The sequence below is a fragment of the Miniopterus schreibersii genome (assembly GCF_964146895.1).
Source record: "Miniopterus schreibersii genome assembly, chromosome: X".
NCBI classification, from domain to species: domain Eukaryota; kingdom Metazoa; phylum Chordata; class Mammalia; order Chiroptera; family Miniopteridae; genus Miniopterus; species Miniopterus schreibersii.
Window position 1 is genome coordinate 28,585,342 of NC_138104.1, and position 72,089 is coordinate 28,657,430.

The 72,089-nt window shown below is 38.8% G+C and overlaps 1 protein-coding gene across 1 annotated transcript; it reads left to right on the forward strand.

Annotated features, from left to right (window-relative positions):
- Positions 1 to 15,684: 15,684 nt before the first annotated feature.
- Positions 15,685 to 41,787, forward strand: LOC308551200 (nuclear RNA export factor 2-like). Its single transcript, XM_081125627.1, has 22 exons — positions 15,685 to 15,776; positions 31,001 to 31,181; positions 31,411 to 31,564; positions 31,856 to 31,939; positions 32,050 to 32,154; positions 32,266 to 32,346; positions 32,465 to 32,534; positions 32,684 to 32,772; positions 32,891 to 32,998; positions 33,174 to 33,283; positions 35,378 to 35,414; positions 35,857 to 35,925; positions 36,006 to 36,061; positions 36,204 to 36,311; positions 36,432 to 36,490; positions 36,595 to 36,710; positions 36,803 to 36,845; positions 37,411 to 37,483; positions 38,048 to 38,230; positions 40,889 to 40,949; positions 41,084 to 41,163; positions 41,641 to 41,787. Exons 1-21 carry the CDS (start codon positions 15,707 to 15,709, stop codon positions 41,126 to 41,128), a joined length of 1,902 nt encoding a protein of 633 aa, XP_080981753.1. The 5' UTR covers positions 15,685 to 15,706; the 3' UTR covers positions 41,129 to 41,163; positions 41,641 to 41,787.
- The last annotated feature ends 30,302 nt before the right edge of the window (positions 41,788 to 72,089 follow it).

Below are 72,089 nucleotides of genomic sequence, written 5' to 3' on the forward strand. Positions count from 1 at the left end.
TTGATTTCTTGGATTATAGGTTGATGCTCTACCGCTGAGCCACACCTGGCTGGGTGATAGACATACTTTTTTTACATAGGAGTGTGTAGGATAGTTAAGTCAACAATTAACTCAATAACAATGAGGGGCTTTGTGGTCTCTTCAGAGTGGTGCCTGCGCTTTGAGGGGTCTGGAGAAAGGAAAATTACTTTGACATTCCAAAGATATGTTATTGTAGATGCAAAAAGAATAGACAAGCTCAGTTGAAGTAAAGATCAACCTTCACCAGGGAAGATGTGGGCCCAGCACATGACTACTCACCATAAACTGCTTTCAGTTAAAAAGTTTTAATTTCATACCATCTTTTGTGGTTACTTTAGGTCTCTGAGTTTGCAAGGCCGCTGTGCAAGCCTTCCCTGAGCTAGTCAGGTTAGCATGTGGCCCCTTTTCGTCCACAAATTCCCCTTTTGGTCATAAATCAATCCAAATGATGCACTGACGACCAACCTTTTGGTTGGATAACGGGGTCCCATGGTGCTAGAAAGGCTTATTCCTAGGAAGTCTCAGTGTTAGTGTTTGACTTGCTGAATAATGGACCATTGGAGATGCGGCAAGACCATAACCTTAGATGGCATTCAAGGTCGAATTATTATTATTATTATTAAAAATAAAAAGGCAAGTGAATGGGAGGCAGTCAGATCCTATATGTCCTCATTAAAAATATTTTGGATTATTTCTAATTTTTGAGTTATTATGATTTGAGTTATTTTGTTGTTTATGTTTTATTTTTTGTCTCTAGTAATATTTATATACCAGGAATAAAAGCAATAGTACTAAACCAGTAACTGATTAGGAACAGAAAATTTCTAATATTAGATAAGGAAGGGTCTGAGGGGAATAAGCATCACAGCCAACCGAAAAACCCTTTATATGTATTATTATAATTTTTATTAAGATAATTATATGTTTTTATTCACTGTCACTTGTAATTTATGTTTGTCCAGGTGAATTAAGACTTTTTATTATTTTATTATTAAAATTGATCATTAGAATATCATTGTCTAGTAGGTGGGAAAGGTTAGTAACTATTCAAGTTAAATTTTTCATTTTTAATAAGGGAGGAGGTCTGGGCAGACAGGTATGGTTTCCATTAGGAAACCATAAGGAGGATAATAACAAAATAAAAATTATTTATGTACATTTAATTAATAACATTAAGGTGACATAAGAACAAAGTTTGAGTAGCAGTGACTTGTGAGGATATAGACCTTGTTGACGTCTTGGGAAAGCTGTCTGCCTCTGTGGTTGGTGGCTTTTTATCCTTGAAAAGTCTTTGATTTCCACTGTAGATGAAGCAATTGTCAGAGATAGGGGCAGATGTCCATTTGAGGTTAGGCATCTGATAAGGTAGGGTCCCTTTTAATATTGTTGGAGAGAGTCTTTAATTAATGTCTTTTTCAGTGGACAAAAATCTTCTGGTTGTAAGTTGTGGTTTTCGAAGTCTTTGTTTCCTGGGAGTACTGTGAAATAAATGTTATTGATTTATTAGTTCCTATAACCTTGTTAATGAGCCATTGATAATAATGTAGAATGTCTGCCTTTAGTTTTCCTTATATTTGGAAAACAAAAAGATTTAAAAATCAGCAATATTTTAAAGTAAAAAACCCAATTATTTTCAGTTCATTCAGTCCCATAGCCAATTTTTTTTGTTTATTCTGATTGTCAGTATTTTCATGAATTCAGCTATTTCTTAGTTTTATAAATTTTCATCCAGTTCAAATATATGATTTGTTTACAGACCTGTAATTTAGAGTAAGTCAGAGTCATTTTCATGGATTTTTAAAAGGTGTAATATATTTGTAAATGTATTAGAAAAAAACAATGACTGTGTATAAATGACAAAACATAAAGTGGCATGGTTATAGATTTGATTATAAGGTAATTGATTAAAAAAACTTTGCTTTTTGTAAGATATAACATTCTAAGATAATTTTTGGTAAATAATAATTACTGTAAAATGACATAGCAAATAATATAAAGTCTTTATATGTACATATATTTAGATTCAATACACAATTCCAATATATAAAGAATAATATTTAAGATTTTAAAACTTTGTACATGGTTTATGTGAAGTGTGTATTGAGCACTGTAAATAATTCATAAACTTTCAATGTGTGGACCACAAATATCCAGAGTACCATTGCCAGCAGCACCCACAGGGAACCATCATTTTTGGTTTTCCTGATGTCACTGACAGGACACCTGTTATCCCTGAGATTTTCCTGTTTGAACTTGGCTTTGAATCTTTATACGTTTTTTCCTAGGGCAGGTTCAAATTTTTAGAACATTCATTTTAATAAAAATATATGCATACAAATATAAGTTATTATTTTTTTGGCAAAGCTTTCCATGTAATTTCAAGCATATTAAATAGGCCTAATCTAGTTTAAAAATGTTTTTTTAATAAGAAGAGAGAATAAATTCTTGAGGTATTCTGGGGCTCATTGCTCATTTCTTGGTTAAAAAGTCTCTTAAAATTTAAACTTTGAGAAGGTTGTCAAATATACTTAACCAAAAGATTATATCGTAAACTCTTTGTAAATCTAGGTAAAACAAACACATATTTTATTGTAATAACTTTAAAAGACATTAATCAAACTTAAAAACAATTTTAATATTAAATATTTTGTCCAGACTACAAAATTCTGCTTAATTTATGTAAGTATTTAATCTTTTTAGGCCAATAAAAGATTATATCCTAGTAATGCCACCCGGAGGTTAAAAATTCACCACACACAGAGGAACTCATTATATAAAGACCATATATATAATTTGAATTATTAATTTTTTGCAGAGAAAATGCAAGAATTCCCCCCCCCCCCTTGATAATTCTTAAGACTGGAAAAGGGGAGGGAAGGTCCTAATTACCAAGCAGGAAGATCTGTTGAGACTTTCAAAAACCTCAAGGGCCATGAATGAGCAGTGGAAATAAACAAAGTCTGGGCTCCAGTCTAAGGAAGTCAGTAACATTTGAGAGATAGGCTGTTTTGTTTTGGTTTGGTTTTTGGTTTTAAAAATAAACTTAAAACATTTACAAACTTTTATAGCCTTCGCAACCTTTTACAAATATTTTTACAACTTTCACAAACATTCTTATCCATTCAGAAATAACTATCCTTAGAATAACTTATTTTTTTCTTTTCCCTCAAAAATGAATTTCCATACCTCATGCCTTTTATTATCACAACCATATAATTTCTTTCAACTTAACTTGAACTTTTAATTCTTAGAAACCTCAATTTCCAATGATAACAAAAAAAGTAAACAACCAGCATTCCTTAGACTGACCTTTAAACACACTCTCCCTTCAAGAAACACCTTCAACAAAGCACAAGGCATTATATCAACAGCTCCAAAGCACAAGGCATTATATCAACCAGCATTCCTTAGACTGACATTTTAAACACACTCTCCCTTCAAGAAACACCTTCAACAAAGCACAAGGCATTATATCAACAGCTCCAAAACCGCTTTACAGACTTTCTGTAATAAAAAGCCAAAGCAGGTGAACTTAAGACTTGTCTAGCAATTAAAGTGTCAGTATTTCACGTTATTTCAAAATATCTAGATATCCAATAATTTTAATTAAAATTCACTTATTTAGAAAGGAATCATTGAAATAAGTTAATGTGATTTGCTTAGGTGGCTAAGGTGGTTTTTTTTTTTTTTTTTTCTTTTCTGATAAGATTTACCTTCCAAAGACATTTAATTGCATCTTTTTACAAAAGTATCCAATATTTAGTCAGTTTTCAAATTTCTCCAATTGTCTCCAGTGTTTTTGTTTCTTGATTTTACATTTCATTTGATTAAAGATCTTTATAAAATTCATAAATTGCAACTGGAAAAAAAGTACCTCATATATTTAAAAGAAGACACTCTAGACTAAATTCAAATTTCAGGATCTAGTTCTCATCAACTATTGCGAGTAGCTATCAGTTTTTAGATAGCACAGGACATGGCATGTTTTTCTAAATTTTATGAAAAAATGGCAAAGCATCTTGTACATTTTAGATTATAATTGGGACCATATCTATATGAAGTACATAATTAAGAAATCATCTGGCGACATTATAGAAATACAAAGCCCATTGATATCATTTAGTCTTCAAAGCCTTTTTTTCCTAAAGGAAATTGGCTAAGCTCACTCTTTTATGTCATATGAAAAATTTTCCACCAGCAGTAGGTTGAAGTGTGCTATTGCAACAAGACTGCTTATCTAAAACTGATCTTAACAATATTTTTAAAGGAAGTAGTTTTATTTTTGGAGTGGCAAATATGTTTATATTGAGTGGAAAACAAGAGCCAAGCTGGGGCCATTTCAATTCTCTTCTAATAGTTTTCTAAAGCCCTGAATATTAATGATCTTCATATGGATAGGGTTTTCAAACTGTGTCAATGAATCATACCATCACAAATGGCACAGCTCATGATCAAAAACCCTGTAAGTGATCCCTAGCTTCTCACTCCTATCTGTCCTCTGTCCTAAAAGAGGTTTTTACTGTGAATGTAATTTTATATTTTTATGTTGTGGAAGTCCTCAAGAATGAGCTCTTAGCTAGAGCTGTTGAAATTTACATTGTGATGGAGTGGGAAGCATATTGCGTAGTTTGTCAGGGAGCAATTTCTGCAACTGGTTCTCTTCTTTCTGGCTGCTTGACACTGACGATAAAGTTACTTCTAGTTAATAAGTGAATTTCTCAAGGGAACAAAGAAAAACATATTTTGATTGTAATTTCTATGAAGATAAAGCCCCATCTGATAAATTGTGTATAATGTTGCCAGGTAAGTCAATTTTGCTTTCTGAAAGTAAATTCACATCAGACATATAGTTCGGTTGCACATATTTGTGTTTGAACAAAAGCATTTGGTTTTCTATGTTTTATTTAACAGTATCACAACTCTCTGTTATTAATTCCTCTTTTATATTTTCCTGTGTTAGGTAAAGCCACTCCTCTGAAAACCACTAGCATTGACTTCTAAAACGTCCTCCACAAAACAAAAATATAAAAGAAGTAAAAATTGTCCCCAGTATATCTTGCCAAATAACACTTAAGAAGAATTGCTTACCAATCTACCTCACCTAAACAAACACAGGACCTGATAACACAGTCTCTAAACTGCTTAGCACATATAAGCTGTGTACATATAGATGTTTATCTATAAGCTTAGTCCCCATTTCCCAGTGCTGACAGGCATCCATTGCTGCAACTGATTTTTTTTTAATCCTAAAATTCCTCCTGGTAATCATCTCAGAGAAAGAATGAATGATATCACTATCATCTCTGACAGAAGAAAATCTGACTCTTCGGAAGAAAAGTTATAATTAGAACTCCAGGGTTTGTCTTTTGGGGAGAGAAGTTGACTTCTATCACCATCAATATATGTTTCAGTTGAGCATAGGTGGCGTAGGTTTTATTCTATGTATCTTAGACTGTGGATCTGACCATATGTGGGTAATTATAGAAACTAGGTTGGAACAGACATTAAGTCTTGATATCAGATTCTATGCTGTGACAGTATGTAGATGTTTTCTAAATCCAACTTGAAGTTTCATAATAGGCCCTATTATACATGTGGCTCCATTTTTATACCCTGCATTTACATGTGTGCTATAAATAATTTTCCATAATTATCTAAGGAACACCAATTTGCACATACGGTCACTCCAAAACTCACAACTTTCTTCAACAGGCTTAGAACTACAAACACAGAGACTGATGTCCTTACTAGTATATTCAAATTTAATTATTGTGTAAAATTTGTCTATTGCATTTTCTTCAGCTTATTTTTGTAGCCATGCCCCAATCCAGGGACCTAGCAAAATAATCCCACTGCTCACATAGTACTAATTTAGCCTAATCCAGCAAACCAGAAAGACTACATCAAATTTATTCAGGATATACAGACAATGCTTCAGCTTTCCAGACAAATCAGAAAAAAAGATTAATACACATTCAATCAAAGAGTTAATAAAGTGGAGAGACAAAGAAACAACCCCCAAACTAAAGAAAATAAAAAATCACCAGAAAAAGACCTTGATGAGATGGAGATAAGCAAGTTATCAGAAATAGAATTCAGAGTAATGGTTATAAAGATGCTCAAGGAAATTAATGAGAACCACAAGACACTGAATGGAAAGGTCCAGGAACTTAGTGAAAACATGGAAAAAAAGCTAGATATCAAAAATAAGAACCAGGAAGAAATGAAGAACACTATATCTAATATCATGAATATGCTGGAAGGAATTAAAAGCAGGTTCAATGAAGCAGAGGGTAGAATCAGTGACTTGGAAGATAAGGTATAAAAAGAAAAATCTCTTAAAAAGCATGAGGACTGTCTAAGGGAGCTTTGGGACAACATGAAGCAAAAAAAAATATGCATCATAGAGGTGCCAGAGGTGGAGGAAAGTGAGCAAGGGATAGAGAACTTGGTGGATGACATAATTACAGAAAACTACCCTAGGCTGGCGAGGGAGAAAGCCACACGAATTCAGGAAGCACAGAGGGTTCCAAACAAGAGGGACCCAAAGAGACCCACTCCAAGACACATCATAATTAAAATGGCAAATGTTAAGGACAAAGAGAGAATATTAAGGGCTGCAAGGGAGAGACAAGCAGTGACCTACAAGGGAACACCCATAAGGCTGACAGCAGATTTCTCAACAGAAACACTTCAGGCCAGAAGGGAGTGGCATAAAGTTCTTAAAATAATGAAAAGCAAGAACATGAAACCAAGACTGCTTTATCCAGCAAGACTACCATTTAAAATTCATGGTGAAATAAAGAGCTTCACAGACAAAAGAAGGATAAAGGAGTTCAGTACCACCAAACTAGCATTGCAAGAAATGCTAAAAGGACTGCTTTAAGAAAAATAAAAAATATTGAGAGAAAAGTACATCAGCATAAAAGCCAAAAATGGCATTAAATAAGAATATGTCAATAATAACCTTAAATGTAAACGGAATAAATGGTCCAATCAAAAGACATAGGGTAGCTGAATGGATAAGAAAACAGGACCCATATATATGCTGTCTACAAGAGACCCACCTGAGAGCAAAAGATTCACACAGGCTGAGAGTGAAGAGGTGGAAACAAATATTCCATGCAAATAGAAACCAAAAAAAGAAGCTGGAGTAGCAATCTTTCTGACAAAATAGACTTCAAAATAAAGACCATAACAAGGGACAAAGAAGGTCACTACGTAATACTAAAGGGATCAAACCAACAGGAGGAAATATCCCTTATAAATATATACGCACCCAATATAGGATCACCTGAATATACAAAAAATTTGTTGGTGGACATTAAGGGGGAGATCGACAGCAACACAATCATAGTGAGGGACTTTAACACCTCACTGTCATTATTGGACAGATATCATCAAGACAAAAAATTAACAGGGAAAAAGAGACCTTAAATGACACACTAGATATAATGGATTTAATTGACATTTACAGAACATTTCATCCCAAAGCAGCAGAATACACATTTTTCTCAAGTGCACATGGAACATTCTCAAAAATAGACCTCATGTTAGGGCACAAGGCAAGTCTCTACAAATTCAAGAAGACTGAAGTCATATCAAGCATCTTCTCGGATCACAATGGCATGAAACTAAAAATCAACCACCATAAAAATACTCAAAAATATTCAAACACATGGAGGCTAAATAGCGTGTTATTAAACAATGAATGGGTTACCAATCAGATCAAGGAGGAAATCAAACACTTCCTGGAAAAAAAACAAAAATGAACGGACAAAAACCCAAAATCTATGGGACACAGTGAAAACAGTCCTGAGAGGAAAGTTCATAGTAGTACAAGCATACTTCAAGAAACAAACAAAAAAAAGCTCTACTAAAACATCTAACACAACAACTAAAAGAATTAGGAGAACAGCAAGAAAAGCCCCAAGGAAATAGAAAGAAGGAAATAATAAAGATCAGAGCAGAAATTAATGACATAGAAGCTAAAAAAAAAAAAAAAATACAAAAAAAAAAATCAAAAAAATCAATGAAACTGAGTTGGTTCTTTGAAAAGATAAACAAGATTGATGAATCTTTAGCCAGACTCACCAACAAACAAAGAGAGAGAACCCAAATAAATAAAATCAGAAATGAAAGAGGCGATATAATAACTGACTCAACAGAAATACAAAGGATCGTAAGAAAATACTATGAGCAACAATATGCCAACAAACTGGACAACCTGGGTGAAATGGACAAATTCCTAGAAGCATACAATCTTCCAAAGCTGAATCAGGAAGAATCAGAAAACCTGAATAGGATGATAACAACTAATGAAATTGAAGCAGTAATCAAAAAACTCCCAGCAAACAAAAGTCTGGGACTAAATGGATTTACAGGTAAGTTTTACCAAAAAGTCAAAGAAAAATTAACATCTATCCTCCCCCAACTATTCCAGAAAATTCAAGCTTTTTAAATAAGACCAGCATCATCCTAATCCCAAAATCAGATAAAGACACTACAAAGAAAGAAAATTACAGGCCAATATCCCTGATGAACATAAATGCTAAAATACTCAATGAAATATTAGCAAACAGGATCCAGCAATACATTTTAAAGATAGTACACCACACCCAGTGGGATTTATTCCAGGGACGCAAGGTTGGTATAATATTCTCGAATCAATAAATGTGATACATCGCAAAAACAAAATGAAGGACAAAAATCATATGATCATATCAATAGGTGCAGAAAAAGCATTCAACAAAATCCAACACCCTTTTTTAATAAAACCTCTCAGCAAACCTGGAATAGAGGGAACATACCTCAAGGCCATATATGACAAACCTACAGCCAACATACTCAATGGGCAAAAACTAAAACCATTTCCCTTAAAAAACAGGAATAAGACAGGGTTGTCCATTTTCACCACTCTTATCCAACATAGTATTGGAAGTCTTTGCCACAGCTATCAGACAGGAGGAAAACAAAAAAGGTATCCAAATTGGAAAGGAAGAAGTAAAACTGTCATTAGTTGCAGATGACATGATATTGTACGTAGAAAACCCTAAAGACTCCATCAAAGTACTACTAGATTTGATAAATGAATTTGGCAAGGTAGCTGGATACAAAATTAACATTAAAAAATCTACGGCATTTTTATACACCAATAATGAACTCACAGAAAGAGAAACTAAAGAAACAATACCATTTACCATTGCAACTAAAAAAATAAGATACCTAGGAATAAACTTAACCAAAGATGTAAAAGACCTAAACTTGGAAAACTACAGGACACCGAAAAAAGAAACAGAGGAAGATATAAACAAGTGGAAGAATATACCATGTTCATGGTTTGGAAGAATTAATATTAAAATGTCCATACTACCCAAAGCAATCTGTAGTTCAATGCAATTCCTATTAAAATACCAACAGCATATTTCACAGAGCTAGAACAAATATTCCAAAAATTTATATGGAATCAAGGAAGACCCCGAATAGCCACAACCATCTTAAGAAAGAAGAACAGAGTGGGAGGGATCACTTTACTGAATATAAAACTATACTACAAAGCCATTGTAATCAAAACAGCCTGGTATTGGTAAAACAACAGACATATAGATCAATGGAACAGAACAGAGACCACAGAAATAGACCAAAGCCATTATGGTCAGCTATTATTTGACAAAGGAGGCAAGAGCATACAATGGAGTAAAGACAGTCTCTTCAATAAGTGGGGGTGGGAAAATTGGACAAGTACATGCAAAAAAATAAAATTAGATCACCAATTTACTCCATACACAAGAATAAACTCAAAATGGAATAAAGACTTAAATGTAAGTCCGGAAACCATGAAATCCTGGAAAAAACATAAACAGTAAAGTCACAGACATCTCACATAGCGGAATTTTCACTGATACATCTCCTAGGGCAAGAGAAACAAAAGAAAAAAAATGAACAAATGGGATTACATCAAACTAAAAATATTCTGCACAGCAAACGAAAACAGCCTCAAAGTATACTACGCAGCTGTAAAGAAGAAGAATCTCGTACCCTTTGGGACAGTATGGATGGACCTGGAGAATATTATGCTAAGTGAAATAAGCTAGGCAGAGAAAGACAAACATCACATGATCTTGCTTATATGTGGAATCTAGTGAACTTAATAAACTGGTGAACAGAATAGATTCAATGATATGGAAGCATAGATGAGACGGACGAATATCAGAGGGATGGAGGAGGGTGGGTGCGCGGAGGGGGAGAGAGTAACCAAAGAATTTATGTGCATATATGCACAACCCAAGGACACGGACAATGGTGGGGAGAGCGACTGAGGAGGGGGATGGGACCGGGTGGAACAGGTCATTGGGGAGAAAAAGGGACATCTGTAATATTTTAAACAAAAATAAAATTTAAAAATTAAATTAAAACAAGCAAACAAACAAAAACACACAAAAATCCCCCAAAGGAACCCCAAGGTATGGGAGAAGATATTTGCCAGAGATGTATCTGATAAGGGGCTAATTTCCAAAGTATACAAAGAACTCATACAACTCAACACCAGGAAGACAAACAATCCAATTAAAAAATGGGCAAAGAACCTGAATAGACACTTTTCCAAAGAGGACATACAGATGGCCAAGAGACATATGAAAAAATGCTCAACATCATTAATCATCAGAGAGATGCAAATTAAAACCACAATGAGGTATCACTTCAGGATGTGGGGGAAAGGGGAACCCTGGTACACTGCTGGTGGGAATGCAGACTGGTATGGTCACTATGGAAAACAATATGGAGGTTCCTCAAAAAATTAAAAATGGAACTGCCTTTTGACTCAGTGATCCTTCTTTTAGGAATATAGTCTAAGAATCCTGAAACACTAATCAGAAAGAATATATGCACCCCTATGTTCACAGAAGCACAATTTACAATAGCTAAGATCTAGAAACAGCCCAAGTGCTCATCAGTAGATGATTGGATGAAAAAGCTGTGGGACATTTACACCATAGAATACTATGCAGCTGTAAAGAAGGATCTCTTACCTTTTGGGACTGTATGGATGGACCTGGAGAATATAAGCGAAATAAGCCAGGCAGAGAAAGACAAACATCACATGATCTCACTTATATGTGGAATCTAAGGAACTTAATATATTTATGAACAGAACAGATTCAGTGACATGGAAGCATGGATCAGACTGATGAATCTCAGAGGGAAGGTGGGGATGGGGAGAGATTAACCAAAGAATTTATATGCATATATGCATTACCCAAGGACACAGACAATGTTGTGGTGAGAGACTGGGGTGGGGGGTGGGTGCAGATTGGAAGGGGTCGATGGGACATCTGTAATATTTTGAACAATAAAAAACGCCCACTTCAATCAAGAAAAACTACATTGTATATTCTCTTTGCCCCTTTTCTGTCCTTTCTAGTAAGGTACAGACAAAGTATACAGTAGTATCTCATGCAGATTCCACTCACTTTTCATTTTATAATTCAGGCAAGAGTGGGGTATGATGTTTAAACTCTACAATATTTCTCTTTTTATTGTTTATTTAAAAGAAGGAAATGTTTTCAACTAGCATGTAGCATTTTCTACCATTTTTATACACACAAATATTTCACATACTAATAAGTTTATATTTATACATTCGAATGAATTCAAGGGCCTTAATTAGCTCCAACTTTGATTCCATCTAATTACTATTAGTACTTGAAGTTATTTAAATGTCATTACAAAAAGGTCCTCCATGATCTCAACTTTTCAGTAGCTGAGGTTTGCTTTCCAGTTAGTTTGAATAAGAAACGCTGAATTAATATTAATTTTCTTTAGGGAATCTGGTAGGTGATCAGAACACAAAGTCTGAAGCCAGAGTGCCTGGGGCCAAATCCTGGCTTGCCACCTATAAGTTCTGTGACATCGTAGGCAAGTGAATTAACACAACTGTGCTTCAATTCACTCATCTGTAAACACTGGAATAATAAGAGCACCTATGCCATAGAATTGCCACTATTTATTATTTTTTAAAAAATTATCTTTATTGTTGAAAGTATTACAAATGTACCCTTTTCCCTATTGATCCTTCCACCCCACACCAGCCCCTCACCCAGGCCTTCATAAGCAGAGACACAGATATAGTGTGGTGAAATGAGTTAACATTTTAAAGTGCTTGCTACATAGTAATCATTATACACATTTTTTTTTCTTCAAATCAACAACTTAAACTCACTGTGTTTGCTTTAATTTCCTTTAGATTTTCATGAAATTAAGTCAACAATGATTACCTGTACCCACTGTTTAGGTTTTTAAAGTCGTTCCCACAGTGTGGCAATGGTTATGGTTTTAGGGAGGACATATTTCATTGCCATGTATTAATTTATGTATTAAATTGCATGTGTTATTAGAAAAAAAACCCATAAAAATTAGTACATTAGAGAAGAGGTGGGAGCAGGTGAAGCCCAGGTTCTGTGTTGAGGAAGGGCACCCGGAGGCACCACCATAACCAGGGAGAACAGGAATGTGGGCAATCTTAGATCTCCAGGGCTCATGAAGAGAATGGTCTCCTGAAACAAGCAGATCAGGAGAACCCTACTGTCATGAAGTTGACCCGGCTTGTGAACATTGTGGGTTGCTAAAGCTGTGGTAATGTGGATGCTGCCATCATGTGGACAATATAGTTATGTGGCAGGCCCAGAACTGCTGGTCATGTCAGCACCTGAGGTCACCTGGTCTCTCTGAACCTGTTGCCACTATGGTCATGTGGTAGATTCAGCTCTTCAAGTCACTAGAGCATGTGAATTCTTCAACCTTGCCTGCCACATGGATTATTCTTGTCATGTGGCCCCTCCTACCAGCGACATGAGGAAGCCTCAGCCCTTGAAGTCAAGTAAGTGAAGGAGTACTTAGGATCATATGGATATCATGGTCATGTATTCCCTTATGGTCACAAGTCAGCCTCAGCTATCTCTACCACATGAAGATTGTGGGCTACCACTCTGCAGATCAGCAAGTCAACAGCCACCTGGCTCCTACCATCATGTGGCTCCTATGCTCACAGGCAGGCAAAGACTTGGCAGTCATGCAAGCTCTACGGCTACCGAATTGCTGTTAGCCACGTTTACCCTAGAGTCACGTACCAGGGTGTGATCACGTGAGACTCAGCTCTCTCAGTCACGTGGGGATTAAGAGCTGCTGAACCCTGGATCCTTCCGCCAGGTGCTGCCTGCCCACACCAGACGCTGAGTCAGGGCTCCATAGCTGCAGTTTTACGTGGGTCCTGCGGTCTTCCGATGTACCCTCCCTCCCCCTGCCATGCTATGGTCCAGTACGAGGGTCTGACCTTTTAGTGTGTGTAAACTCGCCAAAACTGTAGCTCCGCTTAGCTTTCTGAGGAGTTAGACCTGCAGATTCAGAAAACAGTTAAAACTGGTCCGAGCCCTGGCTGAGGGGGAATTTTGGTAAGACTGGCTCAGACCCTAACTTTCCACCCACTCGTATCCTGCCGCGGTGAGTGAGGGGCCATACTCGGTAGGAGGGGCGCCACAGGGTAGGAGGGTCTCGAGACTGTACTAGAAGTTTTCTCAGAGAATTGGCGGTGCAAGAGGACCCCACAGGGGTTTACAGACTTCTCTCAGGGCCCAGGCTCAGGAAATCGGGTAAGACGCCCCCCTCCCCATTTCCCTTCCCGTTCCCACATCAAAGCCCTGCTCTTCAGGCAGACTGTTCTGTTCTGGCGGGGGGGGGGGGGGGGGGGGGAGAGGAGGATTGGGCAAAAAGAAAAAAAGAGAACAAATGGTGACGGAAAAAATTAGATTAAATTAAATTTTTAAAAATGAAATATAAAATAAAATGGGCAAGATGTTCTAGCTGTGGCAGGGGTCATTATCATTAGCTACTGCGTGGCCTCATTTCTCAATTTGCCAAAATTCTTGAGGGGAGGGCAGTAAACCAACTGTGTTGCCCCTTCCCCGTTTTTTCTCCGTTGTAGTCTTACACCCTTTCCCTCCTCTCCCCACAGTGACTGGAAGCATTTGGGCAACAAAAAGTAGCTCTCCCATGGTGAAGGACTGGGGTGGGGGAGGGAACCCGGCGGAGGGGGGTAATGGGGGAAAAAGGGGACATTTGTAATACTCTTACAATAAAGATTTTAAAACATAGCTCCAACATAAAAGAAAAAAAAAAAAACAGCTGGGGATTACTCTGCTTAGGAGTGAATGTAAAACTGAGGAATGAGGGCTTTTAGAAATGGAAGGTGGCCATTTGCTCCACCCTCAATATTTATACAGAAGAAACATACTCGTGGTGGTTAAGAGTTAGCCAGACCTGAGTTTCAGTCTGCTTGACTGCCGCTTACCAGATGTGCAACTTCAGGCAAACAGTTTACCTCTTTGCACTCAATTTCTCATCTGCAAAATGGGAATAATAATGCAACCTACCTTATAAGGTTCTTCTGAAGATTAAATGAGATGATCTCTGGTTCAAAGAAAACTTTCAGTTTAAAAAACAAAGCCCTGCTCTTGCTTATCATCCTGTCATATTCACTGTCTGTGCAGTGGAATGGCTTACTCTGCCCCCCTCTGACCATGTGTTATTAAGGACACCAGAGACCTCTTAGATGCCAATTTGTATAGCCGATTCCAAATCTGATTTTAATTTCTGCCCCTTAGTTGCTGAGAGAGAGAGAGAGAGACAGAGAGAAGGAAAGAGAAATATTTTTTAAGAAGAATTTGATGTTTTTCAATAAAAATCTGAAAGTAGCAACATGTGAAGATTCAGAATTTATTTCTTATATTTACTTTGCTGCGCAGTAGTTTCTTTCAAATGCATGTGGGCACTGGCTGGGTGACTCAGTTAGTTTGAACGTCATCCTGTACACCAAAAGTGTGTGGGTTCGATTCCCTGTCAGGGCACATACCTAAGTTGCAGGCTGGATCCCCAGTCAGGGTGCCTATGGCAGGCAACTGGGCAATCTATGTTCCTCTCACAGATAGAATTTTCTCCCAACCTACCTACCTACCTGTCTCTCTCTCTCTCTCTCTCTCTCTCCCACTCTCTCTCTTTCTCTCTCCCTTCCTCTCATTCTCAAATCAATTTTTAAAAAAGGACATATCCTAAGGTGAGGAAAATAAATAAATAAATAAAAAATAAATAAATAAATAAATAAATAAATAAATAGCTAACTAGCATGTGGGGTAGGATGCCATAATCTTTTTTTTTGTTTGGGATCCCTAAACTGTTTAGTCCAACACTGTTGGATTTTGATTTTCTAACTATTGCTTCTTAGACTCCATGAAAACTCCCTGCTTTTCTTTATGTGGAAAATCATAGTGAATTTATTTTTTTAAAAAACATATGAAATAAAATAATAAGGGATATATTTCATAAAAATCATGTAGATGGTACAGAGTGAGTACAGTTCAGCAAATAAAGGATTGTGTTAACATCTATGGGTGATTTAAATATTAAATGTATACACACACTTTGAATAATTATAAAGGCAATGTTTGTTAAAAATACATTTCATTTTCAAAATTGAGCTATCTATCAGCTGTTAAAGTGTGTATCCGTTTTTGGAACACCCTGTATTGTTTGATAAATGGTTAAAGAGTGTTATCACTTTTGCTGTTTCTATTATAATATATCCACTTTATTTTTCTCTCATTTCAGCACTTCCAAGTTTGTTCTACAAGGCACCATGTTCAAGAGACAGCAACAACAAAAATTTGTTCTTCCATTAGTAAGATATGGGACATTTAAAAATGGAGGTAAAAGGATTTTCATATTGCAGTATTTTTAAGATAATATGCTAACATGCAACGTGAGTCTCAAAGAGAGTGGTAGTGTCTTAGTTCCTTCAGGCTGCTGTAACAGAACACTAAAGACTGGGTGGCTTATAAACAGAGATTTATTTCTCACATTTCTGCAGTCTGGGAAGTCCAAGATCAAGGCATGGGCAGGTTCATTGTCTGATGAGAGACCACTTGTTGGTTCATGAGCAGATGTTTTCTTGCTATATTCTCACAAGGCAGAAAAGGCAACAGATCTCTAGGTTCTCCTTTATAATGGCACTAATCCCATTCACGTGGGCACCTCCCTGTCACCTTCAAGTACCATCACATTGGAGATTAAATGGAAACATAGACATTGAGTCTAAAGAAAGTAGTTTCCTCAACTTATATGGGAACAGAACATTTTTCCACAGACCATTTTAGGTAGCAGTGTGTTTTGGAAAACATTTTAGGTGACCCTGTTCAAACTAATTCTCTTCTAGCACATTAATACCCTATTTACTAAGAACAATGTAATGTCTGTTTACTAATATATGTAATCTATGCTACTTATTAAGAAGCTACTTATTTCGGTTTAACTCTCTTTATATTATTTCATTAGTCACTCTCTCTCATGCTTAAACTTTTCACTTGTTCATTCTTTACATACCCCCAATTTATAAGTATGTTTCTGATATCATGATGGCAAGAAATAAGTACATAAGTGGAAGTCATTAAGAAGTCATATATAGCAACAAATATAGTACCTCACTCTTAGAGCAAGATACAACTTATCTGTAAAGATGAACAGATGCAAAATATCTCATTTTGTATCAATTTTCCACACTTTTTCAAAATCAGCTTTTTATCATTTTGAATGATTATAGCTGCCATCTTTCAGTTCCTATTATATGTCAAACACCGTGATAACCTCGTCATATAAGTTATTTAATTCTTAGCAAAAATGTTAAGAAGGTATTATTTTAATTTACAGGTGAAATATATGAAACAGAAAAGGCTGGGTTATGCTGTGGTAATAGACAATCCCCAAATGTCAGTGACTTACTCTTCATTCATACCACATGACCATGGCAGGTGCACGTCCATCACAGTATGGTAGATGTTGGGAGTCTGAGCAATTCTTATTGGAGTAACTTGGAGACCCAAACTGACAGAGGAGCCACCATCTAGAAAATTGTTAATGCTGTGCCTGAGGGGAAGAGGGCCCTTGAGTAGGGGGATCACAAATGAACAACCATATGTTCCTCACCCTAAAATAACATGCTAGTCCCACCCTTTAGCCAGAACTAGTCACATACATATCCCCACCTATACAAAGGGGGTCAAGCAAGAAGTAAAGTTCTACCAGGTGCCTGCAAAGGGAGAAATGGAAACACTTGGCTAACAGCACCACTGAATACCACATGATGGAATTGAAGTTCAGATACATTAAGTACTCCCTAAAGTCACATAGGCAGTAAGTGACAGATCACATTCCATATATGTATATTTTTCAAAGTCCATGCTTTTTCTACTCCTACTTTTATCTGCATTTATACTATCTTCTTAAATGAAGTTCATATATATATTTATACTAGAAATTCCTTTACTACAGTGCTGCAATTCCATCTCCCTTAGTCATCCAATATTCCAACAATAGAATTGAATAGACATGAAGGACTTGATTTAAATCCCCAGGACTGTAATCCACATGTCTTTTCCAAGTAAATAAGTGTATTTTATATTTGTATATCCATGCTATTCAAGGACAAAAGTTATAAAAGAAAGCCCGGTGGTAGATGAGCTGTTCACTTGTCATATACTTAATAAAAATAATATCATGCCTTTCTATATTGTCAAGGAAAAAAACAAAAATAAGGGCAAAATTTAATGAAATTGATCACAGGTGTGAAAAAGTTGAAGAAGTGCTAGATGTTGGTGCTTTCAAAATATAAGAAAATAAACCTCTAGCAAGATGGGTCAAGAAAATTGGAAGGCACAGGTAAGACACTTTTGAATGGAAAAGGCACCCTGCTTGCACTTATAGTAAAAATGTAAAAGATAAGACAATATTATGAAAAAGATAGGCTGATAATTTGAAAATTAATATTAAATGGATAAATTCTAGGAAAAACATAACCTTTTTATATTGCTGAAATAAAAATAATATTAAGTGCATTTTTGAGAAACAATGTATGAGAAGGCAAAATTATTAGCCAATCTTAGTTATAGAAAGGCAAAAATAGAAATAAAGTACTAGTGAGGTAAATGCAACAATGGTTAAAACAGATAATGTAGCATGACAAAGTTGTACTATCCCAAACTTTCGATGTTGGTTTAACATTAGGAGATTCATAATGGAATATTACACATTAATAAGATAAAGGAGTAAGAAAAGAGTGACTCACAAAGATTCTGGAGCAAAAAGTCATACAACAATATTCAACAACCAATGAAGATTAAACACCACCACCAATAACTCTCTCAGCTAACAGAGAATACAAAAATACTTATTTAAACTGATACCATGTATTTAAAAAATACTACAATGAATGCCACACATAATAGGGAGACATTGAAAACATTCCACTTTAAATGAGAAGCAGCAAAGATGACTCATAAATAATCACTTTTGTTCAAGCTCCTACTGAGTTTCCTAAGCATTAGGTTAAGCTGAAATAAGTACATATATACATAAATTAATAAATGTATATAAGTGAAAGGAAAAGACTAATTGTCTTCATATAAAACTCAAGAGAATGTACAAAAATCATAAATAGCAATAAGTTTATTGGATGTAAGACTAATATATACAAAATAATTGCAACAAATAGAAAATAACATTTTCATTATGAATATACCATTAGCAAGAGCAAAAAAATTGATTCTGTGCACTATACTCTGCATTGGTTAACTTGGCAAGTAGTTCAACACTGGTAAATGCTCATATGATATCCTATGCTAGAGAGATTATAAAGCTTAATACAAGAATAGAGACGTGTGTGTGTGTGTACTGGAATCCCTTGCCTCTAGGGTCCCAAACAGATCGTGTATGAAGCATATGCACCATAGTGACTTAGAGGTCAAACTGAATAATGTGGGAGCCACATCCAGGGTCAGCAATGTATGATAGAAGAGGACTCTGGTATTTATGGGACTGCCGTAGCAGGGTTTCTAGAATTCAGTGTCTGTCATACATGTCAAGTAGCAGGAAGGCAGCAGTGGTGTTTCAGCTATAAGAGTCCCATAGCGTGTGGGCTTCCCTGGCTGTGCAGCATCCAAACCTGCTTATCTGGCCCTAAAAGAGTTTTTGTATACTATGTAATATATTTTATTAAGGATGTCTTATTTTCATGCAGTAGCTAGAATAAGCTCTATCATTAAACAAATGGGAAGTTTGAATAACAGAGTACTTGACACCAAAATTGTTTGCAAGCAAAGGACCCCAAAGGAAATGGGGATCTGGGATAGATTATCAGACCTAGGCAGATATGAATTTTAAGGATCCAGTTGATGTTAGAGGATAAAATATTGGTATTCCAATGGTAGGCAGTGGTAAAACAATTGCAGAAGTTATCACTTGTAGACCTTTTAATTGAAATGCCTTTGAACTCAATTTTGGATGGACCAAGTAGCTGCTGTTAGAGACTCAGAGGACACTCCTTTCCCCACAGCATTGGGGAATGTATTAATGAGGGGAATATCTTCATTTTGAAGTGTTCTGAAGTGGCTGACTTATGTAGGCTTCAGATGAGATGGGCAATACTACCATTGACATGGCTCCCTTAGTTCAGTGGCTATGTTAGAATCCTGGAGTCATAGGCCAAGGAAAAACACTTAACCTCCCAGGTTAAGGGGAGTGCTGTTTAACTTAATAGGCAGCAAGGATGGAGGGTAGTGACATTGATTTGAGCTATCACAACCTTTGAAGATGGCTTATTTGGTCAAAAGATCCCTTGGATCTTGAAATACCTGAACATTCACAAAAGTTGCATTTGATCAGTGTAAAGATAAATAAAATATAATAATAAAATATAAGAAATTGGAGGTGAATTCAGAGGAATGGTGGCATGAGAGATCTCCTTGGCTTTTCCACCTGAAATTTCAACAAGTTAACCAACTATAACTCAACAAAGAATTCCCTATTCAGTATAGAGGTATGCCTGAGAGACATGTGCATTGAAGCATCTGAAGGTAGACAACTGGGAATAAACAGGGAGGCAAGAAGGGAGGAAAATTCAGATGCAACCTTGCATCAAGGAGCTCATGGTTCGGCCTAGAGAGGAGAAGAAGCCAGTGGTAGCAGGCACTTCCTTCAGCTGGGAGGAACAGAGGGTCACAGTGAGTAGTCCAGCAGGATGAACAGAATGAACAGTGACTGAACCAGCACAGAAACCAAGGCAAGGACAGAGCCCAGGGGTTCTGCTGTGTGGCAGTCTTCTGCCAAGTGGTGGTGTTTCAGACAAAGAAAAGCTGCTATAGAGTCCTGCTGCCCCTTGGACTTCCAAAACCCACCTCCCATTGCCCTTGGTGTTGGGTCAAGGGACACATTATCTGTAAACTGAGAACTCTTTCAGTAGAACCACTGTTTCCCTCTGTGATTGATCTCTAGGTGGGGCACTTGGGGGGGCCCTGCAGAAGTCTGGGGTTGTCATTATGGTGAGGGCAAAGCAAACCTCACCCCCTAAGCAGCATGGCTGTACTGTCTTACAGAAGCCATGGAGGTCAAGTCTGGGAGATCACAGAGGTAAAAATCTTGTGATTCAGCACCATCTACTGGAAAATAGTAGAAAGACCTCTTCAGAGAAAGCTGCTATGGAAGGGCTAATAATGCATACATATATACATGCCTAGACAAAGAAAACCAGCAAATATCATGAATAACATGGTAACAAGGAAGATCAGAAAGAAAATGAAAAATCCTTAGAAAGCAATCTGGAATGCATGGAGATATGTGATATAAATGACAGAGTTTTTAAGATTGCAGTTCTGAAAATACTCAATGAGATGTGAGAAAATAGGCAATTCAATACACTCAGAAAACAAATTAATAAAACAAGTACTTTACCAAAGAGATTGAAACTATAAAAAGGAACCAATCAAAAATCCTGGAAATGAAGCATGCAATGGAGATTAAGAATGAGCTACAGAGCATAGGAAACAGAGCCAACCAGATGGAGGAAAGAATTAGTGATATCGAAGATAGGCATCTAGAAGTGACACATAGGGAAGAAGAGAGACAACTGAGCATAAAGGAAAATGAAAGAGCTCTATGAGAACTAGCTGACTTCATCAGAGAAAGCAATATTAGAATAATAGGCATTCCATAAGAAGAGGAGGAGAAGGGAATGGAGAACCTATTCAAACAAATAGTGGATGAGAACTTCCCAAACCTATGGAAAGAACTAAATCCTTGAATCCAAGAAGCAAACAGAACACCTAATTATCTCAATTCAAAGAGGCACTCTCCAAGGCACATTGTATTAAAACTGTCAAAAACTAATGACAAAGAAAAAAATGTCAAAGCAGGCAGGGAAAAGAAGGAAGTTACCTACAAAGGAAAACCCATCAGAATATCATCTGACTTCTCAGCAGAATCCCTACAAGCCAGAAGAGAGTGGAACCAAATATTCAAACGTCTGAAAGAGAGAAATTACCAGCCACAAATAGTGTATCCAGCAAAATTATCCTTTAAATATGAAGGAAAAATAAAGACTTTCCCAGACAAACAGAATTTGAGGGACTTTATCACCAGACAACTTCCATTGCAAGAAATACTCAAGGGAGTTATTCTACCTGAAACAAAGAACATAAGGTCACAACACTACAAGTAAGATCACACACAAAAAACCTTACGGCATAAACAAGGATAATTTGTGACAACAAAAACATAAAGGGAGAGGGGGTAAAGGTCTGAACTGCAAAGGAGGATGAACATCAGATGCACTCAAAAGAAAAAATAACTGTATATATGTAACTTTATTTTTTATAAACTTAATGGTAACCATACACAAAAATCCCCAAACTAAGACACAGAGCTTAAAAAAAGAGTAAATAGAAGAAAGAAGTATGGAATACCAACAAACAAAAACAACACACAGCAACAGAAAGGAAAAGAAACTATGGAGGCACAGAGCTACCAAAAAACAAAGATAAAATGGCTATAGGAAATCCTCATACACCAATAATTACCCTAAATGCAAATTGACTGAATTCATCAATAAAGAGGCACAGAGTAGCAGAATGGATCAAAAAACAAAACCCAGCCATATGCTATCTGCAAGAGACACACCTAAGCTGGAAAGACAAAGGTAGATTCTAAGAAAAAGGGTGGAAAGTGGCTCGGCTGGTGTGGCTCAGATGGTTGAATGTTGTCCCATGCACCAAGAGGTCACAGGTTCAATTCTCGGTCAGCGCACATGCCCAGGTTGTAGGCTTGATCCCCAGTAGGATGCATGCAGGAGGCAGTTGATCGATATTTCTCATTGATGTCTCTCTCTCTATCTCTCTCCCTATCTAAAAATCAATAAAAACATATAAAAAAATAAAAGGGTGGAAAACTATTCTCCAAGCAAAAACATCTACAGAAAAGCAGATGTAGCTGTACTTATATCTGACAAAATAGATTTCAAGATAACAAGAGACAAAGATGGACACTTTATAATGATAAAGAGGACACTGCTTCAAGAAAACAACACTTCTTAATATATATGCACCTAACCAGGGAGCACCAAAATATATAAAGCAACTACCCACAGAACTGAAGGGAGAAACAGATCAAAACACAATCACAGTTGGGGACCTTAATTCTCCATTGACAGCTCTTGATAGATCATCCAAACAGAAAATCAATAAATAAATATCAGCCATAAATGACACACTAGATCAAATGGACATAACTGACATTTACAGAGTCTTTCATCCCAGAACATCACATTATACATTCTCCTGCACACATGGAACATTCTCAAGGATAAACCATATGTTGGGTGGCAAAACTAGCACCAACAAATTCAAATTCAAAAAGACTGAAATTATACCAAGCTTATTCTCTGACCATGATGCCTTGAAATTAGAAATCAACTGCAAAAAGGAAGTAAAGAAACTCACAAATACATGGAGATTAAACATACTACTAAAAAGTCACTGGGTCAAAGAAGAAATAAAATGTGAGATCAAAAGATACATAGACATAAATGAGAATGACAAAAAGACATATCAAAATTTCTGGGATACAGTGAAAGGAGTAATAAGAGGGAAGTTTATATTATTGCAGGCCTATCACAAGAAACGAGAAATCTCAAGTAAACAAACTAACATTACATCTTAAAGTACTAGAAAAAGAAGAACAAAAGCAACCCAAAGTCAGCAGAAGAAAGGAAATCATAAAAATTAGGGCAGAATTCAATGAAATAGAGAACAAAAAGACTAAAAAAAAATTAATAAGAGCTGGTTCTTTGAAAAGATTAATAAAAATTGACAACCCTCAGCTAGACTCACTAAGAGAAAAGATCCATATAAACAAAATCAGAAATGAAAATAGAGAAATCACCCCAGACATCACAGATATGCAAAGGATCATAATAGAATACTATGAAGGACTATATGCCACCAAATTCAATAACCTAGAAGAAATGGATAAGTTCCCAGAAATATATAACTTCCTAGACTAAATCATGAAGAATTGGAAATTCTAAATAGACTGATCCAGCAGTGAGGAAATTGAAACAACCATCAAAAACTTCCCAAAAATAAAAGTCAAATACCAGATGGTTTCACCAGTGAATTCTACCAAACTTTCAAAGAAGATTGAAAACCTAGCCTTCTAAAACTGTTTCCAAACAATATTGAAGAAGAGGCAATACTTCCTAACACGTTTTATGAGGCCAATATAACCCTGGTACCAAAACCCGGCAAGGATAACACACACAAAAAGGAAACTACAGACCAATATCTCTGATAAATACAGATTTTAAAATCCTAAACAAAATACTAACAAATTGAATACAACAATACATAAAAAAAAAATAATATATCACCAGCAAGTGGGGTTCATTCCAGGTGCACAAGGATGGTTCAACATAAATAAATAAATCAATGTAATACACCACATTAACAAAAGAAATGATAAAATCATATGATTTTATCAATAGATGCAGAAAAGGCATTTGATAAGATACAACATCCATTTATGATTAAAACACTCAATAAAATAGGGATAGAAGGAAAGTATCTTAATATAATAAAGGCCATATACAATAAACCCTCAGCTAATATCACACTCAGTGGTGAAAAACTGAAAGCTATTCCTCTGAGATCAGGAACAAGACAAGGATGTCCACTCTCACCACTCTTATCCAACATAGTTCTGGAAGTCCTAGCCAGAGCAATAAGGCAAGAGAAAGAATGAAAAGGCATCCAAATAGGGAAGGAAGAAGTAAAACTCACTTTTTGCGGATGACATGATCCTGTATATAGAAAACCCTAAAGACTCCACCAAAAATTATTAGAAACAATAAACAAATACAGTAAAGTTTCAGGATACAAAATCAATGTACAAAAATCCATGGCCTTCTTGTATTTTAACAATGAAACTTCAGAAAAAGATGAAAAAAAACACAAACACAATTCCTTTTGCAATTGCAACCAAAAGAAAAAAATACCTTGGAATAAACTTAACAACACGAAAGACCTATATTCCAAAAATTACAAAGCATTATTAAAAGAGATTGAAAAAGACACAACAAAATGGAAAAATATTCTGAATTCATGGATTGGAAAAATAAACATAGCTAAAATGGCCATATTACCAAAGCAATATACAGATTTAATGCAATCCCCATCAAAATGCCAATGTCATTTTTTAAAGAAAATGAATGGGAAGTCATCAGATTTGTATGGAACCCCAAAAGACCCCAAAAAGCCAAAGCAATCCTGAGAAAAAAGAATGAAGCTGGAGGTAATATGCTACCTGACTTCAAATTACACTACAAAGCTACGATAATCAAAACAGCATGGTACTAGCACAGAAACAGACACACAGATCAGTGGAACAGAATTAAAAGCCCAGATATAAAACCACATGTGTATATGCAGATAATTTTTGACAAAGGTGCCAGAAACACACCACGGAGTAAAAGATAGTCTCTTCAATAAATGGTACTGGGAAAATTGGAAAGCCACATGCAAAAAAATAAAACTGACTTACGGTTTGTCCCCATGTACAAAAATGAACTAAAAATGGATCAAAGACCTAAATATAAGATGTGAAATAATAAATTACATAGAATAAACTATAGGTACTAAACTTATGGACCTTGGTCATTGAGAACATTTTATGAACTTGATTCCAAAGACAAGGAAATTAAAGGCAAAAATAAATGCATGGGACTATATCAAACTAAAAAGTTTCTGCACAGCAAAAGAAACTGAAAACAAAACAAAGATACAGCCAACCTAATGGGAGATGATAATTGCAAACAATAGCTCCAATAAATGTTTGCTAGCCAAAATATATAAAGAATTCATAAAATTCAACATCAAACAAAAAACCCAATTAAAAAAATGGGCATAAGACCTGAACAGATACCTCTCCTAAGAAGACATAAGAACAGCCAATAAGTATATGAAAAGATGTTCAACCTCACTAGCTATTAGGGAAATGCAAATCAAAGCTACAATGAGATACCACCTCACACCTGTTAGAGTGGCTATTATCAACAAGACAAGTAATAACAAGTGTTGGAGAGGTTGTGGAGAAAAGGGAACCCTCATTCACTGCTGATGGGAATGTAGACTGATACAGCCACTCTGGAAAAACAGTCTGGTGATTCCTCAAAAAATTAAGAATAGAGCTACCGAGCTGCCTTTTTCCCAGTGATCCCACTTCTAAGAATATATCCTAAGAATCCTGAAACACTAATCAGAAAGAATATATGCACCCCTATGTTCATAGCAGCGCAGTTTACAATAGCTAAGATCTGGAAACAGCCCAAGCGCCCATCAGTAGATGAGTGGATAAAAAAGCTGTGGGACATTTACACCATGGAATACTACACAGCTGTAAAGAAGAAGGATCTCGTACCCTTTGGGACACTATGGATGGATCTAAAGAATACTATGCTAAGTGAAATAAGCCAGGCAGAGAAAGACAAACATCACATGACCTCACTTATATGTGGAATCTAAAGAACTTAATAAACTGATGAACAAAATAGATTCAATGACATAGAAGCATAGATCAGACTGACGAATGTCAGAGGGATGGAGGAGGGCGGGCGGGAGGGGGAGAGAGTAACCAAAGAATTTATATGCGTATATGCACAACCCAAGGACACGGACAATGGTGGGGAGAGGGACTGGGGAGGGGGTTGGGACAGGGTGGAGTGGGTCATTGGGAAGAAAAAGGGACATCTGTAATATTTTAAACAAAAATAAATAAATTAATTAAAATAAAATAAAATAAAAAAGAATAGAGCTACTTTATGACCCAGCAATCCCTCTCCTGGGTATATACCCGAAAAACTTGAAAATATGTATTTGCAAAGATGTATGCACCCCTATGTTCAATGCAGCATTATTCACAGTTTCCAAGACATGGAAACAACCAAAATGTCCTATGATATAGGATTGGATAAAGAAGATGTCGTATAGCTTGTCCGGGCATGGCTCAGTGGTTGAGCATTGACCTGGGATCCAGGAGATTGCGGTTCAATTCCTGGTCGGGGCACATGCCCGGGTTGTGCGGGCTCGATCCCCAGTTGCAGGTGTGTAGGAGGCGGCCGATCAATGACTCTCTCATGATTGATGTTTCTATTTCTCTCTCCCCCTTCCTCTCTCTGAAATCAATAAAGATATATTTTTTAAAAAGATGTGATACATATATACAATGGAATACTACTCAGCCATAAAAAAGATGAAATACTGCCATTCGCAACAACATGGATGGACCTTGAAAATATTATGCTAAGTGAAATAAGTTAGAAAAAGCTAACAACAATATGATCTCACTAATATGTGGAATATAAAACTGAAATTCATAGACATAAACAGCTCTGTGGTGGTTGCCAGAGGGAAGGGGGTGTTGCTGTGGAAGGTGAAGTGGGCCTAATATATGGTGATGGAAGATGATTTGATTTTGAGTGGTGGACAAATAGTGCAATATACAGATCTTGTAACATAAAAACCACTACTTGAAACTTACCTGATCATATTAACCAATGCCACTCAATAAATTTAATTTAAAAAAGAAAAGAAAATGGAAGAAAATAAAATATAAATAAACTCTAGGTCTGGGGACTTGAGCCATCTTGACAGCGAATGATGATCCTTTACTTAATTCCCACACCTGGCCCAGAAAGCCATGAAGGAATAGAGTGCTTGGGGAAGATCCTACAATGAAGTCACAAGTATCTATAGTAAATCTTCTTCCTGGGCTTTGCCAAAGGGACCTCCACCATTTACCAGAGTTACTGTGCACTTGCTCTAAGGACACTGGTTCTAAGGCACAGCTGGACAAAGTTCTTCTGGAAAGGGTCAGATCATACATATTTGAGGCCATGTGGGTTATTTGGTCCTTGTTGTAACCATTCAACTCTGCTACTGTGGAGTGAAAGCCACAATAGAGACAGAATGGCAGTGTTGCAGTAAAACTTAATGTATGGATGCTGATGTCTGAATTTCAAATAATATTCACTTGTCAAGAAATATCATTTGTTTGATTTTGCAAAAATTCAAATATATAAAAACCACTCTTACAGGCTCCACAAAAACAAGCCACAGACCAGGTTTCGCCCATGGGCCATAGTTTCCCAGTCCCTGATCAAAGCTAATGCAATCACTAGTGCCCCAAAACAACACTGAGTGGAAATTCAGGAAAATAATGTGGCAGCCATTCCTAGGAACTTCTGGCAAGCATACCCCAAAAGCTGATATTTTAACACAGTGGTGTTCAGTCTTGGTTGCATACTACAGTCACGTGGAGAGTTTAAAAATTTGCCTGGGCCTGACCCCTATTCTGCTTTAATTGTGGGTGTAGATTGGTGCTAGTGATTATTTCAGTCTCCTCATGTGACTGAATTGTTTAAACAAGTTTGAGAACTACCTTAAAATTTTCAGTGTTGAATTTGACCCCAAAAGCAAGAGAAGTAAAGACAAAAACAAATGAATGAGACTATAGCAAACTAAAAATATTGTGCACAGCAATAGAAACCAACAACAAAACAAAAGCAACCAAAGGAATAAATGATATTTGCATGCAACAGCTCCAACAAGGGGTTGCTATCCAAAATATATAAAGAATTCATACAACTCAACACTAAACAATCCAATAAAAAAATGGGCAGAGGACCTGAACAGACATCTTACCCAAGAAGACATACAAATGGCCACCGAATATATGAAAAGATGTTCAACTTCACTAGCTATTAAGGAAATGCAGATCAAAACTACAATGAGATACCACCTCACACTTGTTAGAAACAGTTCCCAAGGAGTCTTAGAAAAGAGAGACAGTACAGGGGAACAGTGTGCAGTGAGGGGTCTCTTTGAAAGATGGCTGGAGTTCAGAGCATCTTGGTCCTGGACACTGTACCCATCACTGCCTAACAGCCTTTGAGTGAGTCCCGTCCTAAGGCTCACTTCAACTCTAACACAGAGTCACACATTATTGGTTCTAGGCATAGGGTTTGAGGTCAGCTTGGTCAGGGTTTGAATCCTAATGATAAATTTTATGCTCTGGGTCAAGTAACTTTGACCTCATGGTGACTCACATAAACTTTTGTCCTTAAATTTGGGATAGTAATAGTGTTATATCCTGAGGTAATTGCAAGAACTGAGATAATATATGGAACTACCCTGAAAGTGCCTGGAGAAATGCCTGTGACTTAATAAGCCTCATAAATATCTTAGCTATTACTAAGTTAGGTACTTAGCACAAAGTCTGGTGTTTAGTAAGGGAAGAATATGTGTTATTTATATTCACTGTTACAAGTCCCCTGGAAAGTGAAAAATAACAGATGGGTGTATGGAAGAAGGTTCTGGTGTCAGCTGTTAACATCTGACATGATTCAACACCTTTTCATAATAATTTAAAAAACCACACAAACAAGGAATAAAAGGAAACAACACTAACCAACAGAGAAATGCAAATAAAAATCATAATGGGTCAATGATAAAAACAATACAATATGTGTCCTAGCTGGATGTCTCATTTAGTTGGAAAGTCATCCTGTACACCAAAAGATTGTGGGTTTGATTCCCAATGAGGGAACATATCCAGATTGTGGATTTAATCCTCAGTTGGGGTGTGTGAGTGAGGCAACCAATCAATATTTCTCTCTTACATCTTTGTGTGTCTCTCTCTCTTCCTCTCTCTCTAAAAGGATCAATTTTTAAAAACCCTATTTTTAAAAAATCAAGGATATAAGAGATCAGAATATTGCAATTTCACTTCCAGTGCCACCCATGGAAGGCCTCAAAGGCTGTGAGTTATAGGATTATCCTGACAGCGGGCCACACAGTGACAGCAATGACTCCCTAGAGGAGTTCATCTGAGGCCCGGTTGTCATCAGTACATTGCGGAATAATCAGTAATGAACAGAATTTTACTCATAAGTGGTCTTGAGGCAATATGGAGTAATTAATATACAAAGTGTATAACACAAATCTACGGAACATTAAATATGACACCCCCACAGGAAGCTGGTTTCTACAGCTTAATTCCCGTAATCTTTCTGACCCCAAAACCACCAGTGTTGTTGTCTGCTGGTACAGTGTTTCAGTTGAATGTGGTAAAAATAAAATACCTCAGTGAATCCACATATGAGAGAGAGAATTGAGACTACCTTATTTCTGTAGATGCCAAAAACTGCCAAATCCTTCCACATGTTAAATTACATATGTTGACAGGAGTGTGGGGGGAGGGGTGGACAGCAGCACAACTCCTAGGAGTGAATACCCAGTGCAACATAACCAAGACACTTTATGAGCATACCTGTGGCTACGATCTCCAATAAAGTAGAAAACATACAAGAGACTTCTTAAAAAGAGGCTTTACACAATGATAAAAGGACCAATCCACCAGGGAGACATAATGGACCTAAGTGTGTATGCACCAAAAAACAGAGCCAAAGAGTACACGAAGCAAAAACTAATGGAGCTGAAAGTAGAAGTAGCCAAGTCCACTATGATAGTCGGAGCCTTCAACACCCACTCTCAGCAAGAATTTCTAGAGAGAAAATCAGCATATAGAAGATCCGAATAACAATAAACTAACAGGATTTGTGACAAATAGAACACTCCACCTAACAGCAGCAGAATACAATGTTTTTCAAGTATCTATGTAACATTCACCAAGACAAGCCATCTTCTGGGCCACCAAAGAAATCTCCACAGGTTTAAAAAGAATTGAAATCACATGGAGTATGTTCTCTGACCATAGAGGAATTAAATGAGAACTTGATAATAGAAAGAGAAAAGAAGAATCCCTAGATATTTGGAAATGGAAGTTGAAACATCATTCCAGTTTGTTGTCCAGACCCTTGTTATAAAGAGCTGAGGTTAGAAAGAGCTGTCTCCTGAACTCAAAGGCATTTCAGTGGGCAAAGAGAAAGCTCACTCTGGATATTTCAAATAGAGTAGTTTTGGGAAAATGGCAGGAGGGAGGAAGACAGTTTAGGAGGCTAATACTTCTGTTCCACCTGACATTAAAGCTTGTACTGCAGCAGCAAAGGAAGCACAGCTTGCTGAGTGTTAGTGGAATCAGTGTGGTGGCTGACTGGGTTTGGGAAGCATGAGAGAGGTTGCTTCCCATGTATTGGTGGGGTTGTTAGAGAGCCCTGACGGAAGAGTCACATGACTTCCTGATATATGGCTGGAGTTCACTCTAATCCATGGATGCATACACCTCTGTTCTTTATAAATCCTGATCCATTTTTAAAGGGTTCAACACAGTGAGCTCCTTCTCTTCCCCTCTCCCATCCTCCTGCTGTTCTTACTCCTCCTTCCTCATCCTGCATGATTTCTCCCCTCATAGCACCATCTGTCAAATAAGGCTCTACTATCTGGACAGGCAGAGGTGTTTCCTTTTTGGGGTTTATGGGTCTGGTCTCTTACAGCAGGTTGGCACTTTGCTGCCCTCACATGGCACTAACCTAAGGCATGGTACATGGTAAGTGGCCACAGACGTGTTTCCAAAATTGTATTTTTGTTCCTTGTTTCAGAAAACAATGATGGTGGTAGCTCACCTCAAGGGAAAAAGAAAGGCTGGAGTTTTTTTCGAGGTAATTTTGGCAAGAGGACTTGTCTTTATCAACATGGTGGGTATGGACTTCAGCCTTCACACCTCCAGAAGGATGATGGAAACATGGAGATGAGGGGAGTGCAGAAGTACCAAGTCAGACAGTAAGTGACCCAGAAGCCTGGTTTGCATGTAGCAGCCCATGGGACTGTGCAACTCTTTCTCTGCCCATGGTTTTCTTTTTCTTCTCTCACTGGAAAACTGAAGAATTCCAGAAGTGAAATCATGGTTGAACAATGCTAATTATGGTCCTGGTGTCAGAGATGTAAGGATATATAGAAGACTTTCTTAACATTCATGGCCACCCTTTTTCTCTGTACTTCCCTCTTACAGCACACCCTATACCATACAACAAAACAAAAGGGCCGTGAAATTGCATAACAAATGCTGTAGTGATATTACTGTGTGGAGAGGTAGAAAACCTCTGGAAAGAGAAATGGAGAAGAACACACAAGATGAAACCACAGGGAGATGGTTCAAGATCACAGTGAGTATCATGGCAAAGTCTGTGCTAAATGAGATATCCTGGAACCTTATAAAAGGAAGACCACATTAAACACCTTACATTGCTTACTTGGATGAAAGATTTTGAATGAAGAAAAAAAGGATGTATGAAATTGACATTTAGAACAAAGATGATAAATCGTGCCAGTGGTCCTCTCTTTAGAAGCACTTTAAGGTTCTGTAGAAGTTTGGAAAAGAACAAGGTGTTGGGTCTGTTCTCCAGCCTTAATTCTATGTTGTCTCTCCTCTCTCTCTCTCTCCTTCTGACCCTTAGATTCCCTATGGAAGAAAGTATGACAAGACATGGCTGATGGATTCAATCCAGAGTCATTGCAGTGTTCCCTTCACTCCAGTGGATGTAAGAGAGGATGCTGAAGACAGATGAGGGGACACAGGGAAGGGGGAGAACCTGGCTCAGCTTGGGCCATTGGCCTCTGACACTATTGTTGTTGCCTTCAATCCTTGTAGTTTCACTATGTGAAAAACAAGGCCCAGTTCTTTGTCCAGGATGCTAGTGCTGTCTCTGCACTGAAGGACGTCAGCTACAAGATTTGTGATGAGGAGAACCGAAAGGTATTTGTAGAGGTCATTATCTGTACTTAGTCCCTGGGCAGGAGGACAGGCAGAGCTGGTCACCTTCTGTAGGACTAGAGTTCTTGTTGCTTACCCCACTTCTTCCTGCAGATAGCTATCTTTGCCAATACTTCGGCTGTGCCCTACTCTGTGCAGGATAAACTGGAGCCAGAAGAAATGGAGCAGCTAAAGGTAATGCACAGTCAAGGCATATGTGTGCCCATACCCAGACCCACTTATTCCTCCTCTAGCCCCTAACTTCCTTGTTCCCACCACAGCTTTAGAGCTCTCTCTTCATCTCACTCTGCAGCTGACCATGAGCAAACGATATGATGTCTCCCAGAAAGCTCTTGACCTCCAGAGTCTCCGCTATGACCCAGGTACAACTGACAGTAATAATTCTAGGGCAGGTGAGGGCAGAGGGTTCTGCCTGGGAGGGAGGGAGACTTAAGGATGGTAATGAAGGAGAGGTTGTGCTGCTCTTGGACCCCTCTCAGCCTTGTGATTCTGTACTCTCACCTTCTTGAAGGTTTTGCATATCTTGATATTGATATAATCCTGAATCGGAGAAACTGCATGGCTGCCACCCTGCAGATCATCGAAAAGAATTTTCCTGAGGTGAGGCCTTAGAACCAGTGCTGGTGTTATGGTAGGGGGTGGAAGAGATGGGATGCAGGGCATATTTGTCTCTGAGGTCCTAGATAGTAAGCATCACGCTAACTCTTCTTCCCCAAAGCTGTTGTCCTTGAACTTGAGCAACAATAGACTGTACCAGCTGGATGGCCTGTCTGATATTATACAGATGGCCCCCACAGTCAAGATTCTGAACCTCTCCAAAAATGAGGTGAGAAGAGGAACAGAGCAAAGTTGGGTTGAGAGTGGATGGTAGTGGTCATCAGAGTGATGACAGTGGGCAGACAACAGTACCTGTAGGGAAGGGAGGGGGCTGTGGTTGCAGGAGCCCAGATGTCCCTCTTTTCCGGGGACCATTTTTCAGTTTTCCTCCCCATATTTCTCAGCTGAAATCCACCTGGGAGTTGGGAAAGATCAAAGGCCTGAAGCTCAAAGAGCTGTGGCTGGAAGGGAACCCTTTGTGTGGCACCTTCAGAAACCAGTTCACCTACATAAGGTCAGTGTGAACACCTGTCACCCTTAATGGGAACATTTGACCTCCAGGACCCTGAACTACCCCTGACAGTGCCCTGCCTCAGAAAGTGGCAGCCCTGGACCTCTGGGAGGACTAGAGGACCCAACTTCTCTTCTCTCTGGCCCTTGCCTGTGCTGAGATGTCTCCTACCCTTCCTCTGACCTGCTCACTTGTTCTTGTGGTCTGGGGTCTGGTTCCCAACTCTGCATCTAGTTTTCTCTAGCATGCCCACCAAGAGTGTGTCCCAGGATGCAGGGTTACCTCCTCACCAGGACTAAGAGTGTTGAGCCTTGAGGCAGATACTGCTGATATGGGCTGAGGAACATCCTCCACCCCAGAATCATGCTGAGACAGTCCTTTCTGCTTCTGAGAGGATACAGAGTATCCCTAACTTGTTCTGGGAGGACCCTTCTTTCCCTTGCACATAAAGGGTCGCCCCTAGAATGGCAGGTTGACATGGGGACTTCCCTGCCCCATACCAAGGAACCAGGCCCTGGGTGGCTGTCATTATGACATCTGTTTCTTTAGTACAATACTAGGGAGGGGTCATACTTGGTAGAATCCAGAGTTTCCTGAGTCAGGGCAAGAAGTGAGCCACTAGCAGAAGGCCTCTCGAGGCAGCAGTGGAAGGCAGAGGCCAGAGGGGTTTGAGGAGAAAGAAGAACAGTCTTTTCAGGGGCACTGCCCCTTCCTGCACACATCACATCACCTGCTTGGTCCTTCAGAGGAGCCTTGGGAAGCCTGAAACAGGTAGGATTCTTCATGCAAGGAACCAACTAAGACAGGCACAGGTGCACAGGTGCAATGAGGAGAGAAGGTGGTGATCATATGAGGGGGCTACAGACCTCCCACCCCAAATTGAGCTGGGGAGAATCCTTTACTCCTTCTAGGGAAGATTTCTTGATCCAGTCACTAGTGTGTTTCCCATGCCCAGTTCAGATTGAGTCCCACAGGTAACAAAGGCTCAACTAACATCCCATGACCCTGAGAACAACAGGTGCGTGCTTCCCATTCCAACCTGGAGACCCAGGGCCAGCCCAGGGAAGATGAAGGAAAGGACTGCTGCAGGGGAGCCATGTCCCCATTCTTCTCTCTTCTTCCCTGACCCCACCCCTACTGCCAGGGCAGAGCTTCTTTTCCTTTCCTTTCCTTTCCTTTCCTTTCCTTTCCTTTCCTTTCCTTTCCTTTCCTTTCCTTTCCTTTCCTTTCCTTTCCTTTCCTTTCCTTTCCTTTCCTTTCCTTTCCTTTCCTTTCCTTTCCTTTCCTTTCCTTTCCTTTCCTTTCCTTTCCTTTCCTTTCCTTTCCTTTCCTTTCCTTTCCTTTCCTTTCCTTTCCTTTCCTTTCCTTTCCTTTCCTTTCCTTTCCTTTCCTTTCCTTTCCTTTCCTTTCCCTTTCCTTTCCTTTCTTTCCTTTCCCTTTCTCCTTTGTTTTTACTCCTCCACATCTTTCCAATCTCTGCTCCTGTCTTCAGTCTCTTTCTGTTTTCATCCCCCTTCCTTTCCCTCCCTGCCTCCTAATCCCTCACTCACCTCCTTGCCCCAGCATCCCAGGTCATCCATGGGGCATGTCTGGTTCCTGGCAGGATGCTGGGCCCCCAATGAGGTAACAGACCCCTGGGTCCCCACCCCATTCCCTCTTCTCTTTGGAGCTATCAGTGGGGGCTTGGAGAAAGGAAGGGAGGCAGGGAGGGGGAAGAAGCCCTGCACTCTGGGATCCAAATGCTGTGTTTTGTGGCACTGGAGAAGGAGTCAGGGCCCTTTAGGAGGGAGCTAACCAGGAGGATGGAATGGGAGATGGAGAGGAAGAAAGAGAAGGAAAAGGTGAGGGAGGGAGGAAGGAAGGGAGGTAATATGAAGGTGCAGGTGTGGAGAGAGATGAAGAGACTGCATTTCAGAGATTCCATTTGGCAGATGGTCAGTGATCAGCAGGGAATGGACCCAGAAGCCTTAAAATCAGAGGCTGAGGATGGTAAAGGGCAGAACAGCTGTTTCTGTGTATGCCATGAGTGTTTTAAGTAAATGGAAACTTTGCAACCCAAACTATCAACCACTTCTTTCTGTTTTTGGATTTGGACAGTGTCATCAGGAAATGTTTCCCCAAGTTGTCACGCTTGGTAAGTACCTATATTCATCACTGTCTCTTACTAACATTGATGATCTCCACATCTGCCCTCAAGCCCTTTGTGTCTTGCCAAGATGACATGTTTGCATCAGAGCCTTATCCATTTGGGGGGACATGGACTCCTGAAAAGGGCACGAATATGAATGATCTCTGTGAAAATACACACACACACACAGAGAGAGAGAGAGAGCGCACAAAGGAGGAAAGAAAAGAGAGAAAAACAGACTCACATATACATACACACAAGTTGCCTAAAACAGTAGAGACGTCCAGGACCTCTTGCTGCAGACACCCACTGGAATCTTGCCCATGGAATTTCCAGGGCCCTTTCACTCTTGACTTCTGACTTCACTATCTCCTGGGCCCATGCTTTCCCCTAATCACCCAGGACCACCTCCCTGGTCTGCACTGCTAACTTATCTTCCTGTCTCCAGGATGGCCAGGATTTAGTTCCACCGATTACTGTTGACATTGACAGACCCCACTTAATAAAACCCGTCAAGGTGAGGAATAAATATCAACACTTGGGCTATTGTAAGGGAGGCTTTATCAGCCACATGGTCTCAAATGCCTTTGATTCCAGGAAAGCTGTGAAGTATTTGATGTTCTGAAGACTCAAGTCCAGCATTTCCTGCAGCAGTAAGTACTCCTGTGACCACCAAAAAATGGGGAAGGCTGGGACAGTCTGGGCCACCCAAGCACAGGTATGCTCCTGAGAGTTTTCAAGTCCCCTTTGAGGTCCAGTCCATAGAGATAGACTGCCTTCATTATCCCCTCACAGATATTACTTGATCTATGACTCTGGAGACAGACAGAGTCTCCTTGGTGCTTATCACGATGAGGCCTGCTTCTCCCTGACCATTCCCTTCACTCCAGATGATCCAGCCCCGTGAGTATCGCAGCTCAGACTTTGATTCTGGGGCATGTGTCTCCCCAGCAGAAACTGGTCAGCTCATGGAAACACACACACTGGCCGGACCACCACATCCTATTCCTCTTTTTCTCCTAGAAGCAGCTTGTTTGAGTACTTCAAGGATAATAGGAATATGAAGAACCTCAAGGACCCCAGTGCGTGTGGGATGGGGAAGATTGGGCAGGGCAATGGGGAATGAAAGGTCAGTCATAGGGCCCAGGGTGTGGCAACCTTGACCTTTGCTGTCCATCCCTCATAGACCTGCGTTTTCAGCTGCTGAAATGTACAAATCATGACGTTGTGAGCTACCTGCGTATATTGCCCAGAACTCAGCATGACCTCAATTCCTTCGTGGTGGACATGTGGTTTCAGTCGGTGAGCACCCACTTCCTCCCCAGGGTAAGCCCAGAAAGATGCAGGTGGGTGGGAGGTATAGGTAGACTGAGCACCTGGGACTTCCCTTTCAGGAAAGGATGCTCTGCTTCTCTGTCAACGGGATGTTCAAGGAAGGTGAGTGTGTGTAGAGTCCTCTCCCCAGATGCCCCACTGCTCCCTCCTTCTGGCTGGGCTTCCTTTCAGAACTCTTTCAGCTTCCCTGATCCCTTCCCCTTCTTTACTGTTCCATCTCTGTTCTCCTGCCTCCAGTCTGCTCCCAAACCATCCTGGTCTTACCTGCATCTATGCCTGTCAGCCCTGCACAGCTAGGGCGTTGGGGGCAGAGGCTGGGAGGTTTGATGGTTGTCATCCCAGATCCTGACTATGTGAACTTGGGCCCATTATCTAACTTCTCATATTTCTTATTTGCTAAATAATGCTCACCTCTTGGGTAGCTGCAAAAAAATGAATCAAATGAACTTGTGAAGTGGTTGTCCCAGGGCCCAGCACATAGTAAGGTCAGTGTCAGTGGCAGCAGATTGCTCCTATGGTTGCCCTCCCCATTCCTGACACCCTGACTCCCAGGGAACAGTTGTCCCCTTTGCATGAATATTGAATCCCACCCTGACTGGAGAATGCTGTGTGAGTGAATGAAGCATGTGGGATTACAACGTGGTATTGTTGTTTGTTGTTGTTGAAGTGGAAGGAAGGTCTCAGGGTTCTGTGCGTGCCTTCACCCGGACCTTCATCGCTACCCCTGGCAGCAATTCCAGGTGAGTGCTGTGCTCTGGATGGGAACATGCAGCTCAGCCTGGGCTCAGGGCTCTGGGAATGTGGCAGCGCATGTCCTCGGGGTTTTCTCCGTGTGTTGTGGGAAACCAGCAGATCCAAGGTTGATCCAAGAAACGGTCCTGCTTAGGGGTCAAGAGCATGGGCTGTGGGATTAGGACACTGAAAGTGTTTCAGGTTTCTTTGAGGTCCCCTTAGTGACCCCAACACTCACTAGATTTATTTCTTAGTGAAATCACATGACCTCTCTGTGACACTATGTCTTCCTCTGAAAATGGGATTAGACTGCCCTCTCCCTTGGGCTGTTTCACAGAGTAATTTCAGTGGGATTAGGCGTACAAATCTAGTGAAGCTGGTAGACAGTCTCTCCAAAGGTGGGGTCTGTGGGAGTGGCAGAGCTACCAGGCAAGGAATCTGGGGTACAGGTACAGACGGTACAGACAGGGTGTTGGAGGAATCTGGTTGCTGAGTGGCAGTGTAAACAGGATCATTGTTGAGGGTGTGGAGTTATCCTTCCATCAGTTGTCTGAAGAATCATTTCTCTGCAGTATGTTCATTGTGAATGATGAGCTGTTTGTGAGGGACGCCACCTCCAGTGAGACTCAGAAGGCCTTCTCTGCCCCGGTGCCTTCACCCTCCTGCAACATTGGGCCTATCTTCTCCCAGGAGCAGCAGGAAATGGTGCAGGTTTTCTCCATCCAGTCTGGTATGAAACCACAGTGGTCTCAGAAGTGAGTATTGGGTGTGCTCGAGGATAAGAGGTAGCTTAAGCAGTGTGGGGCTGAATTATGGGAACACATAAACAATTTGGAAAAATAAGCATTTGATCTTTTGCTTCCAAAAATAGTAGGCCCATGAAGAACGTATCCTAATTTTATGATGATATATGTAAAGATTTTTTAAAATAGTATAATGTGCCCTGGCCGGTGTGGCTCAGCTGTTAGACCATTGGCCCACACAGCAAAGGGTTGTGGGTTCGATTCCCAGTCAAGAGCATGTACCTGGGTTGCAGGTTAGATCCCTGGCCCCGGTTAGGGCTCGTGCAGGAGGCAGCCAATGGATGTGTCTCTCTCACATGGATGTTTCTCTCTCTTTCTCTGCCCCCCTCCCTCCCTTCCACTCTCTCTATAAAGCAAAGGAAAAATTATCCCTCGGTGAAGATTTAAAAAAAAATTTTAAATAGTGTAATGTTCTGATGACATGATCTTGTATAAGGAAAATCCTAAGGAATCCACTAAAATTAGAATAGACAAACAAGTTTAGCACAGTTTCAGGATATAAGATCAATATACAAAAATAATTTGTATTTCTATATACTACAATGAACGATCTTAAAATGAAATTAAGAAAAATCATTTCATTTATAACAGAATCAAAAATAAGACTAAAATACTGGGAAAAGTTATACTTTAAGATCTTCAAAATATTTTTGAATGAATTAAATAAGACCAAAAAATGGAATGTCATTCTATGTTTATGATTTGCAAGACTTAATGTTAAGATGGTAATACTATTCAAACTGGTCCACAGATCCAGCACCATTCTTCTCAAAATTTCAGCTGGCTTCTTTCAAGAAATTGATAAGGTGATCCTAAAATTCACATAGAAATGCAGTGGACTTAGAATACTAAAAACGATATTGAAAGGGAAGAATATGGTTGGAGGAGTCATAATTCTCAATCCCCAGAATTTCAAAGCTTACTACAAAGTTGCTGTAATCAAGACTACACTGGTACTAACATTTGAGTAGACATACAGGTCAATGCAATAGAATTGAGAGTCCAGAAATAAACTGTGACATTTATAGTCAATTGATTTTCAACTAGATGCCAAAAAAATTTTAATTGAGGAAAAACACTCTTTTCAACAGACACCTATATATCTACATGCAAAAAAAATAATGCATTTTGACCCTTACCAAATACCATCTACAAATATTACTCAAAATGGATCAAAGACCTAAATGTAAGATCTACAGCTGTGAAAACTCTTAGGAGAAACCATAGGTGTATATCTTCATGATCTTGAATTAGGCAATGGTTTCTTATATATGACACCTAAAACACAAGCAACAAAAGAAACAAACAAATTGTACTTCATCAAAGCTAAAATCTGTTGTACATTCAAAGGACACTGTCAAGAAAGTGAAACTACAACTCACAGAATGGGAGAAAATATCTGCAAGTCTCGTATCTGATAAGGTTTATTTCCAGAATATCTGAGGACACTAACAACAATAGACAACCTAATTTGAAAATTGGGAAATGACTTGAATAGACATTTCTCTAAAGATGATATACAAATGACCCACAAAATATGCTCACCATCATTAGCCATTAGGGAAATTAAAATCAAACATGGAGGAGATACCACTTCATACACATTAAGATGGCTTTTGAGTGAAACGGAAGATAAGTGTAGATGAGGAAGTGGAGATATTAGAACTTTCATATATAACTGGTTCAAATGTAAAGTGGAGCATTCACTGTGGAAAACTTTTTGGAAGTTCCTCAACATGTTAAACATGGAGTTACTATATGACCCAGTAATCTCACTCCTAAGTATATAACAAGAAAAATTAAAACATACATTCACACAAAAGCTTGTACAGGAAGGTTCATACCAACATTACTCCTAACAGCCAAAAAGTAGGAACAACCTAAATGTCTTTTATTTGATGAATGAATGAATGAATGAATGAATGAATGAATCTGGTACATCGGTACAGTAGAATATTATTTAGTTATAAAAAGAACACAGTTCTTATATATGTCATGCCATAGACGAACCTAGAAGACATTACACTAAGTGAAAGAAGCCAGTCACAAATGGTCACATATTGTATGATTTTGTTTACATGAAATGTCCAGTACAGGCAAATTCATAGGTACTGAAAAAAGATTTGTGATTGCCAGAGTCTAGGGAAAGGGGAGGAATAGGGAGCGATCTCTTATGCTTAAGGAGTTTCTTTTTGAGGTGATGAAAATATTTCGGAATTAGATATTTGTGACGGTTGCACATTCTTGTTATATACTAAAAAGAACTGAATTGTACACATTAAAATGGTGAATGCTATAAAATATAATTGAAAACTTGTATTTTATAGGTTTCCATTTGTTATTTTCTTGAACATCTTTGTTTATCAATATATATTAAGCTCTCTTGTTCTTTTGAACATCTCTGTTCTGTTTTGAATTCTAGTGGGCATGAATGCTAGTGACAGACATTTTGGTTTTCAATAGGTCTTTCTTCCTCATTACACATAGTGCTTATTCTGGTACATGTGTCCCAGCATAGATTCATTGGCATAGATTTTGTGGTGGCATTGCAAGGTCAATGTGTCTGTACTGTGGTACTAATGGAGATCACCTATTCTTCTCCCACTCCAGATGCCTTCAGGACAATGAGTGGAACTACACCAGAGCTGCTCAGGTTTTCACTACACTCAAGGTGAGGGCTGGGTATCAAGTGGGTTAAAGACAGATGTTTTGGGGCCTTTGGGAAGGCCAAGAAGGTGGAGGCTGGTTCCCTGGAATGAAACTCAGGGAGCTGGCTCTTCCCACACCCTGACTCCTCCTCTCCAGGCTGAGGGCAAGATCCCAGAAGAGGCCTTCAAACAAATTCCTTAAAAAGAGCTTTTGGTTCATCCATACTGTCCCAAAGGGTAAGAGATCTTTCTTCTTTATAGCTGCATAATATTCTGTGGTGTAAATGTCCCACAGCCTGGAGAATATTATGCTAAGTGAAATAAGCCAGGCAGAGAAAGACAAATATCACATGATCTCACTTATTTGTGGAATCTAAAGAACATAATAAATTGATGAACAAAATAGATTCAGTGACATAGAAGCATGGAACAGACTGACGAACCTCAGAGGGAAGGTCAGGGTGTGTGAGTGGGTGTGTGGGGAGAGATTAACCAAAGAATTTATATGCATATATGCATAACCCATGTACACAGACAATAGCGTGGTGAAGGTCTGGGACGGGGAGTGGGTGCAGGCTGGAAGGGGTTAATGGGGGAAAAAGGGGACACCTGTAATATTTTCAACAATAAAGATTTTTTAAAAAAGGAGAAAAAAGAGCCTTTGGATGTCATTTTTGTCTTCATCACCATCGTTTCTCTTTTCTCCTGCCTAAGGTCATATCCGTGACTGGAGCTGGAGGCCTGGATGACCAAGAAGCCAAAGTTGCCTAATCGCCTGAAGTATCCTTTGTTCTGTTTATTTTCCCCATTCATGATCACTGTTGTAGTTTTTTCATAATAAAGAGTGATGTTACACATTGTATGTTGTGTGTCTTGGATCACTCTTCCCCTGCCCAACCATGAGTTAATGGGTCCAGGACTGAAAAGTGCTGCCTTCTCCATACCCAACTCCCCCACTCACTCTGGCGTGTCTAGCAGATAAATCAGGATTGACTCCATAGGTAGCCTGTAGTAGATTCTGATGAGAATGGAAACAGTGCTTCCAGAGATTGGCCTTTGGAGAAAGTGATTCAGTCAGATGCTCTACCTGGAGGCCCACAGAAGCAGGTATGGGACCTGGCACAAAGGGGTTTTGTCAGGGATGCCTACTGCATAGTGAGGGCTGTGGAAGGAAGGAAGAGGGGACTCATATATTTTACTTCTTCCTAATTATCTAAATGTTTTCAAAGACCATACTGTGAACAAGTTTACAATTTGCACATAGGCAATTGGGAAATGGGCTTTTTCACACCTCTCACCATGTCTATGTTTGTCTTCTCATCCATCCACGGTGCAGCCTCCTCCCCCTTTTGAAAAGTGCACTTCGGGTGGGATCTCAATTCAGCATCTGAGAGTGAGAGAGAGTCAGCTTGTCTTCCCAGAGCATTTCTCAGAGAGGTGACAGCAGGTGCTCTGTGTCCATGTGCTTGAGGGGGTTCAACCATTTATTTTCACTTCCAAACAAACAACAATAACATGGAATCTCACATTATGGTCAGTCCTGTGGGGCTTTTTTCTGTCTGACTAATTTTGCTTAGCATGATATTCTCAAGATCCATCCATGCTATCACAAATGGCAGTATTTCATCTTTTCTTATGGCTGAGTAGTATTACATTGTGTACATGCACCACATATTCTTTATCCAGTCCTCCATAGCAGGACACTTTGGTTGTTTCCATGTCTTGGCTACCATGAAAGATGTTGCAGTGAACATAGGGGTGCATATATCATTGGGAATAAATGTTTTCAAATATTTCTGGTACATATCCAGAAGTGTTGCTGGGTCATATAATAACTCTATTCTTTATTTTTTGAGGAACTTCCGTACTGTTTTACATAGTGGCTGTACCAGTGTACATTCCCACCAGCAGTGAATGAGTGTTTCCATTTATCCACAACCTCTCCTTAACAAAATTAAGAAGACTGAAATCATAACAAGCATATTCTCTGACCACATTGCTTTGAAAGTATAAATCAGCTGCAAAAAGGAAGTGAAACAAAACACAAATGTGTAAAGATTAAACAACATGCTACTAAAAAATGACTGGGTTAAAGAAGAAATAGGATCAAGAGATATATAGAAACAAACGAGAATGACACTGAGACATATCAAAACTTTTGGGATATAGCAAAATAAGTTATAAGAGGGAAGTTTATATCATTACAGGCCTATTTCAAGGTACAAGAAAAAAATCCCAAGTAAACAACCTAACATTACCTCTAAAAGAACTAGAAAAAAAGAAAGAAAAGCAGCACAAAGCAGCAGAAGAATAGTAAAAGAGCAGAATTAAGTGAAATAGAGAATAAAAAGACTATACAAAATAAATAAAGAGCTTGTTCTTTGAAAAGATTAATAAAATTGACAAACCTCTGGCTACACTCACTAAGGAAAAGAGAGAAAAGATTAAAATAAACTAAATCAGGAATGAAAGAGAAGTTACCACAGACTTACAAAGAAATACAAAGGATCACAGAAGAATACTATAAAAGACCATATACCACCAAATTCAATAACTTAGAAGAAATGAATTAGTTCCAGAAATATATAACCTTCCTAGACTTAATCAATGACTTGGAAAATCTAAATAGACCAATCAACAGTGAGGGAATTGAAACAACCATCTAAAACCTCCCAAAAAATAGAAGTCCAGGACCAGATGGCTTTACCAGTGATTTCTACCAAACATTCAAAGAAGATTTAATACTTATTCTTAAACTCTTCCAAAAAATTGAAGAGGCAATACTTCCTAACACATTTTATAAAGCCAACATAACTCTGATAACAAAACCTGGAAAGGATAACACAAAAAACAAACAAACTGTAGACTAAAGATGCAAAAACCCTAAACAAAATACTAGCAAATTTAACACAATATATTAAAAAGATAATACATCACCATCAAGTGGGGTTCATTCCAGGGGCACAGGAGTAGTTCAACATATTTTGGAATAGCTCAAGAAGGGTAATTATTAATTCTTTAAATGTTTGGTAGAATTCACTTGTGGAAACCTTCTGGTCCTAGGCTTTTGTTTGTTTGGAGTCTTCTTTTATTACTGCTTCAAATTCATTGCTAGTAACTGGTCTGTTCAGATTCTCTGTTTCTTCCTGGTTTAGTCTTGGAAGGTTTTACAGGTCTAGAAATTTATCTGTTTCTTCTAGATTTTCCAATCTGTTGGCATATAATTGTTCATAGTATTCTTTAATGATCATTTGTATTTCTGTGATGTCAATCATAATCTCTCCTCTTTCATTTCTATTTTGTGTGTGTGTGTGCGCGCTATCTCTCTTTTTTCTTGATGAGTCTCTCTAAAGGCTTGTCAATTTTATTTATCCTTTCAAAGAACACCTCTTACTTTCATTAATCTTTTCTATTGTTTTACTACTTTCTATTTTATTTACTTCCACCCTGATCTTTATTATTTCCTGTATACTATTCACTTTGGGTTTTGTTTGTTCCTCCTTTTCTAGTTTCTTAAGGTGTAAATTTAGATTGTTTATTTGGAATTTTTCCAGTTTCTTTTTAAAATTTATTTTTACTGTTGACACTGTTACAGATGTCCCCCATTTTCCCCCCTCTTTGCCCACCTCCTCCCCCCCTCCCCAGCCTTCACCACACCGTTGTCTGTTACCATGGGCTATGTATATATATTTTCTTTGACTAATCTCTTCACCTTCCTTTATCCAGTCTCTCACCCTCCCTCTTCGATGACATCCTTCAGTCTGTCCCAATGCTTCCATGCCTGTCTCTATTTTGTTTGTTGGTTTATTTTGCTCATTAGATTCCACTTATAAGTGAGATCGTATGGTATTTGTCTTTCTATCACTGGCTTATTTCATTTAGCATAATAATCTCCAGGTCCATCCATGCTGTCACAAAGGGTAAGAGCTCTTTCTTTTTCACAGCTGTGTAGTATTCCATTGTGTAAATGTACTGCAGTTTTTTATCCACTCAACTGCTGATGGGCACTTGGGTTGTTTCCAGATCTTGGCTATTGTAAATAGTGCTGCTATGAAAATAGGGGTGCATATATTTTTTTCTGATTGGTGTTTCAGGATTCTTAGGATATATTCCCAGGAGTGGGATAACTGGGTCAAAAGGCAATTCCATTTTTAATTTTTTGAGGAAACTACATAGTTTTTTCCACAGTAACTGCACCATTCTGCGTTCTCACCAACAGTGCACTAAGGTTCCCTTTTCTACGTGTCCTCACCAGCACTTGTTGTTTGTTGATTTATTGATATTAGCCATTCTGGCAGGTGTGAGGCAATACCTCATTGTAGTTTTATTTTGCACCTCTCTGATAATTAGTGATGTTGAACATTTTTCATATGTCTCTTGGCCATCTGTATGTCCCCTTTAGAGAACTGAATATTCAGGTGCTTTGCCCATTTTTTAATTGGGTTGCTTGTCTTCCTGGTGTTGAGTAGACAAATTCTTTATATGTTTTGTAAATTAACCCATTACCAGATGTATCACTGGCAAATATGTTCTCCCATAGAGTAGGACTCCTTTTCATTTTGATAATGTTTTCTTTTGCTGTGCAGAAGCTTTTTAGTTTGATGTAGTCTACTGTTTATTTTTTTCTTTGTTTCCATTACCCTAGGACATGTATCAGAAAAAATATTACTATGAGGGATGTCTGAGACTTTACTGCCTATGTTTTCTTCTAGGATTCTTATGGCTTTGTGACTTACTTTTAAGTCTTTTATCCATTTTAAGTTTATTCTTGTATATGGTAATTTGGTGGTCATTTTTTCTGTTTTGTTTTGTTGTTTTTTTGCATGTACCTGTCCAATTTACCCAAGACCATTTATTGAAGAGAATGTTTTTACACTATTGTGTGCTCTTGCCTCCTTTGTCAAATATTAATTTATTATAAAGGCATAAGTTGATTTCTGGGTTTCTTGTTCTGTTCCATTGATCTATATGCCTGTTCTTGTGCCAGTACCAGGCCTTGTTTTTATTACAATGGCTTTGTAGTACAGTTTGATATCTGTCATTGGGGTTACCTCCAACTTTGTTCTTTCTCAAGACTGGTAAGCTTTTTGGGGTCCTTTTTGGTTCCATATAAATTTTTGAAATATTTGTTCTGTGAAATATGCCATTATCAACAAGAAAAGTAATAACAAGTGTTGGAGAGGTTGTGGAGAAAAGGGAAGCCTCATTCACTGCTGGTGGGAATGTAGACTGGTACAACCACTATGGAAAGCAGTCTGGCGATTCCTCAAAAAATTAAGAATAGAGCTACCATACAATCGAGCAATCCCTCTCCTGGGTATATACCCGAAAACTCAAAAACATGTATTTGCAAAGATATATGCACCTCTATGGTCATTGCAGCATTATTCACAGTGGCCAAGACATGGAAACAACCAAAGTGTCCTGAGATGGAGGATTGGGTAAAGAAGATGTGGTACATGTATATCATGGAATACTACTCAGCCATAAGAAATGATGAAATACTGCCATTTGCAACAACATGAATGGACCTTGAGAATATTATGCTAAGTCAAATAAGTCAGTCAGAAAAAACTAAGAACCATATGATTTCACTCATATGTGGAATATGAAACTGAAACTCGTGGACACAAAGAGCAGTGTGATGGTTTCCAGAGGGGAGGGGGTGGAGAGGTGGGGGCGAAGGGGGTCTTTATATATGGTGATGGGAGCAGATGTCACTTTGGGTGGTGGGCACACAGAGCAATATACAGATCTTGTAACATAAAAACCCACACCTGAAACCTATATGTTAATATTAACCATTGTCACCCCAATACATTTAATAAAGTGTTTTAAAAAACAATTCCTTTTTCTTTTTGCTGCTCTGATTGAATGATTTTTTTCTACCTTGTCTCCTAATTTGGTGATTCTATCCTCTGCTTCATCTAATCTACTGTTTATTTTTACCAGGTTATTCTTTACTTCAGATATGTTATTCTTCATTCATGACTGGTACTTTTTCATGGTTTCTGTCATTTTCCATGCTGTTTAGCATTCTTAAAACCATTACTTTGAACCCTGTTTCTGATAAATTGCTTCCTCCATTTCATTTAGCTCTTTTTCTAGAGATTCCTCTTGTTCTTTCATTTGTGGCCTATTTCTGTGTTTCCCTGTTTTTGCTGTTCCTTGCGTTTGTTTCTATATTTGTTTCTATGTATTAGATAGAACTACTATGACTCCCAGTCTTGGTGGTGTGGCTTACTGTAGTTATCCTCTGGGACCTAGTGGTGTAGTCTCCTTGATCTCCTGATCTGGGTGCTCTAGGAATGTCCCTTGTGTGGGTTATGTGGACCCTCCTATTGTAATTGGGTCCTGATTTCTATTGTACCGTTCATGAGTGGGGTCAGCCCTCGGGTTGCCTGACTATGAGGTTCAACCCCCACCACATCTTGCAAACTGTTGTATAGGTGCTCCCCAAATGGTTCAGTAGGTGTGGCCTCCAGAGCCCAGAGTCTGGGTCTGACTTGGGTCTGGGAAACCTGAATGCCCATGCTCTGATCTGTTCTTCCTTCCCCCATGGAACTGCACTCAGCAGGGGTATCCTGGACCTTGCCAAGGTGATTTAAACAGAGTCCCATTGTGGGATGGGCCCATAACTGTAGGAGGCAGGGTGAGCACTTCCTCTCCTCCCCAGGGCTGTGTGGGCTGAACTCACTGGAAGCTCAGATCTGCTTCCTTGTAATGCAGCCGCAGCACAAGCCCTTCTGTCTCCTGAACAGAAGCCCACCCAGGAGACAGTCACAATAACTCAGCTCTGCCTGACTCCCTGACACCCTTGCACTGCCAAACCAAGTAGGAGAGGGTAAAAAAAATTAGTCCCTCTTGACACTCCAGTGTCTGCTCAGCCAGCCCCAGTTGGGTGGGGCCTTCACACAGGCTCCAACCTGGACAAATGTTTGAATCTTCCATGCTGTCAAACCAGGCAATACGGGTGTAAATTTCCAGCCCAGTGCCATTCCGCTTTGCTTTGGAACACAGCAGGATGGGGCAGACCCAGCAGTTCAGCAGGTGGGGAGAGTAGTGCTGCCCATGCACTCAAGGTGGACAGGCTGACCCTCTTTCTCAAGCCACAGTCTAGTCTCTGACCGCCTCTCTGCCCAAAGTTTTCCCAGAGAATAGAAAGTCCCTCAAAGTCACTGTTGGGTGTTCGGAGAAGACCCCTCCACCAGCCCCAAGTACTACTGCATGGCCCCTCCAGCAGTCCCAGACCAGAGCAAACTTCCCAGGCTAGTATTGTAACAAGGAAATCACTCTGCCTGGGATGGTGCAGTCTGAGTCTCTCAGGTAGGCCGAATCCCCACTGATTCCCACTGCCCTACGCTATGCGGCCTCTCCTTCCCTTCTCTGTTGCTCTGGATTGGGGATCCCTGTGAGGGGCTGAGACCCCATGCTCCCAATGGGAGAGGGTTCAGCTGCCCCAATATCCCTCCAGTTTCCCAGCCACGCACCTGTGTGAGGGGATTCACCCTCTCTCCATCTCTTCCTGTCTTTCCTCCGTGTTCCCTGTTCTCATTATTTTAGGTCAGCTACACTTCAACTGGTTTTTCAAGTTGATTGCTCTGAAGTTTTGATGAAAATCTGATTCGGGGCTGGAAACAAGTGGACGGAGCTTCCAGCTACACTGCAGTCATCTTGGAATCCTCCAGGCAGTCTTTAGTTGGTAATTCCTGCCAGTACCATGCTGTTTTGAATATTTGTCTGCTCATAAGGTTTTAATGATATCTTTCCTTTAATGATCAATTAATTCTCTCCAGGCACTGCTCCCTACAATTCTACCACCTTGTAACCCCTGTGCTGAAGAAAGCCAGTAGTTGGATGTGAACACTCTATTCCTTCAGTGACCATATCTAAGGGCAGAAATTTTGGACTAGGTCACGAAAATTAGACACTGTCTCCTACTCACACCAAAATAAAGGGGAGAGAAGTCGTGTCTGCTGTTTTTAGCACTCTAACCTACTTCAAAGAAAGGTGGTAAAGTAATGGTTGTAGGGCATGCTTTCTGGGGATTGAGGTCAAATGTCTGTGTCAGGGCCTGAAATTCTGCAGTTATAACAGGATCCCAGGTATGATGGTTAATTTTGTTTGTCGATGTGGACAGACCATGATACCAAGACTTTTGGTCAAACATTTTTCTGGAGGTTTTTGTGAAGGTGTTTTTTGGATGATATTACTGCTTAAATTAATAGAGTAAAATAGATTACTCTTCAATTAGTTGAAGGCCTGAATAAAAAATAATTGACTCCCATTTGACTGGTTGGCTTTTTGTTTTGTTGATGATTTCTTTTGCTGTGCAGAAGCATTTTAGTTTGGTGTAGACCCATTTTTACTTTTATTTATTTTGCCTTTGGAGTCAAGTTCACAAAGACCCCTTTCAGATCAAGGTCTATAAGTTTAGTGCCCATCTTTTCTTCTATGCATCTTATTGTTTCAGGTATTATATTCAAGTGTGTTATTTTATTTTATTATTTTATATTTTATTTTATTTTTTATTTTATTTTATTGTTGAGAGTATTATAGACATCTCCCATTTTCCTCCCTTTGCCTTCCTCCACCCATCTCCCACCCCATCCCAGGCCTTGACCTGTCTATTGTCTGTGTCCATGGGCTATGTATATATGCTTATTTAAGTCTTTAATCCATTTTGAGTTAATTTTTGTGTATGGTGTCAGATAGCAGTCTAGATTCACTTTTTTGCATGTGGCTTTCCAGTTTCACCAACACCATTTATTGAAGAGACTTTCCTTTCTCTGTTTTTGCCTCTTTTGTCAAAAATTAGTTGCCCATATATGAGTGGGTTTATCTCTGGGATCTCAATTCTGTTCAGTTGGTATGTGTGTGTATTTTCCTGCCAGTACCATGCTGTTTTGAATATTGTGACTTTGTATTATAGTTTGAGGTCAGGGAGTGTGATACCTCTGGATTTGTTTTTTCCCCCCTCTTGATTGCTTTTGTTATTTGGGGTCTTTTGTGATTTGAAACAAATTTGAGGATGTTTTTCTTCTATTTTTATGGGAAATACTGTTGGAATTTGATAGGGATTGCATTAAATCTATGTATTGCTTTAAGTAATATGGCCATTTTAACACTGTTAACTCTTCCAATCCATGAACATGGAATATTTTTCCATTTGTTGATGTCCACTTCAATTTTTTTCAACAATGTCAGTGTACAGGTCCTTCACCAATTTAGTTTAGTTTATTCCTAGATATTTTATTCTTTTTATTGCAATTGTAAATGGGGTTGTTTGCAAACAATACCTCTGCTAAGGGGCGAATATCCAAAATATATAAAGAATTTACTCAACAAGAGAAAAATATAATCAATTTTTAAAAAAATGAGCAGAGAAACTTAATAGAAACTTTTCCAAGGAAGACTTACAGATGGCCAACAGATACATGAAAATTGCTTGACATCATTAGCAATAAGGGAAATGCAAGTCAAAACTACAGTTACACACCACCTTACACATGTCAGAATGGCTATTATCAGTAAGACAATAAATAACAAGTGTTTGAGAGGATGTGGAGAAAGGGAAACCCTTGTACACTACTAGTGGGAATGTAAATTGGTACAGCCACTATGGCAAAGAGTATGGAGGTTCCTCAAAAAATTAAGAATAGAGGTATCATAATACCCAACAATTCCTCTTCTGGGTATCTACTAGAAAAATTTGAAAACACTTTTTTATAAAGATATATATACCCCTATGTATATTGGAGCATTATTTACAATAACAAAGATATGGAAACAAAACCCAAGTGTCCTTTGATGAATGATTGGATAAAGAAGATGTGGCACATATATACAATGGAATGCTACTCAGACATAAAAAGATGAAATATTGTCATTTGCAAAACCATGGATGGATCTTGAGAGTACTATGCTAAGTGGAATAAGTCAGATGGAAAAGGACAAGAACTATATGATTTCACTCATATGTGCAATATAAAACAAAAAGCAGTAAATAAACCAAAAAACTCATAGATACAGACAGAAGAATGGTGGTTACAAAAGGGGTAGGGGTTAAGGGGAGGACAAATAGGGTAAAGGGGGTCAAATACAAGGTGCCGGAATGAAACAACTTCAGATGGTGAACACATAATATGTATCCAGATGTTGTATTATAAAGTTGTACACCTGAAATTTATACATTGTTATTGACTGATGTTGCCCCAGTACATTTTTAAAAAGAAAAAAGACTGAATTCTCAGGAGGAAGAAGGCATTTTGCAAGAAGACTGCCTTTAAATTAGAACTGCAGCTCTCCCCGGGGTTTCCAGCTTGTCAGCTTACTCTGCAGATTTTGGATTTGCCAGGTTCCACAATTACATGAGCCAATTCCAGTTTTGTTTTGTTTTTAAAAGTGAACAACTATACACCAAAAAACTGGATACATGGAAAATTAGACAGATACATGCAAAAAAATGAAACTAGAACACCAACTTACACCATACACAAAAGTAAATTTGAAATGGATAAAAGACTTAAATGTAAGACATGAAGCTATAAAAATCTTAGAGGAAAACATAGGCAGCAAAATCTCAGACATCTCTCGTAGCAATATGTTTGCTGATACATCTCCTAGGGCAAGAGAAATGAAGGAGAAAATAAACAAATGAGACTGCATGAAAATAAAAAGCTCCTGTACAGCAAAAGAAACCATCAACAAAACGAAAAGGGAGCCCACTGTATGGGAGAACATATTTGCCAATGACACATCGGATAAAGGGTTAATATCCAAAATATATGAGGAACTCATGCAATTTAACAAAAGGAAGACAAACAATCCAATTAAAAAATGGGCAAAGGACCTAAATAGACACTTCTCCAAAGATGATATACAAATGGCTAAGAGACATATGAAAAAATGCTCAATGTCACTAATCATCAGAGAGATGCAAATTAAAACCACAATGAGGTATCACTTCACACCTGTCAGAATGGCTGCCATCAACAAATCAACGAACTACAAGTGCTGGCAAGGGTGTGGAGAAAAGGGCACCCTAGTACACTGCTGGTGGGGATGCAGACTGGTGCAGCCACTATGGAAAGCAGTATGGAATTTCCTCAAAAGATTAAAAATTGACCTGCCATTTGACCCAGTGATCCCACTTCTAGGAATATATCCTAAGGAACTCGAAACACCAATCACAAAGAACTTATTCACCCCTATGTTCATAGCAGTGCAATTTACAATAGCTAAGATCTGGAAACAGCCCAAGTGCCCATCAGTAGATGAGTGGATAAAAAAAGCTGTGGTACATTTACACCATGGAATACTATGCAGCTGTAAAGAGGAAAGATCTTTTATCTTTTGGCACAGCATGGAGGGAACTGGAAAGTATTATGCTAAGTGAAATAAGCCAGTCAGAGAAAGACAAGTACCACATGATCTCACTTATATGTGGAATATAATAAAATAAACTGATGGGGGAAAAAAGTGAACAACAACAAACGAGAAAACTGGATGCCCTAGAAGTAATGGAAAAAGAAATATATATAATATAATATATCACTATAATGTTATATAATAAATTACATAACAGAATATATAATAATCTATATATTATATTATTGTTATATAATCAATTATATAATATAGGATTATATACAGGTGTACCTTAGAGATATTGTGGGTTCTTTTTTAGACCACTGAAATAAAGAAAATATTGCAATAAAGCAAATCATATGAAGTTTTTGGTTTCCCAGTGCACATAAAAGTTTTTTTACATTATATTGTAGTCCATTAATTGTCCAAAAGCATTATGTCTAAAAAAATGTACATACCTTAATTAGAAAATACTTTATTGCCTAAAAATTGCTAACCACCATCTGAGCCTTCAGCAAGTTGTAATCTTTTTTTAATCCTCACCTGAGGATATGTTTAGACAGAGAGGAAGGGAGGGAAGGAGGGAGGGAGAGAGAGACAGAGACAGAAAGACAGAGAGATACAACAATAGGTTGCCTCCTGAATGTACCCCAACTGGGGATTGAACCTGCAACATTTTTGGTGCATGGGACAATGCTCCAACCAACTGAGCCACCAGTCAAGGCACAGGTCGTAATCTTTTTGACGGTGGAGGGTTTTGCCACAATGTTGATGGCTGCTGACTGATCAGGGTGATGGCTGTTGACGGTTGGGGTGGCTGTGGTTATTTCTTTAAATAAAACAATGAAGTTTGCCACATGGGTTGACTCTTCCTTTCATAAACTTTCTCTGCAGCATGCAATGCTGTTTGATAGCATTTTACCCACAACAGAACTTCTTCCAAAATTGAAGTCACTCCTCCCAAACCCTGCTGCTGTTTTATTAACTAAGTCTACGTAATAGTCTAAATCCTTTGCTGTCATTTGAACAATGTTCACAGAATCTTCACCAGGTATAGATTTGATCTTAAGAAACCACTTTCTTTGCTTATCCATAAGAAGCAATAACTCATCCGTTAAAGTTTTATCATGAGATTGCAGCAATTCAGTCACATCTTCAGGCTCCACTTCTAATTCTAATTCTCTTGCTATTTCTACCACATCTGCAGTTACTTCCTCCACTGAGGTTTTGCATCCTTCAACATCCTCCAAACTCCTTTTAATGTTAATATTTTGACCTCTTGTCAAGGATCACGCATGTTCTTAATAGCATCTAGAATGGTAAATCCTTTCCAGAAGGTTTTCAATTTACTTTGTTCAGATCCATCAGAAGAATAATTATCTATGGCAGCTATAGCTTTACAAAATGTATTTCTTAAATAACAAAACAAAAACAGTATCTGTGAAGCACAATTAAACAATGTATGTCTGTATATATAGTATATTAAACAGTATGCAATATACATATATAACATTTAAAGGATATTTTCATTTATAGCAAAAGTATAAAGCAATTTATGGAGAGTACAGGGTGGGGCAAAAGTAGGAATATAGTTGTGAGTACATGAAACAGAGTTTATTCTTGTATTATTATTTATTAATTATTGTATTATTTTCCACAGGAACAACTGTAAACCTACTTTTGCCCCTCCCTGTATAAACACGCCATTCTAATTTTTAGTTACATCTGAGGGGAAAGAAAAGACAGTGTATTTAAGGGGAACATCTACTGGTTGGGGTGGAAGTCCAGGCCAGAAGATTAATATCCTGATATACTAATTTGGTCGAATGAATCAAATCCCAAAAATGTTATTTTCAAATACTGGTTATGGAACACTATTTTCAATAAAATAATGATTACCCCATTCTGAAATGACTACTTTCCTTTTTTCTTATTTTAATATATATAATTCATATTATGAGCTACCTTAGTTAAATGGCTATAACCCTATACTGAGAAAGCCAGTGGACAAAACTGCTTAAGGTCAGAGCAAAAGGGCCACAATGCACACAAATATAATGCCCCTTGAACAGTGGCCTGGATCTCAGAAGTAAACAGTGAGTGCCAGTATAGGTCACCTCTCTGAAGACAGAAGGAACCAGTCACAGCTCAGTAGTGATAAGTTCAGCATGTATGCCAGACCACCCCCTTCCCAGGAAAGCGTCCATAAAGTGTCTATGCAGGAGGAAATGGGTAGATACAGGATCAGTGCAGAGGGAGGGTTCTGCACTAGACATAACACATTTGTGACATAATTTACATATAATTAATATACTATTAATTTCCATGTAAAAAATATGACTAATGGAGTCATGTACATGTACATAGAAATTCGAAGGTAATTGAAAGAAGAAAAATGAATGGCAATCAAACATGTAAAATTGCTCACAACAGCAAAAATTAAAGAAATGTAATAAAAGTTTTGAAATATATAATTATATAAACAAGATAGAAAACATTACATACAACATGATCTAGTTTTTGAAGAATATGTATTTTCATAAGAACATACATATATCATTTAAAATATAAACAACCCCACACAGACCTACCTGGAGAATATTAACAAATATATTCAATGGTTATGTTGAGGCAGGAAATAGAAGTTGAAGAGGAGAGATACAAGATAATTTCTCTTATAAATTTATGTCTCACAGTTTTTCCAGGGGCTTGGGGGAACATGTACACTGATTTATTATTATTATTTTTTTAAGAATAGTTTACTGATTTTTAGAGAGAGAGGAAAGGAGAGGGAGAAAGAGATAAAAAACAGCGATATGAGAGCAAAACATAGATCTGCTGCTTCCTGCACATGCCCAATCAAGGATCAAGCCTGCAACCCAGGCATATGCCCTTGACCAGGAATCAAGCCAGCAACCTCCTGGTACACAGGACAATGTCCAACCTACTGAGCCACAGCCAGGGCTGCACTGATTTTTAATTTGTAAAATAACTAAGATAGAATTATGGCAACATAGGATAAACCTAGTTATGTTTCTATTTATAAAACTAATGATGTAAGGTATATTTCTGTGCATTAAAAGATGTTAAATATATTGTAAAATAAAAAGGTTACATACAGTTTATATTTATAACTACACATATACATACATGCCTGTGTTTCATTTGAGAGAAGGGCCAAAGGAAACTTCTTGTCACAGGATTTCATATCCACAGGTTCTGTCTGCATCACCACTTAATACTTCTTTTGCCAGATAAGGCCCAGAAGGTATCCTCTGGTGAGTTTCCACAGAGGAAGCCCTTTTTCTTTCCCTGTCTCCTTCCTTCTTAGACCTCTTGCTAAAAAGAGGTGCCAAGCTGCAATTCTGGATTTGGTCACCAGATGGCACTGACCTCCAATTTTAATTTTATTTTCCAAAGAAAAATATTTATTTGGCAAAATGAACAAATTCTACTTTGAATGGAGGTTATAAAAAAGTATGTAAAATAGAATCATGATTCATTCCTTAAGTCAGCATTACTTTTCAAAACATTTCTTCAAAACTTTGACAAGGAACTGTACTGATTTCTTCATCGTAAAAAACAATAAGATTTAAAGATTGCTAGATGTATGAAAAATTGGAGAGGAAATTATTCACACACATCTCAGAAAGCACTTTATATACCAGAAGCTCTCTTGATCCAGGAGAGAGGTAAATAAATGAAAACTTAAGAAACCTCATAAGAAACTATAAGAATGCAATTAAACTTATGAAAAGATGTCCAACAAACACAAATAAATTCCTGGTAATTTTACCCTTAGCTAAAAAAAGTAAATTGAGAAAAACAAATGGGCTGCATTAATGGGAGAAACAAGATGGTGGCGCACGTAACAGCTGTATCCACCATTAAAATACAGAACCACCATCACTCAGAGCCTCCTGAAATCTAGCTGAACAGAAGCCCTACAATCAGGGAACTGAAGAAGAACCAAGACCAGTGGGAGGGGCAAAGACGCAGGCAGATCGGGGCTGGATCCCGGAGATGTGGCCGCGGACCCACACAAGGTGCCGCGGGTAAAGATGGGAGGGACATCTCAGCGGTGGAGGTTTCCCGGAAGAGTGAAGGGTCCCAGCCCCACATCAGGCCCCCAGCCCAGGGCTCCAGGGCTGGGAAGAGACGTCCCCACAACTCCGGGCTGTGAAACTAGAGGGACTGTTGCTGAGGGTCCATGAGGCTGCGGGAGCCCCAGGCAGTTCCTCTTAAAGGGCCTGTGCATGGACTCACTCAGACACACTCCCTCTGAGCCCCAGCACTGGGAAGCAGCTTGAAAGGAACCTGGGACAGTTGGGGAGGAACTAACTTGCCTGAAATTGGGGCAAGAGGTGGAGGGGCAGCTTTATCCCAGGCAGAAGGGCTGGCAGAGGCCATTGCTCCTGTGGCGAGTCCTCCCCGCACAGCCGGCAGGCAGGCGCCATATTTGAATTGCCAGCACCTGACTCACACCTTTCACCCTGCCCCGGTTATTCCTGGAGACCCAGCCCCACCATACTTGCAGGCTCATCCAAACCATTTCCAGTGGCTTTTCTATGCAAGTGGCCTCTTGAGCCTCATGCTTAGGACTTTCCTAAAATCTCTCAAACAAACAGCAGCATGCCCCATACGGCTTGATAAGTGGCCCCAGGCCTGGAACTAGTGGCAGCCTGCATTGGCTCATAGCTTGGCCTCTCCTGGACACCGCCAAGCCCAGCACAAGTAGCAGCCAACTACGGTCTGCTATGTAGCTCATGCTGGATGGCCCTGGGCAAGGCATTGGCAGAGGCTGACTTTGCACCTCCCGGGAGGCCCCAGAGACAGTGCACCTGGTGGTCAGACCCGACCACACTGGATTACAACCCTACCACATCCACAAGTGACACAGTCAAGGGGCACACTTGGTGAACATCAAAACTCCATTGAAGTAAATCCTGCTCCACAAAGGTGTCTCCAGCCCAGCAGCTCTTTGGCTGTAGTTGCAGCTGGTCCTCACAGCTGATTGGCCTGGGGGTCAGTTCCTCCCAGGAACGCCAACAGCAACCAAGGCTCAACTACAACAGGACAGTGCACACAGCCCACACAGGGGAGCACCTAGAACGCCCAGCTCAGATGACTAGGGAGGCTGAGCCACTGGACCCTATAGGACACCTACTACACAAAGCCACTCTACAAATTCCAGGAGACATAGCAGCCCTACTTAATACATAGAAACAAACACCTGGGAACAGCCAAAATATGGAGACAAAGAAACGTGTCACAAAGGAAAGAACAGAAGAAATCTCCAGAAAAGGAGCTAAATGAAATAGAACCAAGCAAGCTAACAGATACAGATTTCAGAATTTTGTTTATAAGGATGCTCAAGGATATTAGGAAGACTATTACAAAAACAAGTGAGACCATCAATGACCTAATAAAGTACCTACCAGAAATGAAGGCTACATGAACTGAAAGGAAGAATAATTTACAGGGAATCAACAGTAGAGTAGAGGACGCTGAGAATCAAATCAGCAATTTGGAACATGAAGAAACAAAAAGCACCCAACCAGAAGAGCAAAAAGAAAAAAGAATCCAGAAATATGAAGATAGCAACAGGAGCCTCTGGGACAACTTCAAGAGGCCCAACATTCATATTATTGGGATGCCAGAAGGAGAAGAAAAAGAGCAAGAAATGGAAAACCTATTTGAAAAAATAATGACAGAAAACTTCCCCTACCTGGGGAATGAAATAGACTTACAAGTCCAGGAAACACAGAGGGTCCTAAACAAGAGGAACCCAAAGAGGCCCAAAGCAAGGCACATCATAATTAAAATGCCAAAGGTTAATGACAACCAGAGAATCTTAAAAGCAGAGAGAGCAAAGCAGTTAGTTACCTACAAGGGAGCACCCATACGACTGTCAGCTTATTTCTCAACAAATACCTTGCAGGCCAGAAGGGGGTGGCAAGAATTATTCAAAGTGATGAAAAACAAGACCCTACAACCAAGATTACTCTACCCAGCAAAGCTATCATTTAGAATTGAAGGTCAGATAAAGAGCTTCTCAGACAAGGAAAGGCTAAAGGAGTTCATCACCACCAAAACAGCACTACAGGAAATGTTGAAGGGTCTTCTTGAAGAAGAAGCTAATGAACAAAAGAATCTGATGAACTAAATAGATACAGAGACATTGACACATACAACAGATGATCATATTTCAGAGGGAAGAGGGAAGGGGGGTGGAGGGTGGGAGGAGATTAACTAAAGAATTTATATCCATATATGCATAACCCATAGACACGGACAATGACAGGGTGAAAGCCTGGGGAGGGGGTGGGAGTGAGGTGGAGGGGGTCAGTCGGGGGGAATAAATGGGACACCTGTAGTGCTTTCAACAATAAAGATAAATTTGCCTGGCAGGGCGTGGCTCAGCGATTGAGGGTCAACCTAGGATCCAGGAGATCAGGGTTTGAATCCCAGTCAGGGTACATGCCTGGGTTGTGGGCTTGATCCCCAGTCGGGGACGTGCAGGAGGCAGCCAATCAATGACTCACCACTGGTGTTTCCATCTCTCTTTCCCTCTCCTTTCCTCTCTCTGAAATCAATAAAGATATATTTAAAAAACAAACAAAAACAATAAAGATAAATTTAAAAAAAGGTAAATTGCATGATAAATTTTTCTGTGATTCTATTTTCACACACACACACACAAAATGTGTATATCTGCTCATACATATTGTGCATCTGCATGTATTTTATACATATATGTTTGAGAAAAGCATCTGCAGAATGTGCTCTACACCATTAACAAAGGATATCTCAGCAGAGAGAAAAGAGGTAGATATAGGATCATTTCCATTTCCACATATACATATCTTTATTATTTTATTTTTATCGATTACAAACAAAATTAGTTTTATAATTTAGGAAGTAAATGAGATACATTTGTGAAAATAAAAAAAACCTTATGATTCAATGCCAGAAACTGATTTCACATCAATCTACTGTCCTGGAAAGGAATTCACAGTTAATTGTAAAGTAAAAAAATGGTTACATGATGTGTGCACAATATAATTCCAGTTATTATTGATAATATTCCTATGGGTATGTGTAAGTACATGTATAAAGGAAATGTGTCTAAAAGAATGTCACCAAAAACTGCCACGCACACACACTCAGAGGCCCTCATGCTGATAGCTTTCTCTTCATGAGACAGGTGTGGAACTACCTGCCAGAAACTCAGAGAACCAGATAGCATCTGATTCTGCAGGAAGGCTTGCCTATGCCATTCAAGCTTCCAGCATGCCTCATTTGGTGGGTCAGACCAAGGTACCCACCCTTCCTCAATCCTTGCATAGCCACCTCCCAGAGATGTAGTTCTTGATCTGGCCTGCAGGTGACGATAATCTCAATATGTTATCTTTGCTGCAAAACAAAAGTATCAATTTTTGCAGTGACAGACAATATGAAATGAACAGTCCTGACAGAAACTTGACTTGGGGTGTTGAATGCACAATACAGCGTACAGGTGATGTGTTGTAGAATGTGCACCTGAAACTTGTATAGTTTTGTTAACCAGAGTCACCCCAATAAATTCAATAAAAAGGAAAAAAATAAAGTCCTAAATATATTTGAAAAATTCATATATATGAATTAACACATATTAATATAGATGAATAATCCTAAATGTATATGAAAATTTTATATATTATATATGTGTTTGTGTATAAAGATTGAAAGTATATGTACATTTTTATTTGTTGAAAATGACTCCCAAAGCTGAGCCTCTCACAATCACTCATTTATGCAGCCCACATATGAGGGGCACTGCTAGATTGAGTCCATTTGCCCACCCACTCTTATCTCTTATCATTCCAAGACACTCATTTCCAACTACCTACAGAACATATTCATTTGGGGAAAGACAACTACAATTCCTTCCTACATGTGTGGAGTGTGTGTATATGTGTGTTTCTCTGGCATTAAACTGAAGAGTAAAAAATGAGACAAGATAACTCACTAAATAATACAAATAAATGGCACAAATATCCTTTCTTCTTCCCAACTCCATCAGGGGACGCATACTAAAAAAATAGCACAAAAGCTCATAAATGTGTATACATTTCATGTCTTGTATATATATTTTCATATGCTTTTTATTACACTTATGCTATTTATTTTACATAAAACCCCTCTCATTTGTGGAAGGGAGTACTCTGGGACTAACATTTCCAACATTTCTTAAAGGCTTAGTATGGGCCTGTCACATTCTATAGTTTATGTGATATTCTCCATAAAAATCCTGTTAGGCAAGGGGCAGTGGTGTCTTACTTGACCCTGTGATACTAGGTTGATCCATGCACTGGTGACTGTTGAGGTGTGACCAATCTTAGCTGTGACCTTTTTGCTTTATCCCCAGTCCTTTCATAAATACAGTGCTTTCATGGATAGTTCACTGTATCTTTATTATCATATTTACATATATATTATCATATGTACATATAAATGGAAAATAATGATGAAAGAAATAGATACTATTAAAGAGGTCCCCCTGAGAAGCGAGGGGTCCCAGTCCCATATCAGGCCCCCCAGCTGAGGGTTCCCATGCCAACAAGAGAAGTTCCCATAACTTCTGGCTATAAAAACCAGCGTGGATTCAGGAGGGAGGCTGAGGCTGCTGGGGTCCAAGGCAGTTCCTCTTAAAGGGCCTGCATATGGACTTACTTGGATTCATGTACTTCGAGCTCCAGCAGAGGTGCAGCAGCTTGAAAGGCACCAGAGACATATGGGGAGGAACTGAACTGTCTGGCATCAGGGTGAGAGCTGGAGAGACAGCTTTCTCTCAGACAGAAGTGCTGGCAGAGGCCATGGTTCCTTTGATGAGCCCTCCCCCTCACAGAGCAAGCAGATGGGCACCATATTTGACACTCCGTCAACCTGGCTCACACTGTTTGCCCCACCCTGGTGATTTCCTGAGACCCTGCCCCACCCAACTTTCAGGCCCACCCAAGCTGTTTCCAGTGGCTTTACCATAGGAATGGTCTGTCTTGGCTTATGCTTCAGATTTTCCTAAAATCTCTCAGACAAGCAGCATCTAGCCTCAGTGAGTCTCATACCTCTCACTAAGTGGCACCAGGCTTGGCATGAGCAGCAGTCAGCCTTGGTTCACAGCTTGGCCTCCCCTGGGCACCTCCAAGCCCAGCAGAAGTAGCAGCCTTATATAGATTAATTTGTAGCTTACACCTGGTGGCCCCAGGCAGAACCAGGGGCCCCAGAGCCAGCACACCCAGTGGACAGCTTCTGACCACATCGCAACACCTCTATCCAACCACCTCCACAAGTGACACACTCAAGAGGTGGACTTAGTGGGTACCAGAGCCCTGCTGAAGTAAGTCTTGCTCTGTGTGGCGGGCCCCTGCACAGCTGATCCTCCAAGGTGGTCGGAGGTCACTGGTCAGTGGTCACAGCCAGTCTTTGCAGCTGATCAGCCTGAGTAAATCCCTCCCATTGACATGCCAACATCACTCAAGGCTCAGCTACAACAGAAGGATGCACAGCCCACATGGGGGTTGCACCTTGAGTGCCCAGCTGGGGTCATCAGGGAGGCTATGCCACTGAACCATACAGAACACCTACTACATTAGGCCATGCTACCAAGCCTGGGACATATAGCAGCTCTACCTAATACATAGAAACAAACACAGGGAGGTGGCCAAAATGAGGAGAAAAAGAAACATGGCCTAAATGAAAGAACAGAATACAACTCCAGGAAAAGAACTAAACAAAATGGAGGCAAACAACCTACTAGATGCAGAGTTCAGAACACTGGCTCAAGAGTTCAGAAGGATGCTCAAGGAACTTAGTGAGGACCTCAACATATAAAAAAGAACCAGTCAGAAATGAAGGATACACTAACTGAAATAAAGAATAATTTATAGGGAATCAACAGTAGAGTAGGTGAAGCTGAGAATTAAATATAAAATTGGGATATAAGGAAGCATAAAACACCTAGTCAGACGGCAAAAAGAGAAAAGAATCCAAAAAAATGTGAGGATAGTGTAAGGAGCCTCTCAGACAACTTCAAGCATGCCAACATTCACATCATGGGGGTACCAGAAGAAGAGAGCACACAAGATATTGAAAACCTATGTGAAAAAATAATTACAGAAAACGTCCCTAACTTGATGAAGGAAACAGACTTACAACTCCAGGAAGCACAGAGGGTCCCAAACAAGATGAACCCAAAGAAGCCCACACCAACATACATCATAATTAAAATGCAAAAGGTTAAAGACAAAGAGAGAATCTTAAAAACAGCAAGAGAAAAGCAGTTACCTACAAAGGAGCTCCCATAAGATTTCTCAAAAGAAACCTTGCAGGCCAGAATGGAGTGGTAAGAAATATTCAATGTGATGAAAAGCAAGTACCTACAACCAAGATTATCCTGCAAAGCTACCATTTAGAATTGATGGACATATAAAGAGCTTCCCAGACAAGAAAAAACTAAAGGAGTTTATCACCACCAAACCAGCATTATATGAACTGTTAAAGAGTCTTCTTGAATAGAAGACAGTATGGATGGACCTGGAGAAAATTATGCTAGGTGAAATAAGCCAGGCAGAGAAAGACAAACATCACATGATCTCGCTTATACGTGGAGTCTAAAGAACCTAATGAACTGATGAACAGAATAGATTCAATGACATGGAAGCATAGATGAGACTGACGAATGTCAGAGGGATGGAGGAGGGTGGGTAGGTGGAGGGGGAGAGAGTAACCAAAGAATTTATATGCATATATGCACAACCCAAGGACACAGACAATGGTGGGGAGAGGGACTGGGGAGAGGGATGGATTGGGGTGGAATGGGTCATTGGGGAGAAAAAGGGACATCTGTAATATTTTAAACAAAAATTAAATTAAAAAAACTAAAAAAAAAATATGAACAATAAAATTGCAATAAATACATATCAACAACTGAATCTACAAACAAAATGAACAAGCAGAACAGAAACAGACTCATAGATACAGAGAACTTTTTGTTGGTTGCCAGATGGGAGGGAGATTGGGGGGATGCACAAAAAAGGTGAAGGGATTAAGAAATTGGTTATTACATAATAGTCATGGGGATGTAACGTACAGCATAGGGAATATAGTTAATAATATTATAATAACTAGGCATGGTGCTGGATGGGTGTGGGATTTATTGGGGTGATCACTTATTAAGTTATGTAATGTCTGGTCAATGAGGTGTATACACTTGAAATTAATATAATGATGTATGTCAACTATAACTGAAAATAAAAATGATTTTTAAAAAAAGAATGAGGGCAACCTAATTTTGTTACCAGTTTATATGATCTGAATTTATATGACCCCAAATATATTGTAATTTATACTGTTATTGGTGATTGCAATAAAATAATATTTATTTCAAACAAAATCATTCAGTGGGAAATTATGTTTTTGTATGCTTTCTGACTAGTTTTGACAATACAGTTTTTGAACAGGTAGGGTGTTTTATTTTTTTCAGAGTCAAAAGATAAATAGGTTTCTCTCTGTGTAAGCACTGTCCATTAATTAACAGACAAAACTTTATAAATGAGGATAAAATGTGTCCTGAGTTTTTCAGATTAATAGGATTTTTAAAATAGTATTCAAGTGTCAGCCATGACTAGTGCTGACTTTCTGTATTCTAGGCACTTGGTTAACATCTCTTCCTTTACTCTGTGAACTTGTAACTGAGATTTACATGAATAAAAGTTTACTTATTCCCATCCACCCACCCCCACCTCCCCTCTGAGATTTGTCAGTCTGTTCCATGTTTCTGTGTCACTGGATCTATTTTGTTCATCAGTTTATTTTGTTCCTTGCATTCCACATATAAGTGAGAACATGTGATATTTGTCTTTCTCTGCCTGGCTTATTTCACTTAGCATAATATGCTCCACGTCTATCCATGCTGTCCCAAAGGGTAAGAGATCCTTCTTCTTTACAGCTGCATAGTATTCCATGGTGAGTGAGGAGAGATTAACCAAAGAATTTATATGCATATGCATAACCCATGGACACGGACAATAGTGTGGTGAAGGCCTGGGGTGGGGAGTGCGAGAGGGGTGGAGGGGGTCAATGGGGGAAAAAGGGGGACATCTGTAATACCTTCAACAATAAAGATAAACTTAAAAAAAGAATAAAAACAATATTTTCAGTTTGTTGTTATGCAAATGTGATTTACTCTAGATCTATGTAGCATGACTGAACTGACAGAGAAGGAAAGATAATTCTGTAATTAAATCTCTGCTCAAATGAGAATGATTCTTGTGTGAATGTCCAGTGGATTCCCTTCTAATTTCCTTTCTGTGTTCTTTATTGTCCCCAGATCGTTTTCTGCTGCTATTGTTTTTTTGGTATCACATTACCCTTTTTCTTGTATTACTCTTTTGATGCTTTGGAATGCTGCCTTGAGAGACAGTATAATCTGTGAGTCCATGCATGTCCCAAAAGGTCTTTATTTTGCCTTGTCATTGGTTGTGGAGTTCATTTTAGCTAGAAATTTATTACTTTTTAACTTGTTTATTTGATTATTGCTAATGTGTTTATTGCTCCTCATTGCTCCTTGCAGGATTTAGGCAGCCCTGTGGAAATGGATCATTTTGTGGGGAAGGGAAAGATTAACCTGAATGTGGTTAAAAAACAGAGTATAAAACAGGCACAGCCTCTGTAAAGGGTTTTGGAGGTGACACAGTCTCTGTCACAACTAGCCATAATTGATACATAAATAAATGAGCAAGACTGTGTTGTAATAAAATTTTATTCATGTACACTGAAAAGAAGTTTACTTATTCCTAGTTCTTTCTCTGTAACATGGTTTATGCCTTTGATTTCTTGATCTATAAGATTCAGATAATAAACTCCTTGCCAAAAAGGGGGCCATAGTCATTATACAAGTGCTGATGAACTGAGAATTACTGTACAACAAAATGATACTTATACTACTTATGGCAGGTAAAAAATGAGAACCATTCTTATTTTAGGAGGTTCTTAGGGGTCAACCAAAGTGTCCCAATTTTTCTTATTTAACATATTTATCCTTATAGTACTGACTTTTGGTAAATATTTTCATTAACTTCCATAGTAACACAAGCAATAAAAAAATCTCATCTCCAATATCTTGAAGAAGTATGCAATGTCAGCTTCTTTGTGTTTTTGCTCTTAATTTCATTCCCTTTCTTTTTCTACTTCTGGTTCTCTAATTTACTTCATCTTTATATAGATAATCATAAAATAATAATCAAATCTGATTTATAAGAATAATTAAATCAAGTCTTCTGATTTTTATTTATCTGGTTTTATTATTTTGGGTATATAAAAGTCACCATTTTAAATGAAAATTTAAAACATACAAAATAGTGAGAGAATTTATTTTTAATTCACGACAAGTACTCTAGCATAGAAATTTTTCTTTTGTTTTGAGTAGTTGGTATGATCTCCAAGTTGAGCATTTGGGTATTTTTTGCTTCATTTATTAGCTTATCTGGTTTTGGATGTCTTATATTCCTTCAATTAATATTAGGTTACAAGAGAGGATAAAAATTGGTGATTTGAGAAACACAATGTTTTCCGCATAATGTTCAATTATTTAAATAGCTGGCAACATCTAAAAATTGGAGGAATTCATATATAAATATAATTTCCCAGCTTATCTTGAAAAATGAAGTTTGGCCACACAAACCTACATTTTTACATTCCCTCAAGGAAACAACTGGCTGGAACTGATAGCAATTTCCCTCATCCCATTCACCACAGTTTCTACCATGCCCTACTTTGTAACTCAACACACTGACACATAATGTTAATTTCTATTTTACTTATTGCTATTGCTTTTCTTACAATAAGGAAAAAATGGAAATACTTCTTGCTTCCACTTAATCAAAAGGAAGGATGGAAAGTGTTGTTCATTTCAAGAAAAATGGAGGGATAGCATTTACCTGTGGAAGCAAAGGCTGTTTCCATGATTTTTATATCCACCTGCTTCCATTATCAACATGGCTCACATAGGCCTTTGAGTTTGGCCTTCTTGGGATTAAAAGTTTTCCATGTCACATCACTAATGACCACACACTGATTCTGAGGATAACATAATAAATATGCACATTCTATAATTTTTAAACAAGTAAAGGACAAGCATATTTCAAGCAACTTTTAATGACAAGATTAGAATACTTGATAAGATATAATGAATTCTCACTTGCTATATCTAATGCTGTCATATTTTCTTATCGGAAAATAATTATATTCTTCCTGCTGGCAGGTCACAATGGGGTATTTGAAGATAATACATATTTGATAAATTCAGTTATGTGCCAAATCACCTCTGGCCATGATATTTTCCTCTGACCCAGTAAGTGAAATTATGTGGGGATAGCATTTTGATTGTGCTGGCTTATTTTTAAAGGTAGATATTGGCCTGGATTAGGAAACTCTAAGACATCCTTTACCTGTTTTCAGAGTGGTTTGCCTTATGTCCTTACAAAAATTGCATTGTAAATATTCAACATAAGTCTAAGTACCTAAAAGCTTAAAGAATTAATTTAATAGATTCAGATAAAAGCAACTCCTGCTGCTTTCTACACTTGTAACTTTTATTTGTAAACCATGTGAAGACATTACCTTAACTGCCCTCTTTCAAATTTTTAAATATTTTATTTGTCCACGTTGCCTGCTGGTCCTTGTTCATATGCAGCCATTTAGTAATACCATGAAAGCAGGTTTGTTTATTTGGTTGTCCATTGTTTTATCAATTATGCACAGGTAATATCTTATTTGCTTTAAAAATGAACACATGACTTGGAATTCCATTCTTAGTTATATACACAAGAGAATTTAAAATGGGTGTTCAATAAAAATTTATACATGAATGTTTATGGTAACATTATTTATAATAGCCAAAAACTGGAAATAACCCCAATGCCCATCAATGGATGAATGGAAAAGTGAAATGTGATATATCTAAACAGAAAATATTATTCAGTCATAAAAAAGTGCTGATGGCTGGCCAGAGTGGCTCAGCAATTGAGCACTGACCTATGATACAGGAGATCACAGTTCGATTCCCAGTCAGGGCCCATGCCTGGGTTGTGGCCTCAATCTCCAGTAGGTGGTATGCAGGAGGCAGCTTATCCATGACTTTTGCATCATTGATGTTTCTCTCTCTCTCTCCCTCTCCCTTCCTCTCTCTGAAATCAACAAAGACATATTTTTTAAAAAAGTACTGATACCTGCTACAACATGGATGAACCTTGAAAACATCATGCTAAGTAAAAGAAGCCAGATGCAAAAGGTAACATATTGTATGATTTCATTTAAATGACATATACAGAATAAGCACAGCCATAGAGACAGAAAATAGATTAGTACTTGCTTAGGTCTAAGGGGTAAGATGAAGAGATAGGAGAGCGATAGCTAAAGGATATAGGGTTTCTCTTTATGGTATGGAAATGTTTTAAAATTGACTGTGGTGATTGTTGCATATATATTTAAATATAATAAAAATAATTGAATTGTACACTTGAAATGAGTAAACTGTATGACATGTGAATAGTATCAATAAAGTGTTACAAAAACATAAATTAAAAAAATGAACATGTAAGCCATGGTTTTAATCACTGAACTTTCCATTCAAGAAGTACTTGGGTCTACCATGTTCAAATTTTCAGGTTGAATCCCAGTGCAACTCAGCAGACCAGAGATTTTTATTGTTTTGTTTACCACTATATCTACTATACCCAGAAAAATTCCAGTGAATTCCCTTTTGAACACTATGAGTAATTCTATAACATTTAAAATCATTATCTGCCAGAATATAAGCTTCAGGATGTCAAGGATTTGTGTCTGTTTTCTTCACTGCTGATTCTCCTGACTTTAAACAATGCCTGGCACAAGGTGGACACACTCAACAAATGAATGTACTGTTTCTTCTGTCTCTGGCTCAATGGAAAACTGTGTGTAACTTCCAACCAGGCAGTAAAATGGTGGGAGAGGAAAGTACACAAAAGTAAAGGAATTGGCAATGAATAAAAACAGATCATTCAAAGAAGAAATGGCAATCAAATGTGTGCAATTAAATTAAAAAATACACAGCACAGTCTGACTCTGCTCTGTGCACTTGCTGAAACTAAAGCTCCTGTTGCTACTGCACTGATACTCATATTATACCTCCCCTAAAGACACACAAAAACACCTGCGTAGACAGACAGGAAAGACATGCTTGTTGAAGGTGGAGATGCACTAAGACTAGGCAGGATAGCTGACTTTCCTGATGGAGGGACTGGGTTGTCACACATTTCATGCATCCAGGTCCTCTCTCCTCCTTACACTTGACACCCTCATCAGGGGTGTGTGTGTGTGTGTGTGTGTGTGTGTGTGTGTGTGTGTGTGTGCGTGCGTGCGCGCTGTGGAGTGTTCAGATCAAGGTCTTGGAAACACACTTCAACTAGACCTCTCATCTCACATCTGTTTTTCAGGTAAGAACACAGCTGATGTTCTTGAGTGAGTGTCTACTCATTGTTATTTTATTACCAAAAGGGGGAGACAGTGAAACATAAATATGATGCAAAAAAGTAAAAGAGAACTTGAAGATCCACCCCAAATCCAGTGTTTTTGTATGTAATTCAACTGGGAAATGAGAGAGATCCAATGAACTATATAAGATGATGCAGTTAGAGAATAGGGAACAAAAGTCTTAGACCTAATTATTCAGAAATAAAACATACCCATTACTCTGCACAGTGAGTCAGTACATTTATACCACCTTATTTATAACCATGGGATTTACAGTTGAGGCTCTACAGTATCCTGGAAGGAACACAGGACTATCAATCAAAAAGACTTTGTTTCTCCTCTCTGTTTATCCACTTAGAGGCTGTGTGGTGCCAGACAAGATAATTCACAAATTTGTGCCCCAGTCTTTTCACCTAGTAAATAAGGGTCACAATTCCCCATACCACAGGAATGAAGAGGATAAAGCTGATAGCACAGAAAGGGCAGCAGTCATGGTGTCGCCCAGCTCCCAAGCCGTCAGAAGTCACATGTCCTATTTCTTGACTCCTCTGCTTCTTCCCTACACCTCAGCCTTTAGTGGACCTAATTGCCTTTCACAACACAGTGATTAAACAAAGAAAAAACAATTAAGTTCCTCCAGGCGGGAAACTCCCAGGGAAAATTAATGCCAGTATGAATTTCGCTCCTTATTCTATTATCAATGCTCTTGCTGATATTAACATTAACCTCCAGACTGGGAACCTCCCTTTTTTTTAACTCCTGTGATCTCATTGAATATCAGCCTTCCTCTTTTGCTAGTCAGCCAGTTTCCTGAATTCCTTCACCCCATCCTCCTTCTATCCCTCCTCAAATAAACCACACATTAGGAGGTATGTAGTGGTGTTATTTATCAAACAAAAACCTGGAAAGAAGACAAGGGTAACAGGGTAACTACCCAGAAATGTTCTTGTAGGCTCAGAGATGCTGTACTTTTTAAATTTTTAAATGATAGGGTAAAATAGGGACAATTATCAGAAAGAAGAAAAATCTTATTTTTCTTTTAAAAATTGCTTTTATTCTGCAATAACCACTCTTCTTTGTTTGTATTATTGTATTTCTATATATGTGTGCACATGTATATATGGATTATATATATATACACACATATATATACATACACACACACACACACACACACACACACACATATAGTCAGTGGCATTGCATTTGGTACCTTCTCTGACCATAGGCTGAGAAGTTCAACAATATGAGTTCTGGGTTCAGAATCAAGAGACCAGAGTAGTTTGTGGAAACTTTGGGGCCCCACAATGATGATCAGAGCCACAGACTGCAATGTGGAGAATTATTTCCTCTCTTTTTCCCAACACCCTTGAATAAGTTACCCCAGCACTTAGAAAGGGCTCTTGCTCTAGTTATCATTTATAAAGTGATGGGTTTATGTTTCTTCTCATGGTTAGATTTCCAAACACACCCCAGAAGAATTATGGTGTCAGGCATCCCTTTTATGGGAAAAGGAAGGATGAAGGCTAAGGCCTAGACCAGTGTTTTTTGCAGGCCAGACACTTTCTATGTTTGTTTATTGTTGTTGTGTGTGTGTGTTTTCATTCTCCCTTCACCATGATCCAGTGAGAAAGATTCTGTTAGTCTTATTTTACATAAAACCCAACCAAATCACACAAGGTCATCCACACTATAGGAGATAGAAGAGGGGTTCTGGATCTTGACCCATAACACCCAGAAGCCTCCCATCTGGAGGGCTTGTGGGCTTCTAAGCTCAAGGATAGGTTGCCTTACTGCTGGATTGGCTTCATGGGTTGTGTCATGCAGACAAGGGGTAAGTTGTCTCAGAATAGGACTTCATGATTTATTCAGTCTTCAGGTTACTGAGGTACTTTTGTAAAAACATAGGCTTTATACTGGGGAAAGAAGACCTGGGGGATGGGTGAGAAATTAACTCTTTTAGAGCCCTACCTCATGCCAGCATCTTTTAAACCCTTTAATCCTAACCATAAACAATGGAGACCAGAACTATAATTTCCATTATATAAATGAGGAAAGTAAAGCAAGGACAAAGAGGGCAAGCTTTTTAAAAACTGAGCCAAGCTGCCTGGCTAGTGTGCCTCAGTTGTTCAAGAGTCATCCCATGCACCAAGAGGTTACTGGTTCAATTCCCTGACAGGGCACATGCCCAGGTTATAGGCTCAATCCCCAGTAGGGGGCATGCAGGAGGCAGCCAACCAATGTTTCTCTCTCATTGATGTTTCTCTCTCCTTCTCCCTCCCCCTCTCTCTAAAAATCAATAAAAACATATTTTTTTTAAAAACTCAGCCAACGTTTAAACATAAGTTCCTTTCACAGCATCCTCCTGCTTTTCCAATACGAAACTCTCTCTCAATTCTGTAAGCATATAATTTACCGCTATGGGATGATGTTACAGCTGAACTTGGTGATATCTGGAGGGAATATGGGGTTGGCAGTCAGAAAGGCATTGGTTACCACCTTCGTCTTTCTCTTCAGTGGCTGTATGACCCTAGGCAATATACTTCTTGTTTTCAAGCCTGTTTCCTCTTCTAGAGAATGGAGATGATAATTATCTTTCTCATAGAAATAAATGAGATAATATATGTAGGACAGGGCAGGGACCAAAGAACCCATCTGCAATGGAACCATGTATCAGTGGCATTTCAATAGCAATAGCAGTAAATTCCTGGAAAGTACAATCAAGTATAGAGGCAATAATATAAATAACCAGCAATTCAAACACTCACTGGAAAAAATATATATGTACATAATTCTACATATTGATTTATAATTTATATAACTAGGTTAACACCATAATATAGATGGAGGGAAAGGAAAATACAAGATAATTACTTGTTTTGGGCTAAAAATTATATTAGTTTTTGTAATCAGTAAAAGTAAAGGGTCACAAGGGATTCATGTATTTCTGATTGTGCTGTTAAGTTTCACAGTTTCTGGACATGCCCAGTGGAATACTCTTTTAAATATCATAATTCTAAAATATTTAAATGGCCCTGGCTGGTGTGGCTCAGTTGGTTGAACATCATCTCATGCACCCCCATGCACCTAGAGGTCGCCCCTTCAATTCTGGGTCAGGGCACATGCCTGGGTTTTGAGCTCAATCCCCAGTGTGGGGCATGCAGGATGCAGCAGATCAATGTTCCTATCTCTCTCTCCCTCTCCTTTTCTCTCTCTCAAATGAATTAAAAAAAAAACTATTT

What these genes read in the sequence shown, in the direction of transcription:
- LOC308551200 (XM_081125627.1), top strand. Translation starts at nt 15,707, where the DNA reads ATGTTCAAGAGACAGCAACAACAAAAATTTGTTCTTCCATTAGTAAGA. An exon ending in ACCCCTGGCAGCAATTCCAG is followed by an intron (nt 37,484 to 38,047) that starts GTGAGTGCTGTG and finishes ATTTCTCTGCAG; the next exon opens with TATGTTCATTGTGAATGATG. An exon ending in AAACCACAGTGGTCTCAGAA is followed by an intron (nt 38,231 to 40,888) that starts GTGAGTATTGGG and finishes CTCCCACTCCAG; the next exon opens with ATGCCTTCAGGACAATGAGT.